Source organism: Triticum aestivum, chromosome 3A, assembly GCF_018294505.1.
Source record: "Triticum aestivum cultivar Chinese Spring chromosome 3A, IWGSC CS RefSeq v2.1, whole genome shotgun sequence".
Taxonomy (NCBI): Eukaryota; Viridiplantae; Streptophyta; class Magnoliopsida; order Poales; family Poaceae; genus Triticum; species Triticum aestivum.
In genome coordinates this window covers 47972624-48044712 of record NC_057800.1, presented here as the reverse complement: position 1 = coordinate 48044712, position 72089 = coordinate 47972624, and the positions used below count along the sequence as shown (strand labels likewise).

At 46.9% G+C, this 72089-nt stretch overlaps 2 pseudogenes; one reads left to right on the top strand and one right to left on the bottom strand.

The window, feature by feature from the left end:
* The first annotated feature begins 16043 nt into the window (after window positions 1-16043).
* On the top strand, window positions 16044-18323 carry LOC123057827 (uncharacterized; annotated as a pseudogene).
* Window positions 18324-34071: 15748 nt separating this feature from the next.
* LOC123056740 (uncharacterized) lies at window positions 34072-43183 on the bottom strand (annotated as a pseudogene).
* Between the last annotated feature and the right edge of the window lie 28906 nt (window positions 43184-72089).

The following is a 72089-nucleotide window of genomic DNA, read 5'->3' as shown; positions in this document are numbered from 1 at the left end:
GATCGATCCGGACTTGAAGGCGAATATCAATCTGGATCGCAGAATAAAAGTGGTGGATTTCGCGCGATTTGGTTTTGCTCGGACGGTTAGCACATATTTTCGCGCCACATATAAAAATATTATTTTTGCCCCACATTCATAATGTGTACCTTCCTAAAAAATGTGTACCGGCGTGTCTAATTGATTTTTTGGATCCCTAATTTTTTTGTCTGGATTATTTTTTATTTTTATTATGTGTATTTGTCATCTTATAATAGATACAATTTGCAACCAATACATGGCAACATATAAGATCTGTTGCACCACGATAGGGTGACGAGATGCAAGTCTGCAACACATATGCTACACCGCTTATATGCGTATCTACTGTGAATTTTGCAACAAATAGTCAAAACGATGTAGAATATGTGTTGCTTTATAGGGGGTATCCTTGTAGTGGAAATTCAAAACCTCCAAAAATAATCGATGAAATTTTTCCAATAGAATTGATACTGTGGACTTGAGGTTGTTTCCTCGGAAAGTGTACCGTATGCTCATTACCATTAACATGAAAAGTGATATTGCCTTTGTTGCAATCAATAATAGCCCCTGCAGTATTCAAAAAGGGTCTTCCAAGAATAATAGACATACTATCGTCCTCGTGCATATCAGGAATAACAAAGTTCGTTAAAATAGTAACGTTTGCAACCACAACAGGCACATCCTCACAAATACCGATAGGTATAGCAGATGATTTATCAGCCATTTGCAAAGATATTTCAGTAGGTGTCAACTTATTCAAATCAAGTCTATGATATAAAGAGAGACGCATAACACTAACATGGGCTCCAAGATCACATAAAGCAGTTCTAACATAATTTCTTTTAATGGAGCATGGTATAGTAGGTACTCCTGGATCTCCAAGTTTCTTTGGTATTCCACCCTTAAAAGTATAATTAGCAAGCATGGTGGAAATTTCAGCTTCCGGTATCTTTCTTTTATTAGTAAGAATTTCTTTCATGTACTTAGCATAAGGATTCATTTTAAGCATATCAGTTAATCGCATACGCAAAATGATAGGTCTAATCATTTCAGCAAAGCGCTCAAAATTCTCATCATCCTTTTTCTTGGATGGTTTAGGAGGAAAAGGCATAGGTTTTGAACCCATGGTTCCCTTTCTTTACCGTGTTTCCTGGCAACAAAGTCTCTCTTATGATAACGTTGATTCTTTGACTGTGGTTTATCAAGATCAACAGCAGGTTCAATTTCTACATCATTGTCATTGCTAGGTTGAGCATCAACGTGAACATCATCAATAACATTATCACTGGGTTCATGTTCATTACCATATTGTGTTTCAGCATCAGAAATAGAAATATCATTTGGATTCTCAGGTGGTTCAGTAATAGGTTCACTAGAAGCATGCAAAGTCCTATCATTTTTCTTTTTCTTCTTTTTAGAAGGACTAGGTGCATCTAGATTATTTCTCTGAGAATTCTGCTCAATTCTCTTAGGATGGCCTTCAGGATACAAAGGTTCCTGAGTCATTTTACCAGTTTTGGTAGCCACTCTAACAGCATAATCATTATTCTTATTATTTAATTCATTGAGCAAATCATTCTGAGCCTTAAGTACTTGTTCTACTTGAGTGGTAACCATAGAAGCATGTTTACTAATGAGTTTAAGTTCACCTTTAACTCTAGACATATAATCACCCAAGTGTTCAATCATATAAGCATTTTGTTTTAATTGTCTACCAAAATAAGAATTTAAGTCTTCTTGCTTAACCATAAAATTATCAAAGTCATCCAAACATTGGCTAGCAAACTTAGTAGGAGGGATTTCAGCTTTATCATATCTACAGAGAGAATTTACCTTTACTACCTATGTCGGGTAATCAAGACCATGTGTTTCTTCAATAGGCGATGAATTAAAACCATGTATTTCTTCAACAGGCGGTAAATTAAGAGCATGTATTTCTTTAATAGGAGGTAAATTCTTAAGATCTTCAGCTTTAATACCCGTTTCTTTCATAGATTTCTTTGCCTCTTGCATATCTTCAGGACTGAGAAATAGAACACCCCTTTTCTTCGGAGTTGGTCCAGGAATAGGCTCAGGAGTTGGCTCAGGAAGCATCCAATTATTTTCATTAGTCAACATATTATTCAATAGAATTTCAGCTTCATCCGGTGTTCTTTCCCTGAAAATAGAACCAGCACAACTATCCAGGTGGTCTCTGGAAGCATCAGTTAGTCCATTATAAAAGATATCAAGTATTTCATTTTTCTTGAGAGGATGATCAGGCAAAGCATTAAGTAATTGGAGAAGCCTCCCCCAAGCTTGTGGGAGACTCTCTTCTTCAATTTGCACAAAATTATATATTTCCCTTAAAGCAGCTTGTTTCTTATGAGCAGGGAAATATTTAGCAGAGAAGTAATAAATCATATCCTAGGGACTACACACACAACCAGGATCAAGAGAATTAAACCATATCTTAGCATCACCCTCTAATGAGAACAGAAATATTTTAAGGATATAAAAGTAGCGAGTTCTCTCATCATTAGTGAACAGGGTGGCTATATCATTTAATTTAGTAAGATGTGCCACAACAGTTTCAGATTCATAGCCATAGAAAGGATCAGATTCAACCAAAGTAATTATATCAGGATCAATAGAGAATTCATAATCCTTATCAGTAACAAAGATAGGTGAAGTAGCATAAGCAGGATCATATTTCATTCTAGCATTCAGAGTTTTTTGTTTGAGCTTAGCTAATAATTTCTTAAGATCACTCCTATCATTGCAAGCAAGAAAGTCTCTAGCAGTTTCTTCATCCATAACATAGCCCTCAGGCACAACATGCAATTCATATTTATTGGGAGAGTCTTCATCATCACTTTCATCAATATTATCAGTTTCAATAGTTTCATTCTCTCTAGCCCTAGCAAGTTGTTCATCAAGAAAATCACCAAGTGGCACAGTAGTATCAAGCATAGAAGTAGTTTCATCATAAGCATCATGCATAACAGAAGTGGCATCATCAATAACATGCGACATATCAGAATTAATAGAAGAAGCAGGTTTAGGTGTCGCAAGCTTACTCAAAACAGAAGGTGAATCAAGTGCAGAGCTAGATGGCAGTTCCTTACCTCCCCTCGTAGTTGAGGGATAAATTTTGGTTTTCTCGTCTTTCAAGTTTCTCATGGTGACCAGCAGATATAAATCCCAAGTGACTCAAAGAATAGAGCTATGTTGCCTGGCAACGGCGCAAGAAAATGGTCTTGATAACCCACAAGTATAGGGGATTGCAACAGTTTTCGAGGGTAGAGTATTCAACCCAAATTTATTGATTCGACACAAGGGGAGCCAAAGAATATTCTCAAGTATTAGCAGTTGAGTTGTCAATTCAACCACACCTGGATAACTTAGTATCTGCAGCAAAGTGTTCAGTAGCAAAGTAATATGGAAGTAACGGTAACGATAGCAAAGTAATATTTTTGGGTTTTGTAGTGATTGTAATAGTAGCAACGGAAAAGTATATAAGAGAAGAACAATATATGAAAAGCTCGTAATCAGTGGATCGGTGATGGAGAATTTTGTCGGATGTGGTTCATCATGTAACAATCATAACATAGGGTGACACAGAACTTGCTCCAATTCATCAATGTAATGTAGGCATGTATTCCGAATATAGTCATACGTGCTTATGGAAAAGAACTTGCATGACATCTTTTGTCCTACCCTCCCATGGCAGCGGGGTCCTAATGGAAACTAAGGGATATTAAGGCCTCCTTTTAATAGAGTACCAGGCCAAAGCATTAACACATAGTGAATACATGAACTCCTCAAACTATGGTAATCACCGGGAGTGGTCCCGATTATTGTCACTCCGGGGTTGCCGGATCATAACACATAGTAGGTGACTATAGACTTGCAAGATAGGATCAAGAACTCACATATATTCATGAAAACATAATAGGTTCAGATCTAAAATCATGGCACTCGGGCCCTAGTGACAAGCATTAAGCATAGCAAAGTCATAGCAACATCACCGTCCAGCAACCCTACTAGGGATCAAACCCTAACAAATCTAACTCGATTACATGATAAATCTCATCCAACCCATCACCGTCCAGCAACCCTACGATGGAATTACTCATGCACGGCGATGAGCATCATCAAATTGGTGATGGAGGATAGTTGATGATGACGATGGCGATGAATTCCCCTCTCCGGAGCCCCGAACGGACTCCAGATCAGCCCTCCGAGAGGTTTTAGGGCTTGGTGGCGGCTCCGTATCATAAAACGTGATGAATCCTTCTCTCTGATTTTTTCTCCCCGAACACGAATATATGGGGTTGGAGTTGAGGTCGGTGGAGCTCCAGGGGGTCCACGAGGCAGGGGGCGCGCCCCCACCCTCGTGCCCAGGGTGTGGGCCCCCTGACCTTGATTCTTTCGCCAATATTTTTATATTTTCCAAAAATAATCTCCGTGAAGTTTCAGGTCATTCCGAGAACTTTTGTTTCTGCACATAAATAACAGCATGGCAATTGTTCTGAAAAATAGCGTCAGTCTGGGTTAGTTCCATTCAAATCATGCAAGTTAGAGTCCAAAACAAGGGCAAAAGTGTTTGGAAAAGTAGATATGACGGAGACGTATCAAGGGGCCACTTGGAAGGTTATCTCTTCGGACCGATAATTCTCCGGCGTGCCGAATACCACGTCAAGTGTGATTTTTCCCGCACACCGCGCCTCCCGACTGGGAATGATTCCTCAAAAGGTCGTGCTGCTTTGCTCGATGTGGCTCCTATCTATTTCCATTTTGTGGAGTGTATCCTCATAAATGAGGTTTAGTCCGCTGCCGCCGTCCATGAGAACCTTGGTGAGCCAAAAGCCATCCATGATTGGACTGAGGACCAAGGCGGCTAGTGCTCGGACTGTCCTATATTTTGGTTCGTCACTGACATTAAAAGTTATAGCCGTGTCATTCCAAGGGTTTATTGCTGCGATTTGGCAGACTTCGGCGAGTTCGCGGAGTGCCCTTTTCCGCCTATTGTTTGAAGAAAATGTCTCGAAGACCGTCAATACTTTGAGGTTGTCGTCTTCCAGGGGGTGTTGTTCTAGGGTATTCCTGGTGAGGATATCCTCACTGCTCTTGGCCACTTGCCGGAGTATCCAACATGCTCTAAGGCTATGGATTGGTATGTTATCCGGCATTGTGTGTATTTTGCATGGCCCATCGAGCTATCCTTCCAGAACGATTCCATGCCCCATAGTGGGCTTGTATTTCTTTACTATTGGACTAGGTGTGCCACAAGGGTGCGCCCTTTTCGCTTGAATGGGGGGTTGAGTGGGGACCGATGGTTCCCAATGGGCTGCCTAAGTTTTCCAGGCGCTTTCCATTGCGCTCTACTTCTGTATGATAGTTGCCAAGTCAGCGAAGTGTAATATGCGACGGCGGTTGATGGCGTTCAGGATTCCTTCGTTCATGCAGTTGGTGCTGAACGCTGAGATCGCGTCTTCGTCGCAGCAATCTTTAATCTTGTCTTTGACAGGAAGGGATCTGGCCCAGAAGTGATGGACCGTTTCCTGAGACTGCTGTTGTATGCTCCTGAGAGCGCTTATGTCCAGGTGGGTGGGTGGATTTAAATCTGAACCTTGACCCAATTTTGGAGCCGGAGTCTGAAGATCTTCCGGACTCAACAGTCTAGGCTCCGGGATATCAACTGCTTTTTTAGGCTTGTCGTCCGATTCTATGTTCGGAGGACAAGATGCATCTCTTCGCAGGTGGGTGTCCGGTTCTTCGGGGTCGGAGATCTGGACATAGTCCGTTCTCAGTGTGAAGGAAGAGTTGTCTCCTCGCTCCTTACTACTTCTTGAGCACTTTGTTGGTTTTCCCTTGAAGAGGAAAGGGTGATGCAGTAAAGTAGCGTAAGTATTTCCCTCAGTTTTTGATAACCAAGGTATCAATCCAGTAGGAGGTCACGCTCAAGTCCCTTGCACCTACACAAATAAATAAGAACCTCGCAACCAACACGATAAAGGGGTTGTCAATCCCTTCATGATCACTTAGGAGAGTGAGATCTGATAGAGATGATAAGATAATATTTTTGGTATTTTTATGATAAAGAGTAAAAGTAAAGAAAGCAAGTAAACAGTAATGGAAATAACAGGAGATTAATATGATGGAAAATAGACCCGGGGCCATAGGTTTCACTAGTGGCTTCTCTCAAGATAGCATAGGTATTACGGTGGGTGAACAAATTACTGTTGAGCAATTGATAGAATTGAGCATAGTTATGAGAATATCTAGGTATGACCATGTATATAGGCATCACGTCCGTGACAAGTAGACCGAAACGATTCTGCATCTACTACTATTACTCCATACATCGACCGCTATCCAGCATGCATCTAGAGTATTATGTTCATAAGAACAAAGTAACGCTTTAAGCAAGATGACATGATGTAGAGGGATAAACTCATGCAATATGATATAAACCCCATCTTTTTATCCTTGATGGTAACAATACAATACGTGCCTTGCTGCCCCTACTGTCACTGGGAAAGGACACTGCAAGATTCAACCCAAAGCTAAGCACTTCTCCCATTGCAAGAAAGATCAATCTAGTAGGCCAAACCAAACTGATAATTCGAAGAGACTTGCAAAGATAACCAATCATACATAAATTAATTCAGAGAAGATTCAAATATTGTTCATAGATAATCTTGATCATAAACCCACAATTCATCGGATCTCGACAAACACACCGCAAAAGAATATTACATCGAATAGATCCCCAAGAGAATCGAGGAGAACTTTGTATTGAGATCCAAAGAGAGAGAAGAAGCCATCTAGATAATAACTATGGACCCGAGGGTCTGAGGTAAACTACTCACACATCATCGGAGAGGCTATGGTGTTGATGTAGAAGCCCTCCGCGATCAATGACCCCTCCGGCAGGACGTCGGAAAAGGCCCCAAGATGGGATCTCGCGGGTACAGAAGGTTGCGGCGGTGGAATTAGGTTTTCGTGGTCACTTCTGATGGTTTGGGGGTACGTAGGTATATATAGGAGGAAGAAATAGGTCGGTGGAGCCACGAGGGTGGAGGGCACGCCTGGGGGGGGGGGGGGGTAGGCGTGCCCCCTACCCTATGGCTTCCTCGTCTGTTGCTTAACATCCACTCCAAGTCCTCTGGATCACGTTTGTTCCAAAAATCACGTTCCCGAAGGTTTCATTCCGTTTGGACTCCGTTTGATATTCTTTTTCTGCGAAACACTAAAATAGGGGAAAAAACAGCACAAAAACAGCTCAAGAAAAGAAACTAAGTGGGTGTGCATCCAACTTGCTTGCTCACGAAGACGTAGGGCATTTTGAGGAAGCCCATCATTGGAATATACAAGCCAAGTTCTATAATGAAAAATTCCCACTAGTATATGAAAGTGACAACATGGGAGACTCTCTATCATGAAGATCACGGTGCTATTTTGAAGCACAAGTGTGGAAAAAGTATAATAACATTGTCCCTTCTCTCTTTTTCTCTCATTTTTTTGGGCCTTCTCCTTTTTTTTCTTTGGCCTCTTTTTTTATTTAGTCCGGAATCTCATCCCGACTTGTGGGGGAATCATAGTCTCCATCATCCTTTCCTCACATGGGACAATGCTCTAATAATGATGATCATCACACTTTTATTATTTACAACTCAACAATTACAACTCAATACTTGGAACAAAATATGACTCTATGTGAATGCCTCCGGCAGTGTACCGGGATATGCGATGAATCAAGAGTGACATTTATGAAAAAATTATGAATAGTGGCTTTGCCACAAAATACGATGTCAACTACATGATCATGCAAAGCAATATGACAATGATGAAGCGTGTCATAATAAACGGAACGGTGGAAAGTTGCATGGCAATATATCTCGGAATGGCTATGGAAATGCCATGATAGGTAGGTATGGTGGCTGTTTTGAGGAAGATATAAGGAGGATTATGTGTGATAGAGCGTATCATATCATGGGGTTTGGATGCACCGGCGAATTTTGCACCAACTCTCAAGGTGAGAAAGGGTAATGCGCGGTACCGTAGAGGCTAGAAAATTGTGGAAGGTTGAGAGTGCGTATAATCCATGGACTCACATTAGTCATAAAGAACTCATATACTTATTGCAAAAGTTTACTAGCCCTCGAAGCAAAGTACTACTACGCATGCTCCTAGAGGGATAGATTGGTAGCAAAAGACCATCGCTCGTCCCCGACCGCCACTCATAAGGAAAGCAATAAAAGAACATCTATGTGTCAAAATTGTCACACAACTTTTACCATACGTGCATGCTACGGGACTTGCCAACTTTAACACAAGTATTTTTCAATTTCACAATTACTCAACTAGCACACTCTAATATTACCACCTTTATATCTCAAAACACTTATCAAGTATCTAGCTTCTCATAACATTCAATGAACTCAATATAGAAGATTAATTTCACAATTAAAGCAAATTACCATGTTGTTTAAGACTCTCAGAATAATATAAGTGAGGCATGAGAGATCAATAATTTCTATAAAATACAACCACCGCTGTGCTCTAAAAGGTATAAGTGAAGCACTAGAGCAAAAACTATATAGCTCAAAAGATATAAGTGAAGCACATAGAGTATTCTAACAAATTTCAAATCATGTGTCTCTCTCTCAAAAGGTGTGTACAGCAAGGATGATTGTGGCAAACTAACAAACGAAGACTCAAATCATCCAAGACACTCCAAGCAAAACACATATCATGTGGTGAATAAAAATATAGCTCCAAGTAAATTTACCGATGGATGAGGACGAAAGAGGTGATGCCTTCCGGGGCATCCCCAAGCTTTGGCTTTTTGGTGTCCTTGGATTTACCTTGGGGTGCCTTGGGCATCCCCAAGCTTATGCTCTTGCCACTCCTTATTCCATACTCCATCAAATCATTACCCAAAACTTGAAAACTTCACAACACAAAACTTAACAGAAAATCTCACGAGCTCCATTAGCGAAGGAAAACAAAATACCACTTCAAGGTACTGTATTGAACTCAATCTTTATTTATATTGGTGTTAAACCTACTGTATTCCAACTTCTCTATGGTTTATAAACTATTTTACTAGCCATAGATTCATCAAAATAAGCAAACAACACATGAAAAACAGAATCTGTCAAAAACAGAATAGTCTGTAGTAATCTGTAACTAACGCAAACTTCTGGAACTCTAAAAATTCTGCCGAAATAGGAAGACCTAAATAATTTATTGATCTGCTGCAATTGGAATCAATATTATATCACATTCTGGTAATTTTTAACAATTGTTTTCGTGAACAGAAAGTTTCTGGAATTTTCAGCAAGGTCAAATAACTATCATCCAAGAAGATCCTATAGGTTTAACTTGGCACAAACACTAATTAAAACATAAAAACAAATCTTACCAGAGGCTAGATCAAAGATTTATTCCTAAACAGGAGCAAAAAGCACAAAACTAAAAATAAAATTGGGTTGCCTCCCAACAAGCGCTATCGTTTGACGCCCGTAGCTAGGCATAAAAACACGGATAGATCTAGGTATTGCCATCTTTGGTAGGCAATTCTTCAATAAGGCGCCTATCACCCCTAGGAGTTTCTTCCTTTTTATTAATAATCAAACTTCTAGGCACGAAATCAACGAAATCTCTTGTGGCAAAAGGTTCCTTAAGGATAGCGAAAAAATTGGGGTGAACACTTATGGATTTGAGGTCCGCCTTCCCCTTGCTAGAAGTTTCACCCTTATTTTTAGGAACATACATTAATTTGGCAATCTTAGCATTAGAAGGAGTGTTTTTCATGGAAGAAAAGGCAGATCCTAGGTTGGTAATAATATCCTCAATTTTATCAATTCTAGTGGAATCTTTATCTATCCTTTCATTAACCATAGGACCCTTTTCTTTAAAAAATTTAAGAGCAACTCCTACCTTAGATCCGTATTGGGTAATTTGGTTATGGATCTTTTTATCCAAATTTTCAATCAACTCTACGGTGGCAACTTTATTTTCAATAATTTCAAGCCGTTGCATCACATGTTCCAAGTTAAAATAGTTCCATTAACCAAAAGAGGTGGTGAGCCAAACAAATCTATCATAGCATTATAAGAATCAAAATCATGGCTACCCAAGAAGTTTCCTCCGGTAATGGTATCAAGAATATATCTATGCCAAGGGGTGATGCCTACATAAAAATTGCGAAGAAAAATGGTAGTAGATTGCTTTCTAGCAGATTTATTTTGAGTGTTGCAAATTCTATACCAAGCATCTTTTAGATTTTCTCCCTCCCTTTGTTTAAAATTAAGAACTCCATTCTCGGGAGATAGAGGAGTAGATAAAGGACTAGCCATAACGAAGAAGTAGGCGAAAAACAGGCAAACGGAAAGAGAGGGCGAATAAAACGGCAAGGGTGAAGTGGGGGAGAGGAAAACGAGAGGCAAATGGCAAATAATGTAATGCGAGGGATAAGAGTTTGTGATGGGTACTTGGTATGTCTTGACTTGACTTGGCGCACACCTCCCCAGCAATGGCGCCAGAAATCCTTCTTGCTACCTCGTAAGCACTGCGTTGGTTTTCCCTTGAAGAAGAAAGGGTGATGCAGTAAAGTAGCGTAACTATTTCCCTCAATTTTTGAGGACCAAGGTATCAATCCAGTAGGAGGTCACGCTCAAGTCCCTTGCACCTACACAAACAAATAAGAACCTCGCAACCAACGCGATAAAGGGGTTGTCAATCCCTTCACGATCACTTACGAGAGTGAGATCTGATAGAGATGATAAGATAATATTTTTGGTATTTTTATGATAAAGAGTAAAAGTAAAGAAAGCAAGTAAACAATATTGGAAATAATGGGAGATTAATATGATGGAAAATAGACCCGGGGGCCATAGGTTTCACTAGTGGCTTCTCTCAAGATAGCATATGTATTATGGTGGGTGAACAAATTACTGTCGAGCAATTGATAGAATTGAGCATAGTTATGAGAATATTTAGGTATGATCATGTATATAAGCATCACGTCCGTGACAAGTAGACCGAAACGATCTGCATCTACTACTATTACTCCACACATTGACCGCTATCCAGCATGCATCTATAGTATTAAGTTCATAAGAACAGAGTAACGCTTTAAGCAAGATGACATGATGTAGAGGGATAAACTCATGCAATATAATATAAACCCCATCTTTTTATCCTCGGTGGCAACAATACAATACGTGCCTTGCTGCCCCTGCTGTCACTAGGAAAGGACACCGCAAGATTGAACCCAAAGCTAAGAACTTCTCCCATTGCAAGAAAGATCAATCTAGTAGGCCAAACCAAACTGATAATTCGAAGAGACTTGCAAAGATAACCAATCATACATAAAAGAATTCAGAGAAGATTCAAATATTTTTCATAGATAATCTTGATCATAAACCCACAATTCATCGGATCTCGACAAACACACCGCAAAAGAAGATTACATCGAATAGATCTCTAGGAGAATCGAGGAGAACTTTGTATTGAGATCCAAAGAGAGAGAAGAAGCCATCTAGCTAATAACTATGGACCCGAGGGTCTGAGGTAAACTACTCACACATCATCGGAGAGGCTATGGTGTTGATGTAGAAGCCCTCCGTGATTAATGCCCCCTCCGGCAGGACGTCTGAAAAGGCCCCAAGATGGGATCTCACGGGTACAGAAGGTTGCGGCAGTGGAATTAGGTTTTTGTGGTCGCTTCTAATGGTTTGGGGGTACGTAGGTATATATAGGAGGAAGAAGTAGGTCGGTGGAGCCACGAGGGGCCCACGAGGGTGGAAGGCGCGCCGGGGGAGGGGGGGGGTAGGCGCGCCCCCTACCTCGTGGCTTCCTCGTCTGTTGCTTGACGTCCACTCCAAGTCCTATGGATCATGTTCGTTTCAAAAATCATGTTCCCGAAGGTTTCATTCCGTTTGGACTCTGTTTGATATTCTTTTTCTGCGAAACACTGAAATAGGAAAAAAACAACAATTTGGGCTGGGCCTCCGGTTAATAGGTTAGTCCCAAAAATAATATAAAAGTGTATAAATAAGCCTATTAAACATCCAAAACAGAATATATAATAGCATGGAACAATCAAAAATTATAGATACGTTGGAGACGTATCACTCCTCGACTACCGCTATCTGGTGGGTGATCGGTGGAGCCTTGATTTCTCTCTGATCGGGTTTAAGCCTAATCCGATCGTAGTCTGTAGTGACCCTCAGGACGGCGATGCGATCTAAGAGCTCGTTTAAAGACGAAAGCTCTGCCGGATCCATCTGCTTGGAGTGTTCAGAGTCAATGCGAAGGGGATTTTCGATGACCTGAGAGGTCATCGTCGGCTTAACGGCCAAACGGGTGGTCATGGTAAAGCCGCCTAGTCGGAGGGTTTGGCCTGGGGCAGTGCTCCTGTAGAGGTGATATTGTCCTTGAGAACAAGGCGAGGCATCGATCCTATCTTCGATGTCATAGTGGAACTCTCAATGAATGCACCAATGTCGGTGTCAAAACCGGCGGATCTCGGGTAGGGGGTCCCGAGCTGTGCGTCTAAGGTCGATGGTAACATGATACGGGGGACACAATGTTTACCCAGGTTCGAGCCCTCTCTATGGAGGTAATACCCGACTTCCTGCTTGATTGATCTTGATGAATATGAGTATTACAAGAGTTGATCTACCACGAGATCGTAATGGCTAAAACCCTAGAAGTCTAGCCTGTATGACTATGACTATGAGTATCCGGCTCTACAGACCTAGCCCTCCGGTTTATATAGACACCGGAGGGATCTAGGGTTACATAAGGTCGGTTTACAGAGAAAGGAATCTTCATATTCGATCGTCGAGCTTGCCTTCCACGCCAAGGAGAGTCCCATCCGGACACGGCTGGAGTCTTCGATCTTTATATCTTCACAGCCCATCAGTCCGGCCCATGGCTAATAGGCCGGACGCCCGAGGACCCCTTAGTCCAGGACTCCCTCAACAGGTGCGGTGTTGAGGTCGATGGGCATGGCCACGGGCGTGGACGGTGTCACCACACTCACCTCTAGCAAGCATTCCCCGGAGAAACGGGAGGCTTGCGGATAGGGATTGAAGTCAGGAATTGGCGGCGTTGCATACGTGCGCGGTGGCTCCGACAGTGCCACACAAGGAAAGGCCGACGAGACCGTACTGGCCACGGCCACGACGGCGCCAATGAGCCCGTGCTGGCCTAGTTTTAACTTAGGATGATCAGGGCCCGCCTCATTGCTGCGGCAACTCTGCCATTGTTTTCCTCTTTCTGTGCGGCGGCGGCCAGGGCAGCGGCAGCCACGGTTTCGAGCATGCGGTCCTTCGCGTGCCTCTGGTCTTCCTCTTGGCCGACTACACCGCCCGCTGCTCGGCCGTCAAGTACTTCTTCTTGGGCGCTGCCGCTGTGTTGCCGGTGGTGGACGGCAGTGCGTGGCTTGCCTTTGGCGGGGGCGATGGAGGTGAGGCCAGAGGCGAGGGAGGCTGAAAGTGCAATCATGACCTTACATCATGTTTTGATATTGATGACAATATACATGCAGGGGACTAACTATGTTCGTCAAGTGAATCTCAGGTGTTAGTCCGCGGTTCACCAAAAGTGTGTGGATCATGAGCACACGGAGTTGATTTTACTCAAGGAAGAAGTATCAAAATGATTACATATTTGTTTTCTTGAGTATAGGATCCCACACTATTAAGAGGGGATCGGTAGGGTTAGTAAAAGACTTGCTCTTGACACAAAACTCCTTCCTAAAATTCTTTTGATATATCAAGTTCTTCTTGGCTTGTGTTTCTGCCTCTGGGGTTGCCGGATGTCCGGCCTGCTCCCCCAGATGTCCGACCCGCACGCTGGATATCCGACTTCATGCCACTATATGTCCAGTAGGGTTCTGGTGTTCACGCCGGATGTCCGGGTCTTCGCCGGATGTCCGGGCCCTACTGCCACGCCGGATGTCCGGGCTCTATCCCCGATGTCCGGCCACTACTACCCGTGGTTTAAATAAGGTTTTGTAACCGTTCTGTGAACTCGCCGGATGTCCGGCCACCTGCCGAACGTCCGGGCTTGGCCCCGGATGTCCGGCCCCTCTGTTTTTACCTCTGCTTTTGCTACGTTCTTCAAGTGCCTTGCCAGGCCGGATGTCCGGCCCCGAGCCCGGATGTCCGGTCTGCCCGGTCACTTGCACTATAACAGCCACATTTGCACTCACACTATATATAGCTCTCTTCCCCATGGGAGAGGATTGACCATTCACTTTGAGCAAACCCTAGAACACATTTCACTCTCTCTCTCACTCTTCCACACCAAATCTTAGATCCCTAAGGGATTTGAGAGCATTTGAGAAAAGTTGTCCAACCAAGTGATAGATCCACTCCTTCCCCTTCTTTGCACCAAAGGAATTCGTGATTTGAGCAAGTCTTGAGCTTTTCCCCATCGTTCTTGTTGCTCTTGGAGGTTGGAGACTCCTAGGCGGTAGGAGTCTTTCGGAGAGGAATCAACCATTGTGATTATCCCAGGAAAAGTTTGTGAGGGTTTGGAGACCACGCCAAGGTCTACCACTAGTGGTTGAGAAACGCCTTCGCGGTGTTGTCTCAAAGGGAGAATAGGGTGAGCCTTCGTGGCGTTGGTGTGCCTTTGTGGTAACATCCACCTCTCTAACGGTGACATAGCTTCCCTCCAAGGAAATGAACATCGGCATACATCCTCGTCTCCCGGAGTTGTGGTTATTCCTAACCCTAACTCTCTACTTGTGGTTACTTGTCTCTTAGCACTTACTTATATCATATTGTACTTGCTTTCTCACTTATTTGTGTTACTTGTTTATCTTGCTTAGCCCTTAGCATCATACTTGCAATTGTTAGGCTCACTTTCATATTCCGCATTATTGCCTAAAATTGCTAAGTAATAATTAAAATTTGTAATTGTACCTATTCACCCCCCTCTAGGTCCATCTCGATCCTTTCAGAGGCAAGGCCGGCTATGTCGAGGATCAGCTTGTCGTCCATGGCAAGTAGCAAAGAGCGCGAGCGGGCGAGAGTTTTTTGGGAAAGAGGGGGAAAATGGGGGTAGTTGTGCCACCGACTGGCGCGCCAGGGGAGGAGTAGGCGGGCATCGCGCACGTTCGCCTCGTTTCTGCGACTCAAATGAGGCCCAAATTTGAGTCAGGGATGGGTCACCCGGCAGATGAAAAGCAGGCGCGCATCCATTTGGGTCAGTGTGTTGGGCCGACTTTTGTGTCTGTTTTGACCCAAACAGACACGCGCGCGTTGGAGTTGCTAAACGGACACTCTAAAGCCAACTCCAACTCCAGCACGGACATCCATTTTGTCCGAATTTTATTCGTTTAGATCAGACTAAGGGGACGACGTCTAGCCCTTTTTCTAGATGTGTTGACAATGCACCCACCGTGGCCGACACATTTGGTCCGCCACGACCGGGGGCCAAATATAGACAATTTTTGAACTAAGCACTACAAATAGTTTTACAACCAAATAATAGTTTTACAACAAAAAAACACACACTAGCAAATAGTTATACTGCCAATCAAAATTGTCTTGAATACATAGAAAGAAAATGAACCGATATATTTATTGGAGAGTTTTTTTTAAGGCGGGTTCAGGAGAGTTTTTTTGTTTAGAACAGGTTTAGAAGAGTTTTTTTTTAACACGGTACAGACGTAAGCGCTCATATACACGCGCACACACTCACCCCTATGAACGCATACACGCACACCCTACCCCTATGAGCACCTTTGAAAGACTGAGCCGGCATATTATCTTAAAATTTATGAAGTCGCCGTAGGTACCTTGTCGTTGACGGGGTGTGTTGTTGTAATCTGAGTAGAGTAGATTGAGATAACTAAGAGGAAAACCCACATGTATAATTTTTTCTTTGTGAGGGGATACTAGCTAACGATGGGGGATCCCGTCTAATCTTAACTAACTCATCCCTTGGGCCCTATATATGTGCCGTTCCTGCATCAAACATACACTTCATCTCGGATCCACTTTTTTTGGGTCCTAGCATATATCGGATCCAGACGAGAAGCGATCGGGATCAAAATCAATACGACAAACAAGGAAGAAATCGATATAAAGGCCCGATGGCTCGTCCGCGTACGTGATCGACCGAGCAAGCAAGCAATTGATCTGCTAGCAGTAGCAGCCGGGAGCCGGCCATGGCGTCCACGCCTTTGAACAAGACGGCGTCCACGCACAGGTCGGACGTTAGTCCGAGGCAAGCACCAGTTTCATATCGTCGGCTACAGCGAGCGGAAGGCTCTCGCCGGCGTGAGCGCCAGAAACACCTCCGTCGTCAGGTCCGGCGACTTCGAGGCCGGAGGATGCACCTGGGCCTTCAGTTGTCGCTTCAGGAAACAAGGACTGGCGTCCATCTCCCTGGAGCTGGTCTGCGGCAAGTACGCCGCCACCGCCATGGCCAGCTTGAGGATGGACGACCCGTTTCACCGGTGGCCTGCCGCAGTATGGCGAAGCCCGGGCACCAACACCTTCCCCGCTTCGCCGGCAACAACAAGCAGGAGTTGGAAGCTGTCGGTCCCCGAGGCGTTCTTCCATGGCCAAGAGGAGCGGTACGTGGTAGATGACCGCCTTACCATCCTCTGCGTCGTCCATGTCCTCCGGCTGGACGTCACCCTCCCAAATACCAGGAGCTGCTTCATCTCCGCCGTGCCGCCGCCAACCATCTCCGGAGATCTCCTCATGCTTCTTTTTGCGTCCATGTCTAAATCGGATTCCGTGAAGCACGCCATGAGGCCAGACGTGACGTTCATCGTGGAGCAGACCGAGATCCGGGCGCATAAGCTTGTCCTCGCCGTGCGGTCGCCGGTTTTCGCGGCGGAGTTTCGATGGCACATGAATGAGAATATCATAATCAGGGTCGACGACGACGACATGAGCGCCTCCACTTTCAGGGCCATGCTTCGCTTCATCTACACCGACGAGCTACCCATCAAACCAAACAACGACCGCATGATACTAACAAGCGAAGATAAACATGCGGCAAGGCGGTACGAGGCCATGGTGCGCGACCTGCTGGTAGCCGCCGATCGGTATGACTTACAGAGGCTAAGGCTTTTGTGCGAGAAGGTACTGGCTGAGGGCATGGATGATAAGTCTGTCATACCTACACTGATGGTGGTGCACGGTAGGTACAGTTGTCGGCAGCTCGAGGATTTATGCATCGAGTACATAGCGTCCCATCCAAATTCTTATAGTGACCTGAAGGCGACCGAGGAGTATAACGAAATCATAAATAGTGGCTGCTCTTTCCTACTTGAGGTCACCGACAAAGTAGACACGATTAATATGGCTCCAAACTCAAGCTCCAACAAAAGAAAGCGAGATGATGGCTTGCCAGATCAGGTGGTAGTCCACGGCTCACACAAGTTTACGATCCCCTACTTTAGGGCTCTCCAGAGGAGCCTGCTTGCTGTTGGTAAAAATACAATCGGTTCCGGCCTTTTTCAGGTTGGCGGCTACAACTGGCAGCTATGCGTACGGTGGTTATACCCATCCAATTCTTCGGCATTCGTTGTGTATCTCTGTTTGGTGAGGAGTAGTCTTGAAACTTCCCCTGTCACTACGTCAATTGGCTTCAAGATAGATAACCCTTGTGGCAAGTCGTTGCCGCCGATAACAATGGTAGAAGAAATTTTTACCAATGCAGAAAACTTCAGGCGTGCAGAGTTCACCCTCATGAAATCAACCAACTCCTCACATGATGACTCCCTCACTGTACACTGCCATCTCAATGTCACCAAGGAGGCTGCTTGCACTAGTTCTAGCACCATCTCCCATGGTGCCGGAGTAACGGTCGTTGTGCCTCCACCCTACATCGGTTTGCACCTTGAGCAGTTGTTGGTGAGTGGGCAAAGGTACGATGTGAGGTTCCTGGTTGAGGAGTGTGACATACGTGCTCATGGTCTCGTAATCGCGGCTCGATCACCAGTCCTATACAAAGTGGTTGAAGCGGCGGCGACCAAGGAGGATGACCATCACATCGTACGGGTTGACAACATGAAGGCGGCGGTCTTCAGGTCTGTTCTCCACTTCATCTACACCGACAAGCTACCCTCTATGGATAACCCAGTCCTTGCTGTTGAAGACATGCTTGCGGCAGCCTGCCGATTCCGTCTCGAGAGGTTGAAGATTGCGTGCGAGAACTTTTTCGCTGACCACATCTCGAATAAGAACGCATTGTGCACGTTGAAACTGGCGCAACGTCACCACTGCTTGGAACTAGAAAAATAATGTGTCAAGTTCATCTCTACATGACTAAACTATGTATGATTTTTTTGGTCTAACTCTATTGTTACTATAGAAGTACATGCTCTAGTCAGTGCAACTCTATTGTTGCAGGTACAGGTAATGCCATGTTCATGACGCGAGAGCGATGTTTGCATGTTTTGGAGTTCTCCTTCTTCGTCGATCTTGGGTTAGGTTCCTGGTCGGCAGCCTGGGCTGGCATGGTGGATATTGTTTGAGTTTCTGTTTGTGTTTCATCCACAGTCGGATGTTGGTCTTATGGATTATGTATTGATGTATTCTTGTGGCATATTGATGCATGGTATGTATCCCCATCTATTATGTAATATTGATGTAATGATATTCACCTTACAAAAGCGTATCAATATGTGGTTCTATCCTTGGTGGAACTTTCGAGTCTCTTTAGGATAGTATCGCATATTGGGCGTAACAAAGGCACATAATAATTTTCTAAGAACACCATCGATTGACTATCCACCAAACAAGGAAGATACAAAACTCGACCGCCGGGTAAATGTGTTTTTACCTTTTTTGTGTGGTGCATGGTAAATGTGATTAGTAAACTGAAAATTCATACAGGAACATGCAAAAATCTGTGGAGAGCGACACGAGTTGATGAAGATAAAAAAGAGGCGTCAATTCAGTCGGCCGAAAACTATTATATACCATATGAGAAAAGAACATGCCAATAGATGACAGCAAAATTTATCTAACCCGATTCATTTGGAATAAAACTCCTTTATCCTTGCAAAAAAAAATATGATCATTGATACTTCATGAGGCACGGTTGAAGTTTATTCCTTCTTTTAGTTTCATTCGTCCTGCTCATATTTCTGAGCGAATGGGACGGATTCATCACCCTTCGCTTTGATTTTGGAGCTGTTTATTAATTTCAAATCACAAACATATATAAACTGGTGGGCTGAGCTGTGAGGAAGCGAGGTGGGACTATTTCATCGGTAAACGAATCCTACCTTCAACTCACAACCATGAGGTAGCTTGGTGGAGTGAATCCTTTGGGGCTGTATATGGAGGTCGTGAGTTCAATCCCTGATGGCACCGCCTATACATCAGGGTTTAAGTTTTGATGCTCGCATTATTCTTAATTTTTTTGCAACGTAGACGCTAGTAACGTCCGGCTTTAAATTAGTAAAGCCACCACGCAGGATCCACACAAGTTAAGTCTTACAAACCGAATAAAACAGTCATCGAGCCCGCAGCTCAGGATAAAGCTAAGAAGTTCACAGCCACAAGTTTAAGAGCGCAAAAGTGGAGCAACAAGACATAAGCTAGCTAAAAGTAGAGGTTTCATGATCAAGCCGTCATCCCTTGTCGTGCCTTCACCATGGTCCTCTTGATCTGCTCCATAGTCTCGTTCATGCGTTCGACGTCACGCCTCTTCCCCAGCGGTGCTCATACCTGAAGGAAAATATGACATTTGAAGATGATATCAGCGGGGTGAACCGGGAACTTGTGTTCCATCGTAATTTTGTTCCGAACTGTCCAAAGGGACCAAAGTAGCGCCCCAACGCATCTCCAAACGATCCTAGCATTGGCCCCTCTTTACATCAGGGTTTAAGTTCTGATGCTCGCATTATTCTTAATTTTTTTTTTGCAACGTAGACGCTAGTAGCATCCGGCTTTAAATTAGTAAAGCCACCACGCAGGATCCACACAAGTTAAGTCTTACAAACCGAATAAAACAGTCATCGAGCCCGCAGCTCAGGATAAAGCTAAGAAGTTCACAGCCACAAGTTTAAGAGCGCAAAAGTGGAGCAACAAGACATAAGCTAGCTAAAATTAGAGGTTTCATGATCAAGCCGTCATCCCTTGTCGTGCCTTCACCATGGTCCTCTTGATCTGCTCCATAGTCGTTCATGCGTTCGACGTCATGCTTCTTCCCCAGCGGTGCTCATACCTGAAGGAAAATATGACATTTGAAGATGATATCAGCGGGGTGAACCGGGAACTTGTGTTCCATCGTAATTTTGTTCCGAACTGTCCAAAGGGACCAAAGTAGCGCCCCAACGCATCTCCAAACGATCCTAGCATTGGCCCCTCTTTGCGTCGTTAAGATAGAAAGCATATCGTGGCTAGACTGTGGATTCCAATTTTGATTGAAAGCGTCTCTAACCGCACTCCACGCGAATCTAGCGAGAACACAGCCAAAGAACACATGGTTCGCGTTTTCCCCTAAACCGCAAGTGGTGCACGTTCCGTCCGCCGGCCCGTTGCGTTTGGCCACGTTATCCGAAGTAGGTAAGCGGTTGCAAACATTTTCCATAGGAAAATCTTGATCTTGAGAGGGATTCCCGCCTTCCATAGCCCCCTAGCTATATCCAACGTAGTACCCTCGGATAGCTTATCGTAGAGGGACTTGACCGTCAATCTATTGGAGGAGGTCAACTTCCACGTAATCGTATCCGCCCCAAGACCACGAGTCAGCCCTCCCAAGTTAGCCGCCAAAGCGTCCCAGCTAGCGGCCTCCGTTGTCTCTAGAGACCTAATGAAAGAGCTGGCTGGGGGCTGGGCGCGCATAGCATCGGCCACCATAATGTTGGAGTCCGTTGCCAATTGGTACAGTTCCGGGTGGGATTGCCACAACGGTTCCTGCCCCCACCAATGGTCGAGCCAGAAGCATGTGGACTTGCCATCGTTTACCCGGAACTGTGCACCTACTGTAAATGTCGGTCGAACCGTCTGGATCCCGTTCCAGAAGGCCGAACCGTTGCTTTTAGCATTGAACAAATTCCCATCCGGGAAGTATTTAGCCCGTAGGATGTCTGCCCAGAGTCCCGACTCATTTTGGGCGAGACGCCACCACCACTTAGTAAGCAAGGCCACATTCATGAGTTTAGAATTCATAACACCTAGGCCGCCAAATTTTTTTGCCCTACAAACCGATGCCCATTTCACTAAGTGATACTTGCGCTTGGTCCCAGCTCCTTCCCAAAAGAACCGGGAGTGCGGAGTATCAAGTCGCGCGTGAACCCCATCCGCAAGTAGGAACATTCCCATTGTGAATATAGGAAGGCAGGATAAGCTCGAGTTGGTGAGGATAAGCCTTGCCGCCGAGGACATAAACCTGCCCCTCCAAGGGCTCACTCTGTTAGCGACTTTCCCATACAGCGGCTCCCATTCCGCTATGGTTAGTTTCTTGGTCGATATCGGTAGGCCCAAGTATTTAATCAGGAAGCTCCCTAGCTTGCAATTAAGAAGGTTCGCAATCCTAGTTCTTTCTAGATCCTCCATCCCAATGGTGATCACTTCACTTTTCAAAAGGTTGATCTTAAGCCCCGACAAAATCTCGAAAACAAGCAGAAGTAACTTGATGGTAGCTATACTCTGGTCGCCGGGTTCAAATAAGAGCATCGTATCATCTGCATATTGCAGATGCGTAACCCCACCAGGAATAAGGTGGGCTACCAGCCCTTTAATGTGCCCCGCTGCCCTCGCTTTATTAATCATGGCCGCCAGGGCATCCGCAACAAAGCTTGGGTCTCCCTGAGGAAGGCCACGTTTGTTACGGAAAAACTTGCCCATTGTGCCATTGACATTGACCGCCGTGTGCCCACTACACATGAGGTGCATGATGCGGTGAACGAATCCTGCCTCAAAACCCTTTTTGAGGAAGACCTCTCTCACGAACTCCCAGTTCACGCGATCATACACTTTCTCGAAGTCTAATTTAAGTAGCACTCCCTGTGCCTTGGTCCGTTTCAGCTCGTGAACGATCTCTTGTAACACAATTGGTCCCCCGAGAATGTTACGTCATTTGAGAAAACCCGTTTGGCTAGAGCTAATAACTCGTTGAGCGGCCGGTGCCAAGCGCGAGGCATAAGCTTTCGCACAAATTTTGAATGGGACGTTAATCAAGGTAATGGGTCTAAAAAGCTTAATGTTATCTGCCCCTTTCACCTTAGGAATAAGGCTAATGGCACCATAGTTCAAACAAGATAGGTCGACCATGCCTAAAGTGAATCCGTTGACAATATCATAGAACAGGTGCTTAAGGCATGGCCAGAACTTCTTAAAGAACTCGACATGCCATCCGTCCGGTCCAGGCGCCGTGCTCGTCTTCATGTCATGAAGAGACTAGTCTATTTCCTCGTGTAGGAAAGCAAGGACAAGCCTATCATTCTCCTCCTGCGAGACACGTTCCGCGGGATCCCACAGATCATCGCACAAGCATAACGGTTTTTCAACGGCCGTCCCCAAAAGACCTATGAAAAACTCATAGATATGAGCCACAATTTGTTCCTGCGTCAATAGGATACCGTGATCTGCTTGGAGACGCAGGATGGAGCTCTTCCTTTTCTGCCCATTCGCATAGGCATGGAAATATCCTGTGTTTGCGTCTCCTTTCGTGACCCATTTGACTCCGCCCCTGCGTCGCCAATATTCCTCTTCCGCGCGCAAAAATCACCGTGACTTTATTCTCCAATGCGTACCTATGGGCCCATTCGGCCTCCGAAAAGGGACGGCGATCTGCCTTGGCATCTAACAGCGCAATTGTCTCTACAATGTGCGCGCGCTCTTTGTTGGACTCACTACCGTGATTAGCGCCCCATCCGCGTAGGAAGGCACGCAGCTTTCCGGCAGCCGCGTTCCAGCTCTCTGCTGGCCCGCATTGAGGACCCAGCTGGGTACAAATCGCACCCCAACGATCTACCACCATCTGGGCAAATCCCTCCGCTTCGAACCAAGCCTTTTCGAAGTAAAACCTAGGGCTACGCAGGATGAGATCCTCCCCTGAGGAAAAAATCAGCGGAACATGGTCTGATCCGATGCGCGTCTCCGCCACGAGAGAGCACATGGGAAACAACACCTCCCATTCAGGCGTAAAAAGACCCTATCCAACACGCTACGGACCGGTTGTGTTTGTTTGTTAGTCCAGGTATATCTGGCACCAATCCTTACTGGTTCCCACAATGGCATTATTGAATAAGACACCCTAGTCCAATCAATACACTAGTGCAGAACCGGGCAATAGCACCGGTTCGTAAGGCCCTTTAGTGCCGGTTCGGTAACCGGCACTAAAGTGTGGGCACTAAAAGTCCCCCCCCCTAGTACCGGTTCAGCACAAACCGGTGCTAAAGCGCAACCACGTGGCACGAGCCAGCTCCGGGGGCAGCGAGCCCTTTAGTACCGGTTGGTGACACCAACCGGTATTAAAAGGTTGTGGGGTTTTGGGTTTATGGTTTCTTTTTCATTTAATTTTGTGTTTTCCATTTAATTCCTTTTCCTTTGCTGGTATTTTATGATACTACATATTGTACACGTTATGCATATATATAAAAATAGAATGTCCGCTTAATTAAGACATGCAAACGTGTGTGCATGCAGATTTCACTGGATCTTGTTAATCATTAAAGTTGATGAAGGAACAGTTGAAGTACTAGACTCACTACTTAAGAAACCAACTGACTACACCATCATGAAGGGGATAGTCAACACGTAATTTCAATCATTATTAACTATATCTCGGCATATTTAATGATGGTGTAGTCAGTTGGTTTCTTAAGTAGTGAGTCTAGTACTTCAACTGTTCCTTCATCAACTTTAATGATTAACAAGATCCAGTGAAATCTGCATGCACACATGTTTGCATATCTTAATTAAGCGGGCATATGTAAGCAAAAACATGTAGCTAGCTAGTAGGCAAAAACAGAATTTGTAGTACAAGACAGTGTGACTCACTTGAAGTTGTAAGGAAGTAGTATATCTTCATTGTATTTGAGGCGCTTGAAGAACTCTTGCATGCTTTCCTCTACACTTTTTTTCGTAATATGGATCTAATTTCCATGCGTATTCATTAATGGTATTTGGGTCAACGAATCCAATGCCATAGCGTCCATCTTTTTTCATTTCATAAATCTTCATCTTGCATATACCATAGAAAAGAATATAGTGAGGATAATTACAGGTAATGATTGATCAAAATGATCACTACATCTAGCTTGAGACTTAAATTACAGAAAAAAAATCACTTACAAACAATAGTAACTGACGATAGATTTGTCGAGTGCATCTTGATTGTATAACTGAAATAGTTCTGAATACTCAACGGACACAGCTTTCTCATGGTAGTAATGATCCTTCTTGACATTCACCATGAGGGACTCTCGATTGGAAATCTTGGTAATGTCCATGTAGCATTGATGCAATTCATACATTCTCGTTGGGAGCTTCTTGACCTTGTCTGGCTCGACCAAAGGTTGGCCCCGGACATATTTCCATTTTATTTCCTCCTCTCTAATCGGAGACATGGGCTCAATATCGAGGAGTTGTCCAACAGTGATCATGAGCCTTTCAGCCTGCTCAATATGCTCCTCGGTTATTACCACATCGCCCAACTCGGGAACGTAAACGGTTTGCCCACAATAATATTGGGAGAGCCTACTCTCATGTGTTGTTGACACAACAAACGGGGGGATTAGTTGCGCCGCCTGTTCTCCCAGTTGGGGAACGGTTTTACCACATGTTTTGCCAGCTGATTTGCTCGAGCTCGAGCTCGCCTCTTTCTGTAGATGTGCTCGATTTAACTTCCTGAGGTGGCGCTCATAGTCTGTGTCAACGGGCTTGAGAACTGGTGCTCTAGCCATACGAATGAAGTGGTCAATCTTTTCCTCAGGCACTTTCTCCCTTGGCGGCGATGGCGGTTTCAGTGCAAAATGGGCTTCCACCTCGGCCTTCGATATGGCTGCGTTTTCCTCCTCGGACTTGTTGTAAGGCCTCTGCGGAAGAGGCGCGAGGCTGCTTGGACCATATTAAAATCGCTTGCCTCAGCCTGTACCTCCAGTACTACCTCGACTTGTACCGCTACACACCATAGTTGAGGCGGCTCTCTTCCGTGATTGCTGAGGCGGCGAAGACGGCTGACGTGGCTGAGTTGGAGGAGGAGGAGTGGCCTGAAGCTGTGCCAGACTTGGAGGAGGAGTGGCCTGACGCTTTGCCGGACTTGGAGGAGGAGGAGTGGCCTGAAGTTGTGCCGGACTTGAAGGAGGAGTGGTCTGACGCGTTGGTGGACTTGGAGGAGCGGGAGTGTGCTGACTCGGTGGCGGACTTCGACGAAGAGTCTGATGACGCTGTGTCGGTGGCCTTCGAAAGATGATGCAATCATTTCTCCAAAGGGTGATACGATGGTTGGCCTCTCCCAGTGTGTGCTCCTCGTCACCTCCAGGAATGTCAAGCTCTAGCCCCAAATATTGGTCCACCACCTCATCAACCAAGAAACGAGCATAGCCCGCTGGAATCGGGTTGCAATGGAAGGTTGCCTCGGTAGGATTTGTAAAAGCAACGTCGTCCGCCACCTTCATGGATATGTTCTTCATTTTGAAGTGTAGCTCACAGTTAGTGTTCTCCATGATGTCATCCACTGGGTAGCTATTCAGCAATGCGTCGCCCGGGGCGGAACCCACGCTGCTTCTCGGCATGGATGGGACGGTGCTATCCAATGCTGGATCATCCGCTAGCTGCTGCAGCTACTGAGACTCCCTTTGCTGGCTAAGTGAGTCGATCTGCTCCTGCTGCCGCTGGAATTTGACTGCCAAGTCCGCGTGCACTGATTCTAGGCCTTGAAGGCGTTCATAGTCCAGCTTCCTCTGCTCCTCCTCCATATTCCTCTTCTTCTCCTCCTCAATCTTCTTTCTCGCACGGGTTCTGTAGTCGGCGTTCCAGTCCGAAAACCCCTCATACCATGGAATAGCGCCCTTGCCTCGTGTTCTTCCCGGGTGTTCAGGATTTCCCAGGGCACGCATAAGCTCGCCGTTCTCTCTGTTGGGCTCGAACACCCCCGATCGAGCCTCTTCTATTGCAACAAGTAGCTTATCTTCGGCTCCGTCCAGACATGCCTTTTTCGAAACTTTGCCTGTCTTCGGGTCCAACTCCCCCTCATGAGCATAGAACCAAGCCCCGCACCTGGGGGGCCAGCTCAATGTTTCTGGAGTGACACCTGCATCCTCCAGCTCTTTCTCAGACTTATCCCACTTAGGCATTCCCACCGCATAGCCACCTGGCCCCAGCTTATGGAAGTTATCCTTTTTTGCGGCATTGGCCTTGTTTATTCTCGACCGTTCCTTAGATAATTCCGAATCCTTGAATTTCACGAAATCGTCCCAATGAGCACTTTGCTTCTCTAGTGTTCCCTCGAATACTGGAGTCTTCCTTCTTCCCTTGACGTACTTGTCCCATTCACGATTCTTGTGGTTGTTGAATGCAACCGCCATCTTCCTAAGAGTAGCGTCCTTGACTTTCTCCACATCTACATCTGTGAAATGATCTGGTAGGGTGAAATGTTCCATGAGCGTTTCCCAAAGCAGAAGTTTTTGTCTGTCGTCGACAAAAGTAACTCCTGGACGTGGCTTTGCTGGCTCTCTCCATTCTTGAAGGGAGATCGAGAGTTGGTCCTTCACAAGAACTCCGCACTGACGAATGAACTTGTCCTGCTTATATAAATATATATACCCCGCCGGTCTTTGTTGTTTCAAGATCAACATTTTCTTCGTCATGTTCATAGTTCATGACTTCATCAATTCGGTCGTCGCGATCGAATATCATATCACCCTCCCCGGTTTTGTTTAGATATCCGGAGCCGTCACAATCTTCTTCATTCTGATCATCATCTGGCCCGCGAGGATTGTGTATGATATTGAACAGGGCCTCTTCTCCCTCTCTGCCGGTATTGTCCGCCATAGGTTTTATTTAACTAATCCGAAAGAAATATATTCAAATTACAATGCATGGATGCAATCAATTAATAAGGAAAAACTGAAGCAATCATAGTACATAATAAGCATCATAGAATAAAATCTCGAATACGTCGTCTCGAATAATAGATATAATCTCGAATACATCGTCTCGAATAATAGATATAATCTCTAATACATCGTCTCGAATAATAGATATAATATCGAATACATCACTAGCTAGCTATCTAGCAAGCTAATAAAGATCGAATACTACAGAGTAATCTAGGCCACTCGCGGTTCCTGAGGTGCGGGCGGTGGACACCCAAAGATAAGGAACCATCACTGGATCATAGCTCGGGTGATCTCCCAAAAGAACCTGCCAGGTATTGGAGAACCTGACGTCCATAGCAGCCATGTAGCGATGGGCGTGCTCGTCCTCCTCCCTGACACGGCGATGTACCACCTCCGGCGGGGCCGGCTCCCTCCTCAACGAAAGTGGCCCATGCGAACGCCACCAAAGGAGATCGGGGGCGACGACGGGACCCGGGGCCGGGTTCCTCACCAAGCGTCGCGCCCCTGAAGGTAGCACCTCCCAGTGCTAGCTCGGCGGAGCCCAGTCCCGAACATGGGTCCTCTGAAGCAGGACGTCGTCGTGAACGGGTCGACGGCGAGGATGCGGGCCGGGCATCGCCGACAACAAATACTATATGCCGCAAAAGTAAAGTAACATTTTTTAAATGATGGATTGTGATTTCATATATGCAAATTCTAAATTTTATAACTAAAACTAACATTTCTAATATTTCTATAACTAAAACTAACATTTCTAATATTTCTATAACTAAAAAACATTTCTATATAACTAACATTTCTAATATAACTAACATTTCTATATAACTAACATTTCTAATATTTCTATATAACTAACATTTATAATATTTCTATAACTAAAAAACTTTTCTATATAACTAACATTTCTAATAATTCTATAACTAAAAAACAGAAAGATTGCTGACATTTCTATAACAATGTGTGTGTGTGTGTGTGTGTGTGGTACATGGCGGCCGGGGCAGGAAGCTCGCCGGCGAGGCGCGACGACGGCGGCGACGGGGACGGAGATGGAGAAGGCGATGGGGACGGGGACGGGGCGGCGACGACGGGGACGGGGCGGCGACGACGGGGACGGGGAGGACAGGCCGGGCGGGGACAACGGGAGGACGGGGCGAGGCGCGACGACGGGGACGGGGACGGGGACGGCGACGGCGACGGACAGCGACGGGGACGGCGACGGACGGCGACAGGGACGGCGACGGGGGCGGCGACGACGGGGCAGAGGGAGAGATGAGAAACTGACAATTTTTTTGAAGTGGTTTCTTATATAGAACAACCTTTAGTACCGGCTGGAGCCACCAACTGGTACTAAAGGTCTGTTTTGGCCAGGCCAAGCGGCGGGAACGGCACCCCTTTAGTACCGGTTGGTGGCTCCAACCGGTACTAAAGACCCCCCCTTTAGTATTGGTATGAGCCACCACCTAGTACTAAAGGGGGTGCACTGGCACAGGTGCGGTGCGTCATGTTTAGTCCCACCTCGCTAGCCGAGGGGCGTCCGCACTGGTTTATAAGCCCCAGTACGGTAGCTCCCTCGAGCTCCTCTCCAAAGCAGGCCTATTGGGCCTAAATGTTTTGTGCTTCCCTGTAGGCCTACTGGGCCTTCGCGGGCCTGCATCCTGGCCCAACAACAGGTTGGGTTTCTAATCGTATGTAGGCCGCTGTGGCGCAGTAGGTGGGCTTTTTTTTCTTATTTTTTTGCTTTATTTATTTTTGTTTTATTTATTTTTGAGTTGTTTTTTGTTGTATATAGAGTTTCTTTGTGAATATTTTTGCTTTAGGTACAAAAAATTACAAACTTTCTCTTAGTACCGGTAGTTTACAAATTTGAATAGTTTAAATTTTGAATTATTTGAAATTTGTGTGAATCACAAGTTTGTGAATAACTTAACTTTGAAAATAGATTTTTTTCAGTGATTCTTTTTTCTTATGTTTAATATTAGTGTGTTTTATCATTATATTTAATTTGGTAATGCTTAGGTTATTTAAAAATGAAATGCCTTTGTAACGGATGAGTTTCGTCCGAAACCCTCATACTTCAAAAGAGATTGTCCATTTTGTACACGAAGTGCATCCAGTTTTTGCGGTAACCCTCTCTACTTTTTTGCACATGCTATGTGGGTGAAATTATGATACCATGCCAACTTTCAACCTTTTCTGAGTTCATTTGAAATGCTTTTCAATTTCAGGGTCATTAGCTGAAAAAATCAGTAAATGCATGAAAGAATTTGCTTGCATAAAATTTCTTCGTGTTTCAAATGCCAAAACACATAACTAGCTACCCTAACTGTTACAGAGATTCCCTCATGGGTGTGAAACACAGAAGAAAGTGATGATAGTGAAGCCGATCACATCCCTGATCTTTGGGTGTGAAACTTTTTCTTCGCGTGTGTCCCTTTACGCCGTAGCCATGGAAAATCTTCATCATTTAACTGGATGCTCGGGTCAATATTCACTATGAATGGAGCAATTTCACCAAACTTTTCATAATCTCCTGACATGTCTGTCTTGTCATCCACTCCCATGATGTTTCTCTTCCCAGAAAGAACTATGTGCCGCTTTGGCTCATCGTACGATGCATTCGCTTCCTTATCTTTTCTTTTTCTCGGCTTGGTAGACATGTCCTTCACATAGAAAACCTGTGCCACATCATTGGCTAGGACGAATGTTTCGTCTGCATACGCAAGATTGTTGAGATCCACTGTTGTCATTTCGTACTGCGGGTCTTCCGTTACCCCGCCTCGTGTCATATTGACCAATTCGCACTAAAACAAAGGGACCTTCAAACCACGTCGATAGTCAAGTTCCCATATGTCCTGTATATAACCATAATATGTTTCCTTTCCCGTCTTCGTTTCTACATCAAAGAGGACACCACTGTTTTGGTTGGTGCTCTTCTTATCTTGGGCGATCGTGTAAAATATATTATTTATCTCGTACCCTTTGAAAGTCGTTATATTCAAATATGGTAACTGGGACAGCAAGTACAAGTCATCTTCAATAGAGGCGTCATGTATGGTACGTGTCTGTAACCAGCTGGCGAAACTCCTGGTTTGTTCACGTGTAATCCAGTCATCAGACCGCTCCGAGTGTTTGGAGCGTAGCAAATTCTTGTGTTCATCCATATACGGAGCCACCAATGCGGAATTCTGTATAACTGTGTAGTGTGCTTCAGTGAGAGAATGTCCGTCCATACATATTATTTGTTCCCCTCCTAGCGTGCCTTTTCCATCCAGTCTGCCCTTATGCCGCGATTGAGGAACACCAATCTGCTTAAGGTCAGGAATAAAGTCAATACAAAACTCAATGACCTCCTAATTTTCATGGCCCTTGGAGATGCTTTCTTCTGGCCTAGCACGGTTATGAACATATTTTTTTAAGACTCCCATGAACCTCTCGAAGGGGAACATATTATGTAGAAATACAGGACCCAAAACGTTAATCTCTTCACATAGGTGAACTAGGACGTGTGTCATGATGTTGAAGAAGGATGGTGGGAACACCAACTCAAAACTGAAAAGACATTGCACCAAATCATTCTCTATCCTTGGTATGATTTCTAGATCGATTACCTTCTGAGAGATTGCATTGAGGAATGCACATAGCTTCACAATGGCTAATCGAGCGTTTTCTGGTAGAAGCCCCCTCAATGCAACCGGAAGCAGTTGCGTCATAATCACGTGGCAGTCATGAGACTTTAGGTTCTGGAACTTTTTCTCTGCCATGTTTATTATTCCTTTATATTCGACGAGAAGCCAGACGGTACCTTAATACTGAGCAGGCATTCAAAGAAGATTTCCTTCTCTTCTTTGGTAAGAGTGTAGCTTGCATGACCCTGATGTATGCCGTCTTTTCTGTGCATACGTTGCTGGTCCTCCCGTGCCTCGGGTGTATCTTTTGTCTTCCCATACACGCCCAAGAAGCCAAGCAGGGTCACACAAAGATTCCTCGTCATGTGCATCACGTCGATTGCGGAGCGGACCTCTAGGTCTTTCCAATAGGGCAGGTCCCAAAATATAGATTTCTTCTTCCACATGGGTGCGCGTCCGTCAGCGTCATTCGGAAGAGGTTGTCCACCAGGACCCTTTCCAAAGACCACCTTCAAATCCTTGACCATATCATGTACATCAGCACCAGTACGGTGGAGAGGCTTCGTCCGGTGATCCGCCTCACCTTTGAAATGCTTGCCTATCTTTCTTATGGGATGCCTGCTCCGAAGAAATCGACGATGTCCCAGGTACACATTCTTCTTACAATTAGCCAAATATATATTGTCGGTACCGTCCAAACAGTGCGTGCATGCGCGGTATCCCTTGTTTGTCTGTCCTGAAAGGTTACTGAGAGCAGGCCAATCATTGATGGTCACGAACAGCAACGCCTTTAGGTCAAATTCTTCCCCCATGTGCTCATCCCACACACGTACACCTGTTTCATTCCACAGTTGTAAGAGTTCTTCAACTAATGGCATTAGGTACACATCAATGTCGTTGCCGGGTTGCTTAGGACCTTGGATGAGCACTGGCATCATAATGAACTTCCGCTTCATGCACAACCAAGGAGGAAGGTTATACAAACATAGAGTCACAGGCCAGGTGCTATGGTTGGTGCTCTGCTCCCCAAAAGGATTAATGCCATCTGCACTTAGACTAAACCATACGTTCCTTGCGTCATCTGTAAACTCCTTCCCGTACTTTCTTTCGATTTTTCTCCACTGCGACCCGTCAACGGGTACTCTCAACTTTCCGTGTTTCTTACGGTCTTTTCTGTGCCATCGCATCGCCTTGGCATGCTCTTTGTTTTGGAACAAACGTTTCAACCGTGGTATTATAGGAGCATACCACATCACCTTGGCAGGAATCTTCCTCCTGGGGCGCTCGCCCTCGACATCACCAGGGTCATCGCGGTTGATCTTATAGCACAATGCACCGCATACCGGGCAAGCGTTCAAATCCTCGTACTCACCGCGGTAGAGGATGAAATCATTAGGGCATGCATGTATCTTCTGCACCTCTAACCCTAGAGGGCAGACAGCCTTCTTTGCTTCGTATGTACTCTCGGGCAATTCGTTATCCTTTGGAAGCATATTCTTTATCATTACCAGCAACTTTCCAAATCTCTTGTCAGATACACCATTCTTTGCCTTCCATTGTAGCAATTCCAGTGTGGTGCCCAGCTTTTTCTTGTCACCTACGCAATTCGGGTACAACAATTTTTTGTGATCCTCTAACATGCGCCGCAACTTCTTCTTCTCCAAATCACTTGCGCAGTTTCTCTTTGCATCGGCAATGGCCCGACCTAGATCATCAACAGGCTCATCCAATGCCTCTTCTTCAGCTTCTTCCCGCATTGCCGGCTCAGCTTCTTCCCGCATTACCGGCTCAGCTTCTTCCCTCATTGTTGTATCATCGTATTCATGGAACCCATGGCCAGGATAGTTATCGTCGTCCTCTTCTTCTTCATTGTCTTCCATCATAACCCCTCTTTCTCCATGCTTGGTCCAAACATTATAGTGGGGCATGAAACCGGACTCAAACAGGTGGACGTGAATGGTTCTTGACGTAGAGTAATTGTGACCATTCTTACAGCCAGCGCATGGACAAGGCATAAAACCATCTGCACGCTTGTTTGCCTTAGCTGCAAGCAGAAAAGTACGCACGCCATTAATGAACTCGGGAGAGCATCGGTCATTGTACATCCATTGCCGGCTCATCTTTAATACACATCACCGAAAACACCAAATTAATACAATACATAAAGTTCATACATAAAGATCATAGAACACTTAAATGCAACAAACAAATAAATCTCTAGCTAAAGAATTTAAATGCAACAACAAATACGATCAAGATCGCAACTAAGGTAACAATTGATCCAATAGCATAATGATACCAAGCCTCACTATGAATGGCATATTTTCTAATCTTTCTAATCTTCAAGCATATTTTCTCCATCTTAATCTTGTGATCATCGACGACATCGGCAACATGCAACTCCAATTCTATCTTCTCCCCCTCAATTCTTTTCAATTTTTCCTTCAAATCCTCGTTTTCTCTTTCAACTAAATTTAACCTCTCGGCAATAGGGTCGGTTGGAATTTCCGGTTCAACTACCTCCTACATATACAAATATCTATGTCAACTTGATGGGCATAATTTGTCATAAACACGAAATGCAATGAATAGTTTTAAAAGAGAATATACCACATCCGAATCATAACCCGGACGAGGGCCGACGGGGACGGATATCAAAACCATGGCACTATGTATAACAAACAACGTATGAGTAAGATAATTATACGAGTAACTATATATCCAAATCACACAAACATCAGTTTTTTATATAAAACTTCATGAACAAGAGGCTCACCACAAGGTGGTGGCGGCGACGGGACGTTGCAGGCGATCGATGGTGGTTACGACGGAGATTTAGAAGGCACTAAGTAAACCACACCTACATATGCAAACTAAGTGTTATTTTGACCTCAAATTGCATATAAATCAAATACTAGCACATATATATAATTCCTCCCAAATTACTAAACTCAAAAGTCAATCACTATATAAAGCATTGCACGAGCTAATCTAGCAATGAGAGATGAAAGGACAAAGTTGCTAACCTTTGTGATCATTTGAATGGATGGGGCCCTTCAAATCTTGACAAATTTTGGGCAAAATGTGTGATGAGCTTGAGAGGAAGAGGGAAAAGAACAGAGAGGAGAGGGGAAAGGGGAAGAACAGAGCGAGCTCGGGTGGATGAAGGGTCTATGTAGGACGACCTTTAGTACCGGTTCGTGATACGACCCGATACTAAAGGTGCTGGAGGGGCCCCGGACTGACAACATCCTGCCACCACTCACTTTAGTACCGGTTCGTGGCACGAACCGGTGCTAAAGGTTCACCACGAACCGGTACTAATGATGTCCGCCCGCCTAGCCGTTGGAACCGGCACTAATGGACACATTAGTGCTGGCTCAAATTCAAACCGGCACTAATGTGCTTCTCATTTGACCCTTTTTCTACTAGTGATATTAGCATTATTCTTATCCGCCCCCAAGCGAATCAAATTAAAATCAACCCCACCACCACAGGGAGGTTGATTGCCCTTTTGGCCCCAACCAGGTTGGTTAGTTCGAGCAGGAACGCCGGCGATCTGGAGTGATCGGCAGGTCCATAAACACACACGACCACCCACGACAAACCAGATACATGATGTTTAATAGTAGCGGCTGAAAGGAAAACACCAACGTCCCACTACATTACATCACATACATCCTTATTACAACCCAACAAAATGCCACCAGAATGCCCAACAGAGGGTACCCAGTGCCAATCAAAACGTTGTAAGGGGTCATAAGCGAGCAGTTCTCTAAAGGTAAAATCAGTCTTAATCGTCTCTTGAAGCGCAACCACGTCAATACGTTCTTTGGCCATGTATTCTTTAAGTTGTGTGCGCAGGCCACCATGGCCACAACCACGTATATTCCAGAACATGTACCGCATCTAAATAATCCCGTTACGTAGGCGCACACCCCGAGAGGTCACCGCCTTTGCCACTCTCTTCCTAGCCGCCACTCAGCCATTAGAAGGAAGGACACCAGCTTCCCTAGCTTGTGTCGCCTCGTCGGGCACTCTCTCGTCACCAGTCTCTACTGGTACAATGGCTAACTCGTTGCTGTTAGCGCAGCGCACGACGGCAGCCGCCAGCACAGCCTGCGCCTCTTCCCTAGCACGCACGAGCGAAATAATGTCGGACTGAGACCCTCGGGTTTCCACGCCGCAATCGTCTAAAATGCTCGCGAGGTGATCATCCGAGAAGGCATTAAGAATGCGGAAAGATGGCAAGGGATTACCTGCAGCGTCCATGTTCTTGTCGGCGATGCGGATTTTGGCGCTCTCCATGGAAGAGAGATCACCGAGCTTGGCCTTGGCCCGAATGCTAGGAGCGCGCTGCACCACCGGGATTGCCTTGGTGCGCCTGGCCTTGTTGTTAGTACCCGTCGCCCCTAGCGCCGCCCCCAGCTCGCCACCAAGGTCAGAAGTCGCCACCTCCGCCACCACCATCGCCTGCTTGTTAGCCGGCTTCCTCCCCGCCGTTTTCTTAGGTTGATGACCAACGCTGTTGGAACCCCGATGCGGGGCAGGGGTAAGGTCGCCACCCTCGTTCACCACTCAACCAGTGTCCGCCCCCACGCTCACTGGAGAGGATGAGGCGGGAAGAGAAACAGCCGAGGATACCCCGCCCGCTCCACTCAGGGACGCCGCCACCTCGTTCGGGGCAGTGTTGGTCTCGAACTCATTGAAGGAAAGCTCCAGCAACCGGGCGAGCGAAGGCACGCTCACCGCGGTGTCCTGACTCGCCACCCCAATGGCACCAGCCTTAGCCGACAGCGTACCCAGCTTATCCCGCGTTTCCGTGTCAATCTCCGTGCCAATGGATGTATCCTGGAGGTTGTCGTCTGGTTCTATCCCCCTGTCTTGCATCTTGGCATCCTGGTTCGCCGCAGCACTAGGAACGCCCTCGCCCCCATGCAGATCTTTGCCTGGTTCAGCCCTACCATGTTTGTCATTGCCCTGTGGCCGTACGCCCGGATTCGCGTCCATGGAAGGAGGATGGGAACGACCAGATCCAAGCTCGGCCCTCGCACCACCCCTTTTGGGCAAGGTCTCACGCTCCACCTTGATTTGATCTCCCTCGTGGTTGAACCACACCTCGACGAACCATTCAGCTTCTCCGGGGCTTTGCAAGCGAGCTTCATCCAAACAGGCCCCAACCTGATCAGAGACAGTTCATCGACCACGATTGGCCGTCCCAGCATCCGGAACCCCTCCCTGATGCGGTCTTCACAGATATGCTTATTTGGGACTCCATGGAGCCGCACCCAAGTCTCCGGCATCACCATGGGATGGACCTCCTCGTGAAGCATGTCGCGTACACGCGCAGTAATGTCATTGATCGACAGAAACAGCTTACCGCTAGATTTCGCCATGTGTAACAGATCTGCAGAAGGAAAGACCACCACGAAATCGTCATCGCCCACCTGTGTGACCTGCCAATCCCATTCTCTCCGGTCACCATGTGCTTCAGTTCTTGTTTGAGAATCCGAAGATTAAGCTTCCCCGGCTCCGCAGAGAGGATGGCAACGTTCTTGATGCGAGCATCGATGGGGGCTTCGTCCTCGTCCTCCTCTTCAAACTCTAGACAAAAGAAACCCTCCCCAGAGATGGCACTTCCCATGATTTGTAGGTGAAGCTGTCGGCCCCGTGTCGGGCAGTGCGCGGACCCGTGCCCTTCTTCCTTGCAGAGCACACAGAGGGGCAAGAACTTGCATTTGGATTGGTAGTGACCGAGTCGCCCGCACTTGAAGCACTCCACATCCGGCGCCTCCTCCACTGGGATGGGTTCCTCCGCCGTACCCTTGAACGCAGAGGGCAGCGCCATCGCCAGTGGATCTGTAGGTACACGCGGCTTCTTGGCCAATGGATCCCCGTGGCCCCCACCACAGTTGGGATGAGCCTCATGCTTCCTCTCAAGCACGCGCCGCCGCTGCTGAACCTTCTTCTTCTTCTTGCGCTTCTGCTGCTGGATCCACCACGGGGGAGGAGGACCCGAATCCCCCTCACGCCCGCCATGGTCGCGAGATCCCCCACGATCTTCTCTGGCCTCGCGGCCACCCGAACGATGGCGCATCACGCGCTTCGCCTTGTCGCGTAGCTCCCGTTCCCTGCATCGTTCCGCCTCTGGGTCTGAAATCTCCATCGGTCTCTTGTCTGCTCGCCGATCTCCCATCACCACCGCCGCGAAGGAATGGAGGAGGAGGGAGGAGGGAGGCAGATCTTGAGCGTGCGGGCGGATGAGCGAGGTGCCGCACCTCGCAAGTGGTGGCTGGAAACCCTAAATGGGGATCCAGGTAACCCCTCCTCACCCACTTATAGCCAGTGGTCGGGCGAGTAAGGGGCCGAGGCGCGTTGGGCCGTTGGGGCGCGTGTGGCCGCAGGTCCGAGGCCATCTCCAGGCCCAACCCCACTGGTGGGGCAGAGATGCACCCAGTCTGTCCCCGCCGCCCAGGCCCAGAACCCTCAGCCAGCCCTGCACCCGACGCCGGCCCAGTAAGGACCCCCGCTGCCGGCCCATCCGTCCCAACCCTAGGGCCCGGTGCAGAGCGCATCGTCTCCGAACCGCACAGCACCACCGCCGCCTCTGCCGCCGCCACCACTTGGGATGCCGACAGGCACGGCCAGTCCTCCCTGGACAACTCCATCTCAACCACCAGCAGGCTCGCCGTCGTCTTGGATCGGATAAACGTCGCCGCCCCCGACGAAACGCCAGCACCCGAGCCCGAGCCGCTGACCTCGACGGTAGCCAGATGCGCGAGGCCATGGTCCTGGAGCCACGGCCGCCCGGCGCAAAGCGCCTCCCACGCCCCGAGCCCGAACCCACCGCACTCTGCTTCGCCGCAAAGACCACGAAATCTCTGATCGACGGCCCTGCAGGCACCGCGCACAGGCCCCGCTCCAAAACCAGCGCCTCGTCCTCGACCTCCTCCTTCGAGTCCTCTGCTGCCAGCGCCCAAAAGCGATTGTGTCGAGCGCCGCCTCCCGCCTCAGGAGAGCTGGCGCGGCCCGCCCCGCCGCTCCCCTAGTGACCGCTCGCGCCGGGCTGGACCACCGACCAGCCCGCCGCCTCCTCCACGGTCGGCACCAGCACCGAAATAGGCGCGTCGCCCGCGCAGTCGCCTTCCCGACTAATCCTCCGTCTCTTCAAACACATTCTGAATTTATCTCAAAATTTCCGGCGATGCGCTTTCAAGGGGAGGAGACGTTCTGGTCGGCATTTGTGCCCTGTCTATTTGCTTTTTTGTCAGTGTAAGGATAAGAGAGGGATAAACTTATTCGTCACGGGGAAACTGCTCCTAGGGAGAGAGGGGCGAATCCCACGCGACTCTGTTCCCCTCTGCGTCCGCCAGCGTTCCCGTGGGTTCCTTCTCCCTCCGCCGGTCATTTCAACGGCGGGAGGGTGGGGGAACCCTGGATCTACGCTCCGGTGTGTAGATACGTTGTGGGTAGTTAGGTTTCTGGACGGCGGCACTGTGGAGGCGGAGTTGCTGCCGGGGAGAGTAAGGGTGCTGCCGCTCGTTCCCCTCTGTGTCGCTGTCCTCCGGGGCTCCGCCGTCGAGCTTGCGGATTTTGGTGCTCGCGGATCTTGGGATCTGGCGTGATCTTCGTCCTTCTCGCTGGTCGAGGTCGCGTCGATGGCTGTGCTTGTGAGGTGCTCCTGCTCTGCGCGGGGCTGTCGTCGCCAAGGTGATGGCCTGCTGCTGGAGCCTTTGGTCCCCCGTCTTCGTCTTTGTCATGGTAAGGAGGCTCTGGTCTTGCTGTGGATGGCTGGGGGTTGGGCGGTGGCGCCGGTGTCGTCTGGTGTTGCTGCTTGTACAGGGCCTCTTGGTCGACTCCAGTTCTTCGTTCTGCCAGCTCCAGTGGTCGAGCGATGCTGGATCTTCCCCTGTCCGTCGTGCTGGTCCAGTTGGGCCTTAGCTGAAGACTTCCTGTCCGTGATTAATCCGTTTAGCAGATGTCAAGGTTACGCTGGCCTCGTGTGGGAGCAGCGGCAACGGCAGCGGCAGCGCGCGGGCAGCTCACGGTGGTGTGTGGGGTGGTTCGGCTCCCTAGGGACCGGATTTTAGTTTTTTTCTTTATGGGGTGCTCTGTATCACTAGCTTGTGCTAATATAGTTCTGGGGTCCTTTTCGCAAAAAAAGAGAGGGATAAACTTTCCTAAAATGGTTGTTTGCTTGGGAACTCTAACGAGGAAAGGCACATAATAATTTTCTAAAAACACCATCGATTGACTATCCACCAAACAAGGAAGATGAAAAACTCGACCGCCTGGCAAATGTATTTTTATCTTTTTTTGCGTTGTGCAGGGTAAATGTGATTAGTAAACTCAAAATTAAACTGAAAATTCATACAGGAACATGCAAAATTCTGTGGAGAGCGACACGAGTTGATGAAGATAAAAAAGAGGCGTCAATTCAGTCGGCCGAAAACTATTATATACCATATGAGAAAAGAACATGCCAATAGATGACAGCAAAATTTATCTAATGTGTAGTTTGTAAACCAGAAACTTGCTACTCGAGGCTCACCTTGTTCGTCACATCCTTCGAAATTTTCTGGCCCCTGCCGGAACTCATTGTGAGGAGCCTACTGGCACTGTGCTTCGCCACATGGCCAGCGGCCACCTGCCAACTAGCGTGTCGTCGATCCTTATGCCGGCCATGGCGATGACATCCTTTGCCATGTCGGTACTGATCAGCTCCAAGAATCTGGCAGATATATGGCAAGCATAATTGATCAAATATATTCTATAAATTACCTAGGTCTAGCCTGTTAGTTGAAGGATGCCCACCGTTTTCTTCGCGCTCCTTGGCTAAGAGTGGCCAAGGACGAATGAACTCGATGCAATAATCCTCGAGCTTGGAGCAATTGTGACAGTGAGCGTGAGCCAGCTTCAACATGTGTAATGCGTTATCTTTTGAGATGTGCTCAGCCAAGAAGTTTTGACATATGGCCTTCATCCTGTCCAGGCCGAACCGACATGCCGCCCCGAGCATCTCTCCTGCCGCCCCTGTGCTAACGAGAGGTTCTAGCTTGTCGGTGTAGACAAAGTTGAGCATGGCCTTGAAGACATCAGCCTTCATACCGTCAACCTGTATGAGGTTGTCATCCCTGATATTGACTGCTCCTGCCATCGCTTCACATAGGATTGGCGATCGCGCGGCGATCAAAAGATGGTGGGCGTGAATTTCGCTATTCTCGACCAGAAAGCACACGTCCGCCCCATCTCCGCTCACCAGCAGCTTCCCGAGTTGCGATGTGATGCTGGAATCGGGCACGGTGATCATGGCCCTGGTCGTGGGAGAGCAGATAATAGTGTAGGCATGCGTGATAAGAGCAACGTTGCAGTGTATGGTTAAGGAGCCATCATGTGCTAGGTACTTTGATTTTGCAGACTCAAAGGTGATTAACCTTCCAAGTCCCCAGCCTTCATTGTTTTGGGCGTATACTGCACATATTTGTTGTTCCACGTAATCTATGGCCATGTTTGACTTCCTACTTGGGTCAAAGATCTTGCACTACCGGACTCGCGGGCTATGCCTACGGCCACGGGCCGTCGGCATAGGCCCCTAGGCCGTCGGCATAGATCTATGCCTACGGCTGCCGTCGGCATAGCCTCGTCGGCGTAGCGTCAGCGTAGTTTGTCAGACCGTCGGCATAGTATAGCCGTCGGCATAGTATAGCCGTCGGTAGTGTTTTTCTTCTGACGGCAACGGACGGCACCGTCAAAAGCGCTGACGAATCACGCAATGCCACGTCGCAGGGCTATGCCTACAGCAAAGCTGTAGGCATAGATGAATCTATGCCATCTATGCCGACGGCTTTGCCGTCGGCATATCTCTGCCACGTGGCAGCTCCTGGGTTCTGGCAGCAGGGCTATGCCTACGGCAAAGCCGTCGGCATACATATTGATATATGCCTACGGCTTTGCTGTAGGCATAGATGTGCCACGTGGCAAGCCCTGATAACTCCTGGGCGTATATATGCCGACGGCTTTGCCGTAGGCATAGTTTTTTTTCTCTGTTTTCTCTTTTCCAATTCATTTGACAGCATTTCAAAACAGAACAATATGAAATTATGCAGAAATATGACAATTCGTCATGTAAACATACTCAAGTTCATCTAAACATACTCAAGCTCACCATCATCATCTAAACATACTCAAGTTCATCACATCATCTAAAGATCATCACCGACGGAAGTTCATGAACATAAAAGTAGTGCAAGACATGAAACATGATAAAAGTAGGAATATGAAAGGCATGGCACGATGGCCACATGCACGGAATCATCAAGCAAGGGCACCACCGCCAAAACCACCACCTCCGCCAAAAGCACCACCTCCGCCAAAACCACCACCACCACCTCCGCCAAAAACGCCATCACGACCACCACCACTCTGCCAGATCGGAGTGACTGGGGTCGACGGAGCAGGAGTCGAGCCACCGGTCCCCTACATGTTTCAGAAAAGATTCTAACGGTAAATATGATATGATAGTGTTTCATGAACGAGAACTAGTTTGCTAGTAGTTAGGCAAATGTACTAACCGGACCATCACTGCCTAGTGCCACCCATTCATCGAACGTGGGCACGTGTGGGGGTTCTCCCGCGGGTGGTGGTGGGGGTCCCATTTGTCGTGGACGGTGCGCCGCGGATCGGTGACGTGGCATGACGATATATGCCGACGGCCGCCCGTCCAGGCCGTCGGCATAGATTTGACGACGTTAGCCGCTGGTCACGGGCGGGGTCGCCGGGCCCACGGGTATGCCGACGGCCTGGGTATGCCGACGGTTGCTGTCGCCATGTTCGCAGCTGGGCCGACGACATATGTATGCCGACGGGTGCCGTCGGCTTAGCTCGTGGTAGCCCGACGGCCAAGATACGCCGACGGCCAAGACGTGGCTGTCGGCATAGCGCAAAGTAGGCCGACGGCAGCCGTCGGCATTGATTTGGCCGTCGGGGTAGGGCCAGTTTCCGGTAGTGTTGAAGGTGCTGGACACCTCGACACCACGGTCTGGAGGATCAGTCAACAGCCTGAGGTACACAGAGATGTTCCCTTGGTTCTCTGCTGCATCTCCTACCGGGTTCACCTCTATCCTCCAGTTGTAACCACCGATGTGGAAAGCACCCGAATGGATCACATGGCCAACACCATGGCTCCTCTGAACGGAAAGGAAGTTGGGTATCCTGAACTCGTGCACGCCATGCACTTTTTGGGACATGTTATAAGTAGACCAGGTCTTCCCAAGTGGCAGGCCATTGATACGGTCCGACATCCGAGGACGAGGAGTTATGTGCGGCTACTCTTTCCATGATCTCGGTTATCAAAGAGGTGCAGCTTTCTTTGATGATGAGCTCCTGTAACTCTTGTGTCTTGGTCACAGCAGCGCACATGGCAGGGTCGGAACTCGGAAGCTATGTACTCGATGCAAGAATCCTCGAGCTGGCGGCAGCTGTAGCGGCCGCGCACGACCAGCAACGTGGCCATGACATTGGTGGTGTCCATGCTCTCGGACAGTATGTTCTCACACATAAGCCTCAGCCTCTCTACGTCATAGCGATCTGCAGCCACGAGGAGGTCGCGTGCCATGGCTCCACGGCGCCTCGCCACATATCTCTCCTTGCAAGCAGGCTGGTGTTTGCTTGTTGGTTTGATGGGCAGCTCATCAGTGTAGATGAAGCGGAGCATGGCCCTAAAGGTGGAGGTTCTCATGTCTTCGATGACGACGCGCGCGGCAGCAGCACCATCATTCGTCTGCCAGCAGAACTGCGCGGCGAAGACCGGCGATTGCATGGCGAGCACGAGCTTGTGCGCCCGGATCTCGGTCTGCTCCACAACGAAGGTCACGTCTGGGTGCAAGCAAGGTGGTCTCATGTCTGGTTCTGGTCCATCCGCGAGCAGAAGTTTGCGGATATCCTGAGAGATGGTGGGTGGAGGCACCATGCAAAGTGGTGGCGTGTCTTCGGTGGTGGGGGTGCACGCCTCGATTATGAGGTCGACGGTGCAGTGGATGGTGAGGCGATCGTCTCTCACGTAGCTGCTCTCATGGGCAAGGAACGCGCGGGGAACTGAGAGCTTCCAGGTCATGCCCGATGTAGCCGTCGTGGAGATGGAGAAGACATTGGAGCTGCCGCTTCGCCACACGGCAGGTGGCGACTCGCCCAGCGGGTCCTCGATCCGGAGACTGGCCTTGGCGACGACGTCCTTGGTTATCCGGAGGCTGAGCAGCTCGAGGGAGATTGACGAGAGTTCACCCTTACAATCGAACCAGCAGCCGAGCTCCCAGGTGTGGCCACCGGCGCTGAAGGCGCCGGACCTGATGATGGTGAAGCAGTATTTGTCGGCGACGCTGCCGAGATGCTTCCGCTGGCTGTAGCCGACGATGTCAAACTGGTGTGTGCCACGGATGAGCTTTGTCCTGTGCGTCGACGCCTTCCTCTGCGGCTCCGACGCCATGACCGGGCGGTTCAGCTTCTCGATCGCTAGATCGATCGATGAGGATGCAAAGTTGCAAACGCAAACACGTGTGCTCAAGAAAACATAGATTTTTTTTGAGGGAACAAGAAAACATAGATTTGATTGAACTCGATCTCCTTATATATGATTTTGTTTATCAACTCAAAGAGGTTTATTAGTTAACCAATGATTTCTATTTTATTCTGCCAGTTTGACACCAATTTCCAGACAACGCTCCATTGAAGCACCGGTGATGCAGCACCGTCAACGGCAGACATGGATGATGCGTTGTAGCACCGTCGCCGACGAGCATCTACATGGATGCTACGTTGCAGCAAATCACCGCCAAGAAGCTCCATGGATGCTCCTTTGCAGTATCGTAGTTGTCGTCGAATTTTCACGGCAGATGTCCTTAGTGTCAGGACTTAGTCGCGAGGCCAACGCATCTATGTGGTAGCTTGAGAGGGGTCGAGCGGGATGAGAGACGCGATGTTTTTACCCAGGTTCGGCCCCTCACGGTGGAGGTAAAAGCCTACATTCTGCTTCATTGATATTGATGATGATGACCACGGTTACAAGATTGCTCTATCTCGCGAGCTCTTGTCTAAACCTAACTTGTCCAACCCGTGGAACTTGTCCCTCTCCCTCCTTTTGGGGAGCCCTGCCCCTCCTTATATATGTTGGAGGGGCGGGTTACATGTAGAGTCCTATTAGGATTAGGACTAGTCTATTTCTAATACAAACCGGATACAAGTCCAGGTCTTAACTCCTTGTAAGATAAATGTTCCTCATGCCTTTTCTCTTAAACCGGCCCACGATTATCATAAACCGGCATGTTGGGCCTTGGGCCTTGTCATCCATCTGGAACACGCGCCCGGTCACCAATGAGTCTTCAGGCTCATGAATCGTCATACCAGTGAACTGCCAGATACGTAAACCGCCAATCCTTTGGCGGTTTACCAATGAAACACCTAGTCCAGTAGGGTTATACTTCCGGCCGGTTTACGCCGCGGGGTATATCCCCGACATTAGCCCCAAGTTTAGCTTGGATTTATCCATGGTAAACTTATGCTGCAAAATTAACATAAGAATAAATTTGATAGGTTGTGCTCCGGGTTAAGAATTCTTATAAACCGGTACCTGATCACCCTTAAGTCCTTGTTATTTCCTCCTTCTGGGAAGTCCGGGTCAACAGACCAGCTTCATAATCAATTTGCCGACATTGGTTTGTCACAGAAATATTATGAAGAATAACTCCTTTGATTCAGCTCCCAAAGCGCTGGTTTAAGAAATATGGGTCTTGAAATACTTATCTAATGTTCAGCCGGTTTGAAGATGTAAAACTTGCCGGTTTGAGAATGTTAAACTGTGCCGGTTTAAGACTTGAACTTGCCGGTTTATCATTACAGGTTTACAAATATTGACGGCACCGGGTCATAATTGTTGTCGACACCGGGTCATGTAACTGATCTTCCTGATTTGCTCAAAACTGATAAAATGAAGATGTTCCTCCTTTATATGCATAATACCTGTAGCCCCAAGTCTTAAGAGGAGAACATAGTGATAACTTAAGACTTGCTCCAATAAGTGTTTCAACCTTGAAGAAATCTGGTTTGTTCATCTAAAAACTGAATACTCCATATATGTAGCCCCCAAGTGCCGGGTTGTCATGCTTGCAGCAACTTGGGACTTGTAATTGCTTATAAAAACTTCAATCAGTGTAACTCCCAAGGGCCGGGTCATTATGCAATAATGAGCAGGAACTTTGTAAATATAATTATGTAGATTTTAGTAGTGATGTGTAGCCCCCAAGGGCCGGCTTAGTAAGACAATACTGAAGCGGGACTTGATATATACTTCAATGAAAATAACATCTTATAATGTAGCTTCCATCGTAGGGCTTGAACCCATGTCCACAAGGTTAAGAGCTTTGTGCTTTACCAACTGAGCAATGGATCCTTCAATATTATGGACGAAAACTTGTGTACCTTGAATTGTTGACAGGAGCAATTGGTAGCCCCTGAGGGCCGACTCATTATAATATGATGAGTCGGGTCTTCAGTAAGACTAGTAAAAATGACTTTCCATTAGCCCCTAAGTGTCATGATGCATGCTTGCAGCGATATGAGACTTGCATGTAATCTCAATTTGAATAATGTAGCCCCCAAGTGTCGGGTTGTAAGCCTGCAGCGACTCAGGACTATTCCTTCCATGGAAAAATAAATCATATTCATCGACAAAATAATATCCATTGCGCTAAAGCGACTTTGAAAAACCTCAATCATAATATTAATAACCATAATAAAAATCCAGCCATGTTGGCTATTTGAATATTTGAATAATATAATCCAATGATTTATGAGCGCATGATTCCAATGGCGCAATCCAAATATATATTGGCGACTTATAGTCGAAAGCCATGCAGGGTCAACAAACACTGGATATTATCTTATCTCAAACTGGCGACTTATAGTCCAAAGCCAGGCCGGGTTTGATAAACGCTGGTGATTTATAATCATGCTTTATTCAACCTGTTTCTGCATACAACAAGTTTAAAGTGTCCTGCCGGTTTACCGCCGGATGGGTCATAATGCCCGACATATAATCTGGGTTTATAACCGAGGCTGCACTTAAGAATAATCAAATATGAAATACGTCATACATGTGACATTGAATCACATCGTTGGTTTACCAACTTTTTGTAGTAAGAGTGATAACCCCAATCTTGAGTAATGATAACTCCTTTCATATTGTGCCGGTTTATGATAAAACCGTACCGGGTTGTGATAAACACCGGTTTAACCATATATAATACTGGCGACTCGTAGTCAAACCAGACCGGGCTGATAGTCTCCGGATTATAATTTGATCGTGTACTGACAACTTGTAGTTGAAAGCCGAGCCGGGTTGATAAACACCGGTTTACTCCACAATAGGATGGTAACAGAAAATCAAACCGGGCAGATAGCCTCCGGATTAAGATTTGACCGTGTTCAGTCAATTTGTAATTTGATAGTCGAACCGGTTTAAGAATTGTCGGTTTAAAAAATGCAACAAAAGAAATATTTATCAAAACAAAATTTCAAGCAAAGGCAATGATAAAACCATTTGTAAAAAGAGGCTATTGAGCCGATCAAATGGCGTTACCATGGTCGGACACGACCAAGCCCCCGATAGGCGTAGCTATGGTTCAAGTCAGCTAGGTTCCCAAATGAAACAGTGGCATTATGCCGATCAAAAGGCGTGGCAATGGTTCGGGTTCGACCAAGCCCCCAAGTGATTCTGTGGCCTTAGGCCGATCAAGAGGCGTGACTATGGTTCAGACGTGACCACAAGTCCCCAAGTGATGCATTGGCATTACGCCGATCAAGAGGTGTAGCGATGGTTCGGGTTCGACCAAAGCCCCCAAGTGATGCTGTGGCACTAGGCCAATCAAGAGGCGTGACTATGGTTCAGACGTGACCACAAGTCCCCAAGTGATGCTGTGGCTTTACGCCTATCAAAAGGTGTTGCATTGGTTCAGACATGACCAAGCCCCCAAGTGATGTTGTGGCACTAGGCCGATCAAGAGGCGTGACTATGGTTCAGACGTGACCACAAGTCCCCAAGTGATCATTAATATGATAAGCCAATAAGGCATGATACCCATGTTTGAACCGCGCATCATGGCAGCAGGTCCTCTTTGGCACCTTTTAACTTTTGCAAGAGATAAATCCTTCTTGAACCGGATGTTAAACCGGATATTGAGAGCTTCAAAGCTTCGTGGGAGACATCTTTCCCTTGAACCGGATTTTCAACCGGAATCTTCATTTTCAGCCGGAAATTTTCTGACGGCCTTTAAAATTTGCACCAATATGGCGATTTAGGGTCCTGCATTTAGATAACTTTGCAAGCCGGAGTAATTGCTCTTTCAAAGAAAGCAATATATAATGTAAATATATATTGGATGGATTTCACCTGATATGTCAGTCCAGTTGATATCCAACATGGATGGATTATACGCCAGTACGGACAAAAAAGTCGGCTGCGGCATTGCTGATGTAGTCCGGGCTGCGGGGGCGGCGGTTTGTGTTCCGGTTCACCAGTGTGATATGCACAAATGCCGGCGCAGAACAGCTATCGCGTGTTGTCCATAGTAGGGCATCACTTTTATAGTGAGCACTTGTCCTGTATAGAAAGATATAGGCCAGAGTAATCGTTCTTGGAAAAACAATATGTCTAAAAAAGAAACAAATGGAACAGATAGCACCTGGAAATTTAATTGGCCGTGCTACCAGCGAGTAGTAGCATGTTTTTTGTCTGCACGTACCGACTGCTCCACAGTAAACCGGCCAGAACACATGCCATGGCCTGGTGACTGTCAGCACTAGGATTTGATTTTTTATGGGATATCAACCCAGTCGTCATGGCGAGGCGAGTATGAAGATGAATCATCAGGCACAATTAACTCCTACTGATTATTTTTAGCAGTCATCCGTGCGGGTCAACACCTCCTCTTATATGGCGAGGCGGGTTACTGCTTTCGCAGTGTCATTCGGTTGCAACGGCGATTTACAGCGACGGCGGCACGCGGCTGATGAAGTGTCGGCTCTTCCGTTGCTGTCTTGGTGGCAACCAGTGGCTCAAGTGAGGGTCGCGACTCAGACGACAGCGGCTATGACTCATGTCCCGGTCCTTTTGTAAATCGTGATCTTCAGACAAATCTTCAGCAGCAAATTTTGATCCGGTGGAGTACTACTTGACGTAGTATTTTTCCTTCCATCTCTACATTAGGAAGTAACCGCAAGTACGTATACTTATACCTTGAGACTTGAACTCGTAGCAGGACGAGTTAGTAGTATTCCTGGGCCAGCAGTGTCTCGAGGCAGGGGGATGAGCCAGCAGTTAATCGGCCGTGAAGGTTCAGAGGTAGCAGGGTAAACCGGCCGGCGAGACGAAGTTCGCGGCGACGGAGTCCAGCGGTTCAACTTGTGGCGGGTCGCAGGAGCGATGACAGTGGGGGTGGCTCGGTGGAGGCGGCCAGCATGATAGTGACTCGAGTCAACAGAAGGCCATAGCGGGTCGACAGAGAAGTTCGGCGGCATGCAGCGGTGGACCGGAGCACCGGTGGCAGTTCTCGGGCAGTTTGGAGCAGCGGCCATTGGAGCCCGGCCACAGGGCGTGTCGTGGAATTATCACGGCAAATGTCCTTAGTGTCAGGACTTAGTCGCGAGGCCAACGCATCTATGTGGTAGCTTGAGAGGGGTTGAGCGGGACAAAAGACACGATGTTTTATCCAGGTTCGGCCCCTCACGGTGGAGGTAAAAGCCTACATTCTGCTTCATTGATATTGATGATGATGATCATGGTTACAAGAGTGCTCTATCTCGGGAGCTATTCTCTAAACCTAACTTGTCCACCTTGTGGAACTTGTCAATCTTGTCCCCCTTTGAGGAGCCCTGCCCCTCCTTATATATGTTGAAGGGGCGGTTTACATGTGGAGTCCTATTAGGATTAGGACTAGTCTATCTCTAATACAAACCAGATACAAGTCCAGGTCTTAACTCCTTGTAAGATAAACGTTCCTCATGCCTTTCTTCTTAAACCGGCCCACCGTTAAACGTGAACCGGCCTTCTGGGCCTTGGGCCTTGTCATCCGTCTGTCCCGCTCGCCGGATCACCAGTGAGTCATAATGACCAGGTGGGTTGCTTGTAAACCGCCAGGTCAGGGCGGGTCGCCAGTAACTCGCCAAGTGTCAGCAGGGTCTTCAGATAAACCGCCAAGTCCGGCCGGGTTAACTTCCGGCCGGTTTACACCGCGGGGTATATCCCCGAAATTAGTCCCCAAGTTTAGCTTGGATTTATTCATGGTAAAATTATACTGCAAAATAAACAGAAGAACAAATTTGACAGGTTATGCTCCGGGTTAAGAATTTTTATAAACCGGTACCTGATCATCCTTAAGTCCTTGTTATTTCCTCCTTCTGGGAAATCCGGGTCAACAGATCAGCTTCATAATCAATTTGCCGACATTGGTTTGTCACCGAGAAATATTGTGAAGAATAACTCCTTTGACTCAGCTCCCAAAGCACCGATTTTAAGAAATATGGGTCTGAAAATACTTATCTGATATTTAGCCGGTTTGAAGATGTAAAACTTGCTGGTTTAATATTACCAAAATGGCCGGTTTATAAATATTAATGGCGCCGGGTCATAATTGTTGTCGACACCGGGTCATGTAATTGATCTTCCTGATTTGCTCAAAACTAATGAAATGAAGATGTTCCTCCTTTATATGCATAATACCTGTAGCCCCCAAGTCTTAAGAGGAGAACAAAATGATAACTTAAGACTTGCTCCAATAAGTGTTTCAACCTTGAAGAAATCCGGTTTGTTCATCTCAATCATATAAACTGAATACTTCATATATGTAGCCCCCAAGTGTCGGGTTGTCATGCTTGCAGCAACCTGGGACTTGTAATTGCTTATAAAAACTTCAATCAGTGTAGCCCCCAAGGGCCGGGTCATTATGCAATAATGAGCAGGGACTTTGTAAATATAATCATGTAGATTTTAGCAGTGATGTGTAGCCCCCAAGGGCCGGGTCAGTAATATAATATTGAGCTGGGACTTTATATATACTTCATTGAAAATAACATCATATGACGTAACTCCCATCATGGGGCTTGAACCCACGTCCACAAGGTTAAGAGCTTTGTGCTTTATGTCAGGACCCCGACTCAATGCCACATAGATCTAGCATGTAACACTTCATATCACTTTGCGGCCTCACGCACGGTATTCCCACGGGTGTCGCCTTACCTTTACCCGGGACCGTTTGCGCCTTTTGGCACACGTATATGACAGCGTCGCTAGCATCCATATGATAAGGAGCTCGGACTGACATGGCTAGTCGTAAACCCAAAGTGGCACAGACTTACAGGGACAGGCATCCATGACCCAGCATCGAACGTGTCGGTCATCAGCGAGTGAATCCAGGCTGTAGCACTGGGCTAGCAGGACTCCGGTGAACCGGGCTGTAGCGGGCTAACAGGACTCCGGTATTCATCGCGTGACATTTCCCCGAAGGGACAGACACAGGAACGAAGAAGGACACATGCCGGCCAGCCTAAGTGTTCCGGAGCAGTAGCAAGCTACAATGGCTCGGTGGAAACACTAGGAGACATTTCCCGGTAAGAGAGGCTACTAAAGATAAACAACTAGATGGTCAGATCCCACACATACCAAGCATTTCAATAACATACACACAATATGCTCGATATGTGCAAATACAACATGGCATCACAACATGACTCTACGACTCAAGTAATTTATTCAATAGGCTCCGAGGAGCGAGATATTACAAACATGGGTCTCATGACCCAACAATCAGAGCATACAAGTCAAAGCACAAGCGGAAGCTATCATGTCTGAGTACAGACATCTATAAATGAAAAAGGCTGAGAAGCCTGACTATCTATCAGATCCTGCCGGGGCACAAGATCGTAGCTGAGGTAACAAGCTAAACGTCGAAGTCCACGCGGAACTACTAGTGAGACTGAAGTCTCTCTGCAAAACATAAAATAGGCAAACGTGAGTACAAATGTACCCAGCAAGACTTACATCAGATCTAACTACATATGCATCATTATCAACAAAGGGGATGGTGGGGTTTAACTGCAGCAAGCCAGCTTTGACTCGGTGGCTATCCTAAACTACGACTGCAAGCGACTCTTTTGAGGTGGCGCACACGAGTCCACATATTCACCATATCAATACACCACTATGGATCCGCTCCCGTCTCCCTACGAGAACGCCATCCATAGCACTCACGCTTATCTTGCGTATTTTAGAGTATCCACTTTCACTTGTCTATGAACTGATATAAGCAACCCAGAAGTCCTTTTCCGCGGACACGGCTATTCGAATAGATGATGTTAACCCTGCAGGGGTGTACTTCTTCATACATGTTTCCACCATGTAGCGTCTGCACACGACATGTGCTCGGCAGACTTCAAGCGAAAGCCGACGTGGGTGTAGACCACGACCTACCTAAACACTCAAGTCTCTAGTCCAGGTTTATCGCCTATTCGGGTTCCATCCATGAGGAGATCCGGCCGGAGTTTCGCTCACAGCCCCAAACGATGTGAACAGGGTTCCGTGACACCAAACGGGCGCCCGGTTACCCGGCCACGTGCCTACCGCATCACAGCCCACCCCTACGGTCAGCGCTGTCCACGGCCTCCAGCATACTACAACACCAGAAACTACTTGCAACTCCTGGACAGAGGACTAGGGTGAATAAGAAGTCGAGCGGGGTCATATTTCAGGGCCCAATGTATGGTAGTAGCTGAATCATGGATCACAAACACAGAACTCAGTTCCTGAGGACGGCTTCAATGAGACAACCCACCATGTACTCCTACATGGCCTCTCACCGACACCTTTACCAAATCGTGTTCACACACTTAGCTCACACACAGTAGGACATGTTCACCCGCCTCTGATTCATCCCCGATGAATCAGACCTGACTCAACTCTAAGCAGTAGCAGGCATGACAAACAAGCATGAATGAGTAGGCACATCAGGGCTCAAACAATTCCTACTCATACTAGTGGGTTTCATCTATTTACTGTGGAATGACAGGTCATGCAAAGGATAAAGGGGTTCAGCTACCGCAGCAAGTAACAGATGAATCGTTGTTGTCCTAATGCAGTAAAAGAGAGCAGGAGCGAGAGAGTAGGATTGTATCGGAATGAACAAGGGGGTTTTGCTTGCCTGGCACTTCTGAAGATAACATTGAGTCTTCATCAGTGTCAACGATCACATCATCGGTATCACGTCTATCGAGAGGGGACAAATACCGGCAACACAGAAGGAAACACAATCAATGCAATGCACAATATGATGCATGATCATGACATGGCAAAATGAATGTGTTTTGAGCTAATGCAACTAGCAACAGATTAAATGAAGTTGGTTTGAATACAAGATTCAAATTCAAACTCCATATGTGATTATTTAAATGCCCTTTAATTGATTTGTGCTAAACAGCAGCTATAAGTTGTTCTAACATGCATGAAAATGGTACAGATGGATTCCTTGAATTTTTCTGATAATTTTTCATATATAAATTATTTAATTTGGAGTTACGGTTGAATTTCTATGAATTTTAGAAGTTTTAGGCATTTTCTGGAATTTCCTGAATATTAATAAATCCAGAAAATACTTATTGCGTCAGCATTGCGTCACTATGACGTCAGCAGGTCAACAGACGCTGCTGGTGGTCAAACCTGACCAGTGGGGTCCACTGGTCAGTGACTGGGGCTGATTAGTGTAGCTGACATGTGGGCCCAGTCAACAGCCACGTCAGCTTAGTCAAAGCTGACGCGTGGGGCCACTAGGATTAGTTAAAAACTAAACAGAAACTAATCTAGGATTAATTAGCAGGTGGGGCCCTGCTGTCAGTGTCACAGGGTTAATTAGCAGGGTCAAATCCCGGGTCAGTGGGGTCAAACCCACCGGCGACATGACGCCGGCGAGGCCCGAGACGGCGGCGCGAGCCGGAAACGCGCTACAGGGCACGGGCGAGGCTGTGCTTGGGCTCGTTGGAGAGCCCTTGCTGGTGCGCATCGAATGGTGGTGGTGGCCGTGCCTGTGGTGGCCGGTACCGACGACGGCGAGCTCGTGAGCGGCGGCCGGAGTTCGGCCAACGGCGGGTTAGGCGATGCAGGGCGCTAGGGGAGGCGTTGGTGCGTGCTACGTGCTCCTGGTGAGGTGTGGAGCACGATGGTGTGCCCGGCTTCGAGCCACAGTGGCTCTGGCCACGACGGCGACGAGGCACGGCGGCGGCGAGCTTCGGCCGTGGTGGAAGATGGAGCTAGGGGACGAAATCAGGTGCGGGGAGTGAGGGGAAGAGAAGAGGAGCTCACGGGGAGTCGGACGAGACGCTGAGTGGGCTCGGGGACGCCTCTGCAACGGCGAATTGACGACGGCGATCTCCGGGCACCGGAGATGAAGACGACGACGCTCCGGTCGACTGCGGCCTCCTCTGGTCGCGTGCGTCGCGTGTGTAGCTCCACGGGGTCAGGGCGGAGCTCAGGGATGCATAGAGGGAGCGAGGGGGTGGCTGGTGGCCGCGGTGAACGGCGTCGGTGGCGACGGGCTCCGCTCGGGCAGAGAGGGAGAGGGAGCAGAGGGGGATAGGGACGGAGGGAGAGACGCGGGAGAGTGAGGGAGGGTCGAGGGAGCCGCGTGGCGTCTCCAGGGAGTAGCGGAGGCAAGCAGGGAGGCAGGAGGTGGCCTGGGCGTGTGCCCGCGCGCTCCGGCCACGCGCCTGCGCCTACTGGCGCGAGGAGGAAGGCGACAAGGGGGGGGGAAGTGGTGGGCTGGGCCGCTGCTGGCTGCACAGTGTTGGGCCAGGTAAGTGGCGCTAGGTAAGTCCTTCTGCTCTCTCTCTTTTACTTTTTTTCTATTTCTGTAGTTTGTTTTGATTTAGTTTAGCAACTAAATCATTTAAATAAATTCTGTAGATTTTTATGTGGCTTGCTAAAATATATACAAAGCCACTCACAAACTTCCAGAATTATTGGAGTCATATTTAATATATATTAAATATAAATCCAAAGCAAATAGTTATTGGATTAATTCAAATGGCCAAAATAATTATCTCTGTGACTCCAAAAATATTGGTTTAAATTTTACCTCTTACCAATATTTCCATGGAATAACAGGAACATTTTCTTGGACACATTTGAGAAGATTTAATTGTTGGTTATTTTTAGAGGTTTCCTGAGGCTTTTGAAAATTCCTCAATTCAAATTTCATTTGAATTTAAACATGATGCACACACCAGACAGTACCAGAAGCTAGGGATGTGACAACTCACCCCCACTAAACAAGAATCTCGTCTCGAGATTCAAGCGTAGGGTAAGGTGAAGGGGAAACTCAAACTAGTATAATCTTCACGATCCAGGGTGCACTTCAGTTGAACGTTGATTCATTCACCATTATTGTCTTGAAGTCTTGCTCTGAGAAATCCTGTCAACATGACATGGAGGGAAGAAGGAGACTCTAGAAGGGTCGATCTTCTCGAAGATCGAACAACTCAGGATTAACTCCCGGAATGTGACATAGCAACATCTCTCAAGCTGAGAGACGAAGCATACCTCTAGAGGGACGGAGTGGAGCAGGTGACGAGGTTCACTAGGTAGACAGCAATTCCAGACTTAAGAATGTGGTGATCGGTTGTCAACATAACGAGGAGTTGAATTGCCATGACACCACGACGAAACATCCTGGAGAAGGGTGATTCGTAGATTATTATCTTAAGTGGAAAAAAGAATTACCTTTGATATAGAGATCACTGAGACTCTCTATATCAGCCGAAGGCAAATCACAGCAATCGATTGGCGGGGTCGGTAGAATGGCATACTCGGACTTGGATGATGTGGATTACCTTGTTGAAGACAACGTAATGGATGAATTTGCTTACCACCGGAAATGGAAGAGACCCATGGTAGAATGGCACATTGGCGGTGCAAGCTGGGAACAAAATGCAAATGCTGGGAATGATTCTGGTAACTGGGGAAGAACCCAACAATAGGGAGTGAATTCACTGTTTGATAAGATCATAGCATTGCCGAGGAAACTGAGAGCAAACCCAGTTAGTGCTGATGATAACACGTAGCGCTTGTGCGTGCTCTCAAGAACTTGAGCATTTCCACAATCATCAAGGTTTTATCAACAACCGCGTCAAGGGTGCTGACAACACAACATACTACCATGATGAATAGCGATGGACGATGCAGATGCGAAGGAGGATAACACTTCTCAGATTTCACCTTAGCGAGGCCAAGCAAATAAAATCTGGATGATCGACCGAGAGACATTTAGCACTCCGCTTCTAATGTTCTCCTTGATGTGCTAGTGTAACCCATTCATAGAAATGGTCTGGTATCTAGGACATCAAGTAAAAGGTCGGACTTCGGGATCTCAAAATCCATAGGGGCAACTAGGGAGTAAATCCTACGAAATCCCTATGGGGAGGTGGCCAACTTCCTCAATCAAGATATTATAATAACAGGTCTTCCGGCTGGGTGTGTTGGCCACGACATCCACTTTACCGGTTATCGAGGACCAATATTATAGTTCTTGGAGAATGTTCCAACCATCATATCTGCCTGAGATTCAGATCTGGTTGGTGTCAGGATATCCAGACTCACCAAGTCTAGGAAAGAAAAATGAAAGTTTGCAACACAAATCGACGAGATGACGTTGCGAGATTCTCGGGAAATGAACTACGATAGTAAGCTCCAAAACATGAGCTGGTTCTGCTACTAACATGTGAACACGTTGTCCCAGACAAGCATGACCACATAGTAGTCTTATAATAAAACACTACCGAGTTCAGGAGGGGGAACCATCAACAAGGGTATCGAAGTCCTTACATAAGTCCGGATTAGCTCTTATGAAGGAACTCCTTCTCCTTGAACAAATCAACCAGTGGCTTGGTGTGCTAGGGATACATATAGATTGAAGGTTGCAAGTCTTCAAACCACAGCATTCTTCGCACGTGTGCATGACTGATTTGGAATGATTCCAAAGAAAGCAACATTGACTTTCTCGAATCCACGGCGGCAACTTGCATCAGATGCACATGAATTAAAGGAAGTCACTACCTTCATCCAAACATATGCTTCATGAGCTAGCATGAACAAATGCTTTCAAAAGTTTCCAACACTAGCTTAATGTTCAGCAAAATTATGGAGAAGACAAGGATGTTGTCAATGGGCTCAACAACAATTCATCTAGGTTTCCTCTTAAAAGGAATTCCATAGTTAAGTGAACACGGTGATAGCATTGGTCAGACCCAAAGGATATAATGGTGTATGCTCGAGGGATCAACCACGAGTAAGACAACATTACGAGCATCGTTGGTACTGATTTGACTTGACGATGGCCCACACTCAAATCAAAGGATTGATAAGACAATAGGTCCAACAACTGATCACAGGGACCAATCGATGAAGATATCATCTTCCTTCAACACACACTACACAAGAATATCCCTTTGGAACGAACTAAGTCAGGCAAGATTTTATCTTCCAACTCTCCAAGTTGTTGTCCAGCTTAACCAACTAGCTCAGGGATATCTAACACCGATTCTTGGAAAGAAGGTGGTTCTTAAGAAACCAACTTGATCATGGCCTCAACATAACGGTCAGGTGACGACCTGGTGATACTTCCGAGAAGACATTCAGAAAATCACGAACCACCGGTATGTTACTAAGCTCGAGAACAATCTCGCTTTTGAGGGCAAGACGATATAATCAAATGAGTGAGGACTTGACAAGATCCTAACTCATCAATCGAAGGGTGCAACGAAATAAGGACTAGGTAGCACGATAAGTCTTAGAAGGATGATTCAAAAACCAACATGCTAAGAATGAAATTATTATCCTTTAACTACCAAGCAACGAGGTTGCTGGGAGTATTGATTTCACACATCACAATTCATTTGTCGGTATTCCGGTTGCATCAACACGAGGGCCGAGGAATGACTAATGATGGTGAGAAGTATCACTGTACCAAGAGTTCATAGGATGGCGTGCAATTCCTATAACAATCTCGATATAGAATAAGGTAATACTCTAAGGTAGAACAGAACCAAAAGCTGGATTGGCATTTGATCTGCGGAATACAACTACTTTGACCCAATCCTAGATATGGACGAGGTACTGGAGTTTGTTTCTCCAAGTCATTCAGGACAGAATGGCTTGACGGACCACAAGAGTCATAGGCATCGATGAACGAACGCACGCATACTCTTGACTATCAATTGATAGACGAGGGTCAGAATGCAACTAAAGAGAACAACTCAAAGGAACATATAATTTTCTGAGTTGTGGATGCATAGATTAGTATGTCGAACCAAGTTCAACATATTTCTTCCGGATAACCCATGCGGAAAGGTAGAACTGGCAGAGCCACAATATATAATGGAGAACTCATCAAAAATAATATTGTTGTGATATTTCAGTTCAACGAGGAACTTCTGCCATAAGTAGTTCATGGTATCTGGAAGAAGAAGATACCACGGACTTCAAGGACTATCGCAAAGGTTACTAATATCCTAAAGGCGCTAGCAATTACTATCAACATGAAGTAAGTAGAGTGAATCTCGGGTTCAAGAACCCAGGAATAGAATACCTACTACTAAGTAGCATCACGGGATGCTTTCGAGAATGATGGCCAGAATCATCACACTGGGAACACAAATCATGGCTAAATTACTAGATGATCCCCTAAGACACCTAGGGTCATAATAATATCTCCAACATATATGTCAAGGTAACGGAGTACCTCAATTCACTGATTAGTGTGGTTAATCTGGCCCATGGGAACATTGAAACGGGAAGAAAAGGATTTGCAAATGCATCCGACTATTTAGAAACCTGGGATGACTCGGACAGCATAACGGCTGTAAATGCTCAGAAAAGATTTGAGACATTCACCAAAATGGTGGCATAACCACTCAGAAACACAATATCAAGGTTTCGAGATCAACAGTTAACGTACGGAAGTAGAAGAAACTGAACTGAGACTTAAATCCAACAATCTTATAAGTCTACTGATTAGTAACACGTGATCCTAATAGAAAGAAGAGATAGCCTAGTTCTTAATCCCCGTAGAAGAGAAGATGATGTCTCAGATTAGAAGGCCATGAGGTATAAGAAGTAAAAAGAGCCTTACGTTCCATCCCACAATCAATTCCCTTATATAACTAAAGAATTTCTAGACTCAACTTCGACCAGTTTGGCTTGGTAATCCTACAGGCAGTCAAGCTCTGATACCTGTCAGGACCCCGACTCAATGCCACATAGATCTAGCATGTAACACTTCATATCACTTTGCGGCCTCACGCACGGTATTCCCACGGGTGTCGCCTTACCTTTACCCGGGACCGTTTGTGCCTTTTGGCACACATATATGACAGCGTCGCTAGCATCCATATGATAAGGAGCCCGGACTGACATGGCTAGTCGTAAACCCAAAGTGGCACAGACTTACAGGGACAGGCATCCATGACCCAGCATCGAACGTGTCGGTCATCAGCGAGTGAATCCAGGCTGTAGCACTGGGCTAGCAGGACTCCGGTGAACCGGGCTGTAGCGGGCTAACAGGACTCCGGTATTCATCGCGTGACATTTCCCCGAAGGGACAGACACAGGAACGAAGAAGGACACATGCCGGCCAGCCTAAGTGTTCCGGAGCAGTAGCAAGCTACCATGGCTCAGTGGAAACACTAGGAGACATTTCCCGGTAAGAGAGGCTACTAAAGATAAACAACTAGAAGGTCAGATCCCACACATACCAAGCATTTCAATAACATACACACAATATGCTCGATATGTGCAAATACAACATGGCATCACAACATGACTCTACGACTCAAGTAATTTATTCAATAGGCTCCGAGGAGCGAGATATTACAAACATGGGTCTCATGACCCAACAATCAGAGCATACAAGTCAAAGCACAAGCGGAAGCTATCATGTCTGAGTACAGACATCTATAAATGAAAAGGCTGAGAAGCCTGACTATCTATCAGATCCTGCCGAGGGCACAAGATCGTAGCTGAGGTATCAAGCTAAACGTCGAAGTCCAAGCGAAACTACTAGTGAGACTGAAGTCTCTCTGCAAAAACATAAAATAGGCAAACGTGAGTACAAATGTACCCAGCAAGACTTACATCAGATCTATCTACATATGCATCATTATCAACAAAGGGGATGGTGGGGTTTACTGCAGCAAGCCAGCTTTGACTCGGTGGCTATCCTGAACTACGACTGCAAGTAACTCTTTTGAGGTGGCGCACACGAGTCCACATATTCACCATATCAATACACCACTATGGATCCGCTCCCGTCTCCCTACGAGAACGCCATCCATAGCACTCACGCTTATCTTGCGTATTTTAGAGTATCCACTTTCACTTGTCTATGAACTGATATAAGCAACCCAGAAGTCCTTTACCGCGGACACGGCTATTCGAATAGATGATGTTAACCCTGCAGGGGTGTACTTCTTCATACATGTTTCCACCACTTAGCGTCTGCACACGACATGTGCTCGGCAGACTTCAAGCGAAAGCCGACGTGGGTGTAGACCACGACCTACCTAAACACTCAAGTCTCTAGTCCAGGTTTATCGCCTATTCGGGTTCCATCCATGAGGAGATCCGGCCGGAGTTTCGCTCACAGCCCCAAACGATGTGAACAGGGTTCCGTGACACCAAACGGGCGCCCGGTTACCCGGCCACGTGCCTACCGCATCACAGCCCACCCCTACGGTCAGCGCTGTCCACGGCCTCCAGCATACTACAAACACCAGAAACTACTTGCAACTCCTGGACAGAGGACTAGGGTGAATAAGAAGTCGAGCGGGGTCATATTTCAGGGCCCAATGTATGGTAGTAGCTGAATCATGGATCACAAACACAGAACTCAGTTCCTGAGGACGGCTTCAATGAGACAACCCACCATGTACTCCTACATGGCCTCTCACCGACACCTTTACCAAATCGTGTTCACACACTTAGCTCACACACAGTAGGACATGTTCACACGCCTCTGATTCATCCCCGATGAATCAGACCTGACTCAACTCTAAGCAGTAGCAGGCATGACAAACAAGCATGAATGAGTAGGCACAACAGGGCTCAAACAACTCCTACTCATGCTAGTGGGTTTCATCTATTTACTGTGGAATGACAGGTCATGCAAAGGATAAAGGGGTTCAGCTACCGCAGCAAGTAACAGATGAATCGTTGTTGTCCTAATGCAGTAAAAGAGAGCAGGAGCGAGAGAGTGGGATTGTATCGGAATGAACAAGGGGGTTTTGCTTGCCTGGCACTTCTGAAGATAACATTGAGTCTTCATCAGTGTCAACGATCACATCATCGGTATCACGTCTATCGAGAGGGGACAAATACCGGCAACACAGAAGGAAACACAATCAATGCAATGCACAATATGATGCATGATCATGACATGGCAAAATGAATGTGTTTTGAGCTAATGCAACTAGCAACAGATTAAATGAAGTTGGTTTGAATACAAGATTCAAATTCAAACTCCATATGTGATTATTTAAATGCCCTTTAATTGATTTGTGCTAAACAGCAGCTATAAGTTGTTCTAACATGCATGAAAATGGTACAGATGGATTCCTTGAATTTTTCTGATAATTTTTCATATATAAATTATTTAATTTGGAGTTACGGTTGAATTTCTATGATTTTTAGAAGTTTTAGGCATTTTCTGGAATTTCCTGAATATTAATAAATCCAGAAAATACTTATTGCGTCAGCATTGCGTCACTATGACGTCAGCAGGTCAACAGACGCTGCTGGTGGTCAAACCTGACCAGTGGGGTCCACTGGTCAGTGACTGGGGCTGATTAGTGTCGCTGACATGTGGGCCCAGTCAACAGCCACGTCAGCTTAGTCAAAGCTGACGCGTGGGGCCACTAGGATTAGTTAAAAACTAAACAGAAACTAATCTAGGATTAATTAGCAGGTGGGGCCCTGCTGTCAGTGTCACAGGGTTAATTAGCAGGGTCAAATCCCGGGTCAGTGGGGTCAAACCCACCGGCGACATGACGCCGGCGAGGCCCGAGACGGCGGCGCGAGCCGGAAACGCGCTACAGGGCACGGGCGAGGCTGTGCTTGGGCTCGTTGGAGAGCCCTTGCTGGTGCGCATCGAATGGTGGTGGTGGCCGTGCCTGTGGTGGCCGGTACCGACGACGGCGAGCTCGTGAGCGGCGGCCGGAGTTCGGCCAACGGCGGGTTAGGCGATGCAGGGCGCTAGGGGAGGCGTTGGTGCGTGCTACGTGCTCCTGGTGAGGTGTGGAGCACGATGGTGTGCCCGGCTTCGAGCCACAGTGGCTCTGGCCACGACGGCGACGAGGCACGGCGGCGGCGAGCTTCGGCCGTGGTGGAAGATGGAGCTAGGGGACGAAATCAGGTGCGGGGAGTGAGGGGAAGAGAAGAGAAGCTCACGGGGAGTCGGACGAGACGCTGAGTGGGCTCGGGGACGCCTCTGCAACGGCGAATTGACGACGGCGATCTCCGGGCACCGGAGATGAAGACGACGACGCTCCGGTCGACTGCGGCCTCCTCTGGTCGCGTGCGTCGCGTGTGTAGCTCCACGGGGTCAGGGCGGAGCTCAGGGATGCATAGAGGGAGCGAGGGGGTGGCTGGTGGCCGCGGCGAACGACGTCGGTGGCGACGGGCTCCGCTCGGACAGAGAGGGAGAGGGAGCAGAGGGGGATAGGGACGGAGGGAGAGACGCGGGAGAGTGAGGGAGGGTCGAGGGAGCCGCGTGGCGTCTCCAGGGAGTAGCGGAGGCAAGCAGGGAGGCAGGAGGTGGCCTGGGCGTGTGCCCGCGCGCTCCGGCCACGCGCCTGCGCCTACTGGCGCGAGGAGGAAGGCGACAAGGGGGGGGGGGAAGTGGTGGGCTGGGCCGCTGCTGGCTGCACAGTGTTGGGCCAGGTAAGTGGCGCCAGGTAAGTCCTTCTGCTCTCTCTCTTTTACTTTTTTTTTCTGTAGTTTGTTTTGATTTAGTTTAGCAACTAAATCATTTAAATAAATTCTGTAGATTTTTATGTGGCTTGCTAAAATATATACAAAGCCACTCACAAACTTCCAGAATTATTGGAGTCATATTTAATATATATTAAATATAAATCCAAAGCAAATAGTTATTGGATTAATTCAAATGGCCAAAATAATTATCTCTGTGACTCCAAAAATATTGGTTTAAATTTTACCTCTTACCAATATTTCCATGGAATAACAGGAACATTTTCTTGGACACATTTGAGAAGATTTAATTGTTGGTTATTTTTAGAGGTTTCCTGAGGCTTTTGAAAATTCCTCAATTCAAATTTCATTTGAATTTAAACATGATGCACACACCAGACAGTACCAGAAGCTAGGGATGTGACACTTTACCAACCGAGGAGTGGACCCTTTAATATAATGGATAAAAACTTGTGTACCTTGAATTGTTGATAGGAGCAATTGGTAGCCCCCAAGGGCCGGCTCATTATAATATGATGAGTCGGGTCTTCAATAAGACTAATAAAAATGACTTTGCATTAGCCCCCAAGTGTCATGATGCATGCTTGCAGCGACATGAGACTTGCATGTAATCTTGACTTGAATAATGTAGCCCCCAAGTGCCAGGTTGTAAGCCTGCAGCGACTCGGGACTATTCCTTCCATTGTAGAATCATATCTATTGATAATATGATAGCCATTGCGCTAAAACGACTTTCAAAACCTTACTCATAATACTAGTTATTGATAACCATAATAAAAATCCAACCATGTTGGCTATTTGAATAATATACCCAATGATTTATAAGGCCATAATTCCAATGGCGCAATCCAAATATATACTGGCAACTTATAGTCCAAAGCCAGGCCGGTTCAATAAAAACCGGTGATTTGTAATTATGCTTTATTCAACCTGTTTCTGCATACAACAAGTGTAAAGTATCCTGGTGGTTTACCGTCGGACAGGTCATAACGCCCAACATATAACCCGGGTTTATAACCAAGGCTGCACTTAAGAATAATCAAATATGAAATATATCATACCTGTGACATTGAATCACATTGTTGGTTTTACCAGCTTTTTGTAGTAAGGGTGATGACCCAAATCTTGAGTACTGATAACTCCTTCCATATTGTGCCGGTTTATGATAAAACCGTGTTGGGTTATAATAAACATTGTGTTACTCCATAAGAGGATGTTAACAACAAGGATCAAACCGGGAAAATAGTCTCCGGATTGACGTGAACTGTGTTCCGTCAATTGATTGGTTAAAAAAACTTTGCCGGTTTAAAAAACGCAATAAAAAGCAAAAAAAACTCCTTCAAAGAAAAGTGTAAATCAAGTGCAATGAAAAAACGTTGCAAAAAAAGGTTTATTTGAGCTGATCAGATGGTGTTACCATGGCTGAACACGACCAAGCTCCCGTTAGGTGTAACTATGGTTCTAGTCAGCCAGGTCCCCAAATGAAACTGTGGCATTTATGCCGATCAAGTGGCATGGTCATGGTTCGGGTTCGACCAAGCCCCCAAGTGATTCTGTGGCCTTAGGCCGATCAAGAGGCATGAGTGGTTCAGATGTGACCAAGTCCCCAAGTGATCTGGTGGCTCTCGCCTATCAAGAGGTATGGTATTGGTTCGGACACGACCAATCCTCCAAGTGATATAACACAATGCTTTTAAAAAGCAAACTCAAGGGGTAAACCGGAGGCCGCTTTAGAACAACTCCGTGTAACCACACATGATGTAAAAGACCAGAGATCCCGCTTTATGAAGCAGAAGGCCCCATGTGATCAATAATATGTCGGGCCAGTAAGGCGGGATACCCATGTTTGAACCGCGCATCATGGCAGTAGGTCCTCTTCGGCAATTTTTAACTTTTTGCAAGAGATGAATTCTTCTTGAACCGGGATCTTGAACCGGATATGGAGACCTTCAAAGCTTTGTGGGAGACATCTTTCCCTTGAACCGGATTTTACACCGGAATCTTCATTTTTAGCCAGAAATTTTCTGACGGCCTTTAAACTCAAACTTGCGAGAAGTTAATTCCTTTTTGAACCGGAAATTCTTAAACTGGATTTGAGCGCTTCAGAGCTTTGTGGGAGAATAAATTTCTCTTGAACCGGATTGTAAACCGGATATTTGAGAGCTTCAGTGAGACTGACTTCCCTTGAGCCGGATTTTAAACCAGAATCCTTTCTGATGACCCGGATCTTCTTCATTGAGCCGGGATTTTGTAACTGTCATATACTTTCTAATACGGAAATCTTCTGACAGCACGATGTGAATCCGGGACCGGGTTATCTTTCCCTCCAACATATTGGGGTTCTTGACTTCACTGAAAACCGGCAACGTTTGCTAAGTCATATCATTGTAGCCCCCAAGTCTCAAGGTGACTCGAGGAGTTGGCTTGAGATTCTCCATATTTGACTGTGATATAAACCGGCATAACTTGTATATCATTGGCGTTGATAGCACGATGCGAATCCATAGAAGGTTGAGGTGACTGCGGCGGGTTGTAAATGATCCCATATGAGCTGTATCAGCAACTCGGCCAATAGTTCCTTCCAACTGGTGATTTGAAGTTGACCAAACTGTAGTGGCGGCGATTTGTGCGCCTGCCCATTGAAACACCCAGTGCAGACGGCGGTTGATAGTATATGATGATTTACCTCCATTTTGTTGAAAGAAAAACCGGGCTACCCGAGCTGTGACTTGCTCATACTCAATAAATAGCTCATGCAGACAGGTGCGGCCCGGTATGTTGATGTAGACCAGGCCGCGAGAGACGGACGACAAGGACGACCGCAACATCAGAGGCAGCTCGGACAGATGAGTCGGTCGCGGCATTGTAAACTGGTGCGGAGGGGGAAGATCGGCAGCGGTGTCGTAAACCGGCTCAGACGGGCGAGTTAATTGCGGGCGCGTTCCCGGCAAGCTGATGTAAACCGGGCCACGGGGACGGCGACCTTCTCACGTTCATTCACCGGGTGGTAGGACACGGACGAAACACCAGTGCAGAACGTTGCTAGCGCGTGCTCCGTGCCCATAACATAACACCTCATTTGTAATGAACAATTGCCCTGCATAAACAATATCGCAGACCAAGGCAAAGATAAACTGCTCTTTGATAAAAATAATATGTGCTAATCAAATATATTTCATATGGGTGTCACCTGATGTGTTTAGACCGGAAATAACCCGCCATGAAGTTGATGATAACTATATGAAGCTGAAATTAATCACGGGTGAACCGGCCGCAGTGTGATAAACCGGTGCGGACGGGTGAGTCGGCCGTGATGTTTGTAAACCGGCACGAACAATGAGTCGGCCGCATGAGTGGACGAATGTAAACCGAATAGCGGGGGCGGCGATTTGCATGTGTATCCGTCGAGCAACATGGCCCGGAAGAACGCCACTTCAAAACTATGCCGGCACACGCTCCATGTCCGTGGTATAACAATACATTTGTCATAAATAATTATCCTGCATAAAAACATTGCAGCAAAAATAGATTGTTTTTTAACAAAAAATAATATGTGTTAAAAGTAGACTCGGATGAATATCACCTGATTTATCCGGACGACAAATAATCTGTGCACAGGCTAGAATTTGATCGGACCAAATATCAGTGTAGATGTGCCATGCATGGCTGTTATTCTGTCTTTCTCCTCCTCTCTTTTTTCCAGTGATGGACAAGGCAGCTGCTCCTTTTTTTTTCCTTTCTTTAATCAGCCTGAGAAACTTTCGCAACCGATGATAGATCTTGCTAGACGTAGCACATGTTGGTAAAAAGCAAAAGGCTAGACTAGCACTCTGTACTAGCGCAAGTACTAGTGCCTTCACACGTACCAATGGATAATGGAGTAGTAGCTGATGACTTGACTTCGGTTTTCGCACACATCTTTGACTTTGCCTTTTGAACTTGGGCTTAAATCTGACCGGATTAATACTACCAGTAATAGTAATTTCCCCCGGCTGTCTCTGGCATCACGTGCCTCCTGTTTCAGATAGGAAACAATGCTTGTTGCTATTTTGGTTTTGACTGTGCTGGACAGGCTGCTCCAGCGGCGGATCTATCTCCTGGCGTATCCTTTCCTTTCTTATTTTATTCCGAACTCGGCTGATCTAGCTTGTCCTTTGCCTGGACTTGGTCAATGTATTGATAGTAGAAAAACATATGGGATATTGGAGCCGCAAACTCAGTGATTGGTACGTGTACACAACTCCTGTCGGTCTCTTGCACACGGTATTTCCAACATCGATCTGGCTTCGGATTATTGATGAATTGACGACTTGATGAACCGCTAGATTCCACGCACAACAATCGCCGAGGAAATTTAATCACATCCCTCCGATTGCACAATGACGCGAGGACTAGATTCATGTTGGCCTCATAAATCGGCAGATTGCCCGACGACAGCGATGGACAAGTTGTAGCCCTAATTTTCTTGAACCTTAAATCTCACAGATCTAAAATCTGGTTTGAAGAACTGAAGTTGATGCACACCCTTCCAAACCGGCTCATCCGGAAAATTGCAAACTTCTCGATCCCTGGAGAGATCCCTCCAAGAACTCAACACCACCGTGTGCAGGCCCCACGGTGGGCGCCAACTGTCGTGGAATTATCACGGCAGATGTCCTTAGTGTCAGGACTTAGTCGCGAGACCAACGCATCTATGTGGTAGCTTGAGAGGGATTGAGCGGGACGAGAGACACGATGTTTTACCCAGGTTCGGCCCCTCACGGTGGAGGTAAAAGCCTACATCCTGCTTCATTGGTATTGATGATGATGATCATGGTTACAAGAGTGCTCTATCTCGAGAGCTATTGTCTAAACCTAACTTGTCCAATTTGTGGAACTTGTCAATCTTGTCCCCCTTTGAGGAGCCCTGCCCCTCCTTATATATGTTGAAGGGGCGGTTTACATGTGGAGTCCTATTAAGATTTAGGACTAGTCTATCTCTAATACAAACCGGATACAAGTCCAGGTCTTAACTCCTTGTAAGATAAACGTTCCTCATGCCTTTCTTCTTAAACCGGCCCACCGTTAAACGTGAACCGGCCTTCTGGGCCTTGGTCCTTGTCATCCGTCTGTCCCGCTCGCCGGATCACCAGTGAGTCATAATGACCAGGTGGGTTGCTTGTAAACCGCCAGGTCAGGGCGGGTCGCCAGTAACTCGCCAAGTGTCAGCAGGGTCTTCAGATAAACCGCCAAGTCCGGCCGGGTTAACTTCCGGCCGGTTTACACCGCGGGGTATATCCCCGACCGGGCGGGTGAAACCGGCGCAGCCACATATCTGGAGCAGGCAGAGACCGGCAGAATCCGGGCGGCTCACCGACGGTTTGGAAATGGCACGGTCGGCCGACTTTAGCTAGGCATCTTCCCGGCGGTTTGGAAACAGCACGGTTCGACCCGGCGGCACTGCGGGCGACTCCGGCGAAATGTAGGTCAACAGATGGTGGCTCGGCGATGGAATGACAAGACAAAGATGCACCGACGGCTATCGGCAGAGGTGGCCACGGCAGCGACTCTGAAACAGGCGACTTAGGCTGAATCACGGCAGCGGCTTAGCAGCTTGGCGGCAAGGCATCCACGGTGACAGAGGAGATGGCGGCCACTCGGCGAATCCGTGCTTGTGGCCACGACAGCCCCTGGACGCAGTAGCTCAAAGCGGCCACTTGAGGCGGAGGCGAGGCCAAAACCGGGCGGCTCCGAGACGGAAGTGGCGGTTTGAACCGCAGCTAGTCAGGAGGCTTGACAGCGCAGCAGATTGGCGGCGGTTCATGGCAGCGACTGGAACGATGCGTTGATCCGCCGTAGATTAATCCGACTGGTGCACGAGACGAGGCCAAGCACAAGGGAAGCGGCGCGGGGACGACGGCTCAATACGGCTCAGGGCGGCCAGCGAACGAGGGCGGCTTAGAGGTGATTGAGTCAACCGGGCCGGCTCACGGCAGCTCGGCGATGCGGTAAGGGAGGCGAAGGTGGCATCGGCGGCGGTTCAGCAGTGGTGAGCGTCCGGCTCGACGCGGAGGTTATGGGCGACGGCGGCTTCGTCAGCGTTTCGGATCGGCTGCTCGACGTTGATCCAAAAAAGGCGGCTCACAGACGCTGGGTCAGTCGAGGCGGAGCAGCTCGGATCCGGGTTGATGAAACGGGTTGACAGAGGAGTCCGGTTCACAACAGCGGAGATTCGGAGACGGCCGCGGGTCGATGAAGCGGAAACGGCCGTGAACATGGGTGGCGATTTGGAGCTGAAGGTGAGGCGGCGGTCTTGGCACGGACGTCCGCCGGGGTGAAGGCGCCTTGGATGCGGGGATGGCACGAGTGCGACGGAGACGGTGTCTCAGTAGAGAGATAAAGTGAGGCCGGTAGAGGCGCCTCACTACCGAGGCCAGCGAACCGGCGTGGCCAGTCTGCAATGGAAAAAGCCGGCAATAGTGAAGTTGGACGGTGAGTTACAGCCATGGAGGCCGAGTCCGTGTCCACCCTTGGGTCTTCCTCCGGGTCATGGCCGGTTTCGAGGCCGAATCCAATTACTGTTTTTCTTTTCGTATGCAGGCCCGTCTTCAGAAATTCGGGGCCCCGGGCGAAAACCAAAATGTGGCCCAAATTTTGATCAATTCACATAACAAAAGAACTAACATTCGCAAAGCATACTCTCACTTTATAATATAATTTCAAATCAATTTATCTGTACCTTATTTAGGCATATATCAAATATTAAAGCTGGAAAGGTAAAAGGATAGGAAAGCAATAAACTAACCATTAACCTCATGTTCTACCAAAAAGAAGCATCCGTCTGGTATTTCTTGAAATAAAATCTTCAATCATATCTTCGTACTTTATCTTCTCCAAGACATCATTTTCAAGTGCTATTGTCGCCAATCCATTAAGTCTTTCTTGTGTCATAGTAGAACGCAAGTAGAACTTCAACAACTTGAGTTTAGAAAAACTCCTTTCAGCAGATGCAACCGTTACAGGAATGGTCAACAAAATTCTGTATGCAATAACAACATTAGGATAGATTGTGGAGCGCTTCTTCAAATAATTCAGAATGTCAAGAGGACCCATTGATTTATGAAGTAAATCCTGGATGAAAATTAGCTCACAACACAATTCAAGTCCATCAATATCTGTATGTTCTCCACTCTTAAGTGCATCTTCAAGATTAACACAAGCAGCCATCAAACTCTTGTCATCTAGTGATCGCAGCCTATCTGAAGTAAACAAGAAACCAAATATCTTTTCATACCCCTCATATTGTTCAAATCTAATGGTAAGTGAAGTTATAGCTTGATCAACAACACGTATAAAATAATTGACCATAAATGACTCCTCTGCAGATTGTGAGTCGATAGATGCATCATCTTCACCCTCATCAAATTGTTTTTTCCTTTTGATTTTACGCTTGGTGCGGAATTCTGGATGAATATCCATCTCCATTGCAATTTTTTTTGGCAACTTCCAATGCTTTTGAAAAGCCGATTTCTCTATACTTTTTGAAAAAGGAAAGCAAGCCTTTTACAGATTCAATTGCAATATCAATAAGCATATCCTTTGACTGTAACTCTTTGCTAATCAAATTAACAACGGATAATATTTCATACCAGATGATGATTGATACTAAAAAATCAAAGCCACCAAGTTCATTCTCCGCCAATGATTGAGCTTCACTTTGTGTCGAAGAATCTTTATCACTTTCAGCCACTTGCAATAAGGCCTCCCTTATTTCCGATAGCTGAAACCTCATAGCCTGAACACTATCAACACGACTCTCCCAACGAGTAGATGATAATGACTTGAGAGTCAATCCTGGTATGTTATCTTTGAGAATTTGCCATCTCTTAGTAGAATTAGCAAATATTGTATAGATACGCTGGATAACTCCAAAAAAATCTGTTGCTTTACGACAAGACTTTGCCATATCACATAGTGCCAAATTCAGACTATGGCAACCACAAGCTTGATAAAAGGCTCTTCGGTTTATTTCCAATACTTTGTTTTGTACTCTTTTATTTTTTCCTTTCATATTCGACCCATTATCATATCCCTGACCTCTCACATTGTCCACATCAAGGTCAAGACTCTTCAATTCCTTATGTAAAACATCAAACAATCCTTGCCCGGTGGTATCATTCACATCCAAAAAACCTAAGAAGGATTCTTCAATGCAAAAAGAATCTGGAGATGTATCAACATACCTAATTATCAAAGACATTTGTTCTTGGTGGCTTGCATCAGGAGTACAGTCAAGTATAACTGAGAAGTACTTTGCTTCTTTTACCTTCTCAATGATTTTCAACTTGATTGCGGCAACAAGCAAATTGATTAACTCATTCTGTATGGAGGGGCCAAGATAATGATCACGAATTTTATCATTCGTGATGCGGTCAACATGCTCTTTTATAACTGGGTCAAATTCAGCCAACATTTGAACAAGTCCTAAGAAATTTCCATTGTTGTCTTGGTACAACTTACTATTACTACCATGGAATGCTATATTGTGTTCTGCAAGAAACATAACAATCAAGAGGATTCTAAGCAAAACTTTTCTCCAATGTTCCTTTTCCTTCTCAAGTTCTCGCTGAGCAACTTTGTCAATTGTTTGATTCTTCTCCAACATAAGGTGCAAGTCATACCATGTAGTCATATTTGTGACATGTTCTCTACTAGTTTCATGCTCTTTAAGTCTATGACCAAGATGAGCCCAGTCACTGAAACCTTCATTTGCTAACTGCCCTTGCACGAGCTTTTCTTAATAATTTGCAGCAAAAACAAAATACCTTGTCAAGATCTTTGTTGTACACAAGCCATTCTCTGTCACACTTTTCCCCATTTGAGAGAACTCTAGTATATGATACTGCAGAAAACCTTCTAGACAATTTGTCCTTTTTACCATGCTGAATAGATGAGTCTCTTTTAGGACCCTTCTGCACCAAAACATCTATCATTTTAGGATCAAGTGCATCCCAATTTCTTGGATCAAATATATCAAATGGAAAAGGATATTTGATGTCATCAGCAATATTATCATCACCGGTGGTATTAGCGTTATCACCTTCATTGGCAGTATCAACATGATCACCCCCATCGGCAACATTATCATCACCCGCTTCTTAGGCAATACCATCATCAATTTCTGCATCACGAGCCTCAACCTCTGTGTCATTGTCATCATGACCATCATCTACATTAACATCCATAGTTTGATTTTCCGAATCAAGTCGGGGTATTCTCACGACATATCCATCGAGGGAACCTGTTTGAGATCGAGCCTCACGATCTAGTCTTTGTTTCTTCTTACGCTTTGAAGCACCAGAATCATGCTTCCTAATTCTAATAGACATGATGAAGATCCAAGCACAAAACCTAACAAAATTACAAATGATCAAACAGAATGTAATTAGTTTAAAATAGTAACTAGATGACTAAATGTGTAGATCGTTTGAATAGAAGAAAATAAGTTGGAAAAATAATCTTGGTCTTGAAGATTAAAACACAGCGGGCGTCCCTGTTGACTGTTGCGTCTTCAGTCTTCACGGCAACTGAACTGCGCCGGCACAATCAAATGAGCAGATGATCATCGTTCAGCAGATGGACGATGGGATCGCCGGATGGCCCGGATCAGATCGGAGCCAACTGAACTATGCCGGCACAATTGCTAGGGCATCGCCAATCGCGACTCGCGAATTGAACGATCTGTATCTTTTTCTGATTCCTGAACCTCCAGGGCTTCCGCTCTGGCCATCGGGGTAATGGGCTGTAGGCTGTAGGCTAATTTGGGCCTCTAGCGTTCCAGGGAGCCAGTATGTACTGGTTTTTTCCTGTACCTGTATGTACTGATTTTTTAGCGATCAAGTGAGCCAATGAAACGGATCTTTTATATACTGGTTTTTTCTACGATGGGGGCCCCTCGATTTTGGAGGCCCTGTGCGGTCGCTCATTCCGCTCCCCCTCATCGACGGGCCTGTTCGTATGGAACAATCACAGCTTTTCCTTACGTGCTCCCACCATAGTATGCACGAATCAGTAGGGTTTGGTGGATTGGCACTGCTGCTTTTGATTTGACCATAAGTCGTCGGTACAGATTGGATCTGCAGTGGAAAACTCCCTAGCCTCAAGAACACACTCCAAAAATTAACCTGACGCCGGATCACCAGATCGTAAGTACGTGCCGTGGCACGCAATGCAACCCTAACTTTTGATTTAGATCTTTTGAGACCGGCTCTTCTTCAACCGGAAAATTGAAAGCTCCTCGATCCCTAGAAGAGATCCCTCCAAGAAATCAACACCACCG